Source organism: Pseudorca crassidens, chromosome 3 (genome assembly GCF_039906515.1).
Source record: "Pseudorca crassidens isolate mPseCra1 chromosome 3, mPseCra1.hap1, whole genome shotgun sequence".
In the NCBI taxonomy this organism is placed as follows: domain Eukaryota; kingdom Metazoa; phylum Chordata; class Mammalia; order Artiodactyla; family Delphinidae; genus Pseudorca; species Pseudorca crassidens.
The window spans coordinates 140181056-140235802 of NC_090298.1; the positions used below are offsets into that span (position 1 = coordinate 140181056).

The window sequence follows — 54747 nt, forward strand, 5'->3', positions numbered from 1 at the left end:
TCCTCTTCCTCCCTCCCTCCCCTGCTTCCTCCTTCCCTCCCTCCTTCTCTCTGGCTGTCTCTGTCTGTCTCTCACACTCACACCCCATACTCTGTGCAGTCAGGAAGACAGGTTCTGACAACAGGAAGTCAGGGGGTACATCCTGAGGTCCCCAAGGGCTTCCTGGCGTTGACCCTGGTGACAGAGGCAACACAGTTTGGGGGTGGGGGCGGCACACAGGGTAGACTGGCACACAAGGAACACGCCCTATGGCAGAATAATAATTATTATTATAACAATATCATACATCCAGGACAAACCCAGCTGCCCCAAGCCAACTGCAAAATCCAAAAGTTCAGTAGCATCTCTGTGGGTAGAGGGAGGGGCTGCCTGCCTGCCTGCACCCCCAGGCCTTACTCATACCAGCTCCCCGAGGAAGAGCCGGCCCCTCTTCCTACTCATTGCTGAGGCCTGGCACATGGTGGGGAGGCTGGCACTGCCAACGCCGCCCCTCCGTGTTGGGCACACCTGCACTGGGGGCTAGGCCCACTTCCCCCTGGTGGCCTGGCAGCAAGGGATGGATGAGCAAGCCTGTAAGGGACCAAGTGGTGGCAGCTGTGGAGTGTCACTCCTCTGATTCGCCTCTCCATCCCCTCCCAGCTCTTCCTGCGGGCCTGCCCGTGGCAGGAAGGGGCCAGGGACACTCATGGCACAGACAGGGCATGCAGAGCGGGCCCATGGCATGCTTGGCCCGCCAGGTGCCATGCAGCCGGCCTGGACGGTTGGGCAGCTGTCAGAGGGCCGAGTGCGCAGTGGAGTCTGAGGGGCTCCCCTTGGGCTGGGCCGCTGATTCAGTCTGTGGTGGGGCTTCCTGGGAGTTGGCTCCTTGGGCAGGCAGCTGCAGAAATTCTGGAAGCACCAGGTCCTCTTTGCGCAGAAGGCCCCTCTGGTCATGGGCTCCACTGCTCTGCACCCGGTTCAGCAGCTCCACCAGGCCTGGGGATGGCCACAGAGTCAAGGGGACCATGGGTGCAGACCCACCTATGCTAGCCTACCACAGTCCTGCTGCCCTTACTATGGCCACAGCCTCCCTGACCCCAGCACCAATGCCCCCATCCCGCCCCCTGTCCCAGCCTTTCTGGTCCCTCAACCCCAGTGGACCCTGTTCCAGCCCCAGTGACATACAGGCCCCTGCCTCAGCTCAAGGCTCTCTAAGGCCACCCACCCTCAACGGTCCCCAACCTTCTGGTCCCTAGCCACCATCATCCCCAATGTACCTTCAATGTCACAGGTCTGCCGCTTCCCAGTGATACTACTGGGTGCCTGGGCCAGCGAGTTCAGGGACAGTGGAGGGAGGTGGGCGGCCTTGTCCTGGATTGTAGGCGGGCCACCCTTTGAGAATGTGGGGTTAGAGCCACAACCGGAAGGGGAGGCTGGCGGGCAAAAGAGGGTGCCCAGTCCCTCGCTCACCTGGCTGAGGCAGGGCGATATGTCGCCAGCTTCAGTGATCTTCACACCTGTGGCAGAGAGGGCCACCGTTCCTGTCTGCCTCTCGCCTGGACCCCCTTCCTCTTGGGCCAGAGCTGTCCCTTACGAGCCCCTGGGCCAACGTCCCTTACCTGGGAGAGCGTCCAAAACCAATCTCTCGGCCGCCACCGAACTCACTAGCTTCCTCAGATCTAGTGGCTGCTTCTCGCCTGGCTGAGGGGACAGGTCAGCAGCCCGCGGGACAGGCAGTCCGCCCCGCTCCGCCCCTGCCCCTCGGCTACACGGCTCACCCGACGAAGCGACACCTGTTGCGGGCTCAGGCCGTGCTTCGCCAGGATGGGCTGCAGCGCTTCCTGCAGCCGCTTGGTGGGCTTGGCGGAGATCCGCACCACGCGCTCCAGCGGCGCCAACTCGAGCCTGCGCGGGACCCTGGCGCTGCGGAAGGTCGGAGAGCCCGCCGCGCCTCTCCCCCAACCCACCTGGGACTGGCCGGAGAGAGGGTGGAGCCTGAACTGGGGAGGTGGGACCTCTTGGGGGTGGGGCCTTAGCCTAAGGGGCGGGGTTAGCACCAGGGGCAGGACTTGGAGGGAGAACAGCAGCCAGAACTGGGACCCAAACGAGTGCTGGGACCCCCAGACCCTAGACTGGAGCGACAGACACTTACTCGAAAGTGATTCTGTTCTCCAGCCGCACTTCCTGGTCCGCCAGTACGGTGCAGTCCTGATCCAGGACCAGGGCCTTCTGCAGGAGCCAGGCAGGGTCTCAAAATTCCTTCTCCTTCCCTCGTCCCCCATCCCCGGGGTCTGAGGGAATAATCATCACTTCCTCCCAGGGCCTCCACTGAGGCTCCCTAAGGGCCAGAGGGAAGGGCCGGTGGTCGGGTAAGCCATAGAGATGCCGACAGAATACAAGACCGGGCTGGATCAGAGCCTAGTGGCAAGAACGCTGGACATGGGGCTTCTCTGGTGGCGCAGTGGTTGAGAGTCCGCCTGCCGATGCAGGGGACACGGGTTCGTGCCCTCGCCCGGGAAGATCCCACATGCCGCAGAGTGGCTAGGCCCGTGAGCCATGGCCGCTGAGCCTGCGCGTCCGGAGCCTGTGCTCCGTAACGGGAGAGGCCAGTGAGAGGCCCGCGTACCGCAAAAAAAAAAAGAATGCTGGACAGACTTGGAAAAGGAACAGAGTTATGAGAAACATGGAGGTGGGGTGGGCACGAAATGGTAATGGGGCTGCTTGGTTAAGGGGTAGGCTTAAGTCCTGGAACATGGGGGCCACCTCTTCCTGAGCCAGGTCAGGATCTGCCTCCTGGACAGCTGCCCCTTGTCCCTCAGGCATGGGAAAACCAACTGGACCAGCTGGACGCATTTCCTCCCTCACCACCTACCTTTGGTCAGCCACCCAGGCCTTGTCCCTTTTTTTTACACTTGTCCACTTCTCTCCATTCCCACCTACTAAGGACACTTCTTGTCTCCTCACTGCAAAAAGGGCTTTTCCCCGCAAGACAGCTGTGAGGCCAGAAGGATGCGAAGTATCTGGCACAGTGCCTGGCACACAGTAGGTACATAAAAGTAGCTGTAGTAATTACCACCCCTGGAGGCCCTGCTGCCTGCACCAGCCCGGGGCTGGGAGGCAGCCTCTTCCAGGCAATAGGCCTGTGCTGTGCTGCAGGGACAGGTGGAGTGTGGGTGGTGAAGTTATATTTAGCAGACATGAAAACCCATCAGGGCTGCAGAGGCTGCCTGGGTGGCCCAAGAAAGTGGGCAGAGCTTCTCTTACTGTGGCCCTCATACTCCCATGCTCCAGGCCCCTGAACCTGTACTGCACTTCTTCCCACCTGTGCCTGGAATGTCCTCCCCCCACAGCTCTGCCAGGCAAATTTGTCCTCATCCTCATCAACGGCCACCTCTCCCATGAAGCCTCCTGGGACCAACCAGAAATGCCTTCCTTGACCCAGAAACTCTCTGGAACTTCAACTCCTCCTCCTGATCACATCCTGCCTAGCTCACCTCCAGCCTTTGGACCTGGAGGACAGAACTCAGCCTGGCTCCCTCTGCCCCCACCTGGCAGGGGCTTAGGACTGTTACTGGGTGAATGAAATCCTGACGCGTCTCCCTGGGATACAGCATCCTTCCTTTAGATTTCCCCTTATTGGATGGTTTAGTTTAAGTGAATTTTGCCCTAGCCTCCTCTTTAAAGCTATGCTAGTTTGTACCTAAAGGAAAGTTTTTCATAGGTTGGGTGCAGTTGGGTGCCCCTGGTGGCAGAGGAAGTAAGGGATCCCCAAATGGCCATTTCAGGGATGGGCAGTCTGAACTCTGGGAGTGACAGGGAAAAACTCAGCTCCAGCAGTGGTTTTCCCCTACTCTTCCTCCCAGAGACTATCACAGTGAGGATGATGGCTGAAGCTAGAAACCAGGATGGGAATGGGGTGGGGACAGGATTTTCATGGGATGAGAGTGGATATCTGAGTTTGAGTGAGGAGTTGGTGCTGGGTTGATTTGGAGTCGGGCATGGGGCAGGGGGCTGGAGTTAGGAAGGGGGTGGGGATAGGGGATGGGGTTGGAATTAGAAGTGGAATTGGTGTTGGGGTCATGGCTGAGCAGAGACAGGAATGGGGGTGGGTTCAGGATCAGAAAGGGAGTTAGAGTTGGGGAACAGGCCAGGTTCGCACCTGCTCATTGCCCACCAGGTAGACCTTGATGTCAGGTAGAGAGAGGCCTCGTTTCTCACAGATGCCTTCCAGCATGTCACGGATGGTGAGGCCAGGTCGGGCTAGGGCCAAGGAGGCTGTGCCATCAGGCAGGTACACGCAGCAATACTTCCCTGGTCGGCTTTCACTCTCGCCTTCTGAGCTCCCAAGGCTCTTCCGGTGGCTCTGATTCAGAGCAGGTGTCAAGGGAGGTGATGTGTACACACGCAAGGACACACAGACAGGTACACAGACAACGTAAGCTCACTGGGGCACACACAGGCATACACATGCCCAAGGGCACACTTGTAGGCAGGCAGGATACATCCTCCTACAGGAATACATGTATGCTCACCCAAACGTATGGGCACCCAGAGACAGGTCCACCCACTGACTGCTACACACGTGTTGTACACACCTGGGCACCCACATGCGCACACACATCAGCTGAAGAGGATGTGCACCCATAACATGCATGGGGCCCAATGTGGTGAGGACAGGAAGAAAGTGAGGAGGCTGAGTGGTTGGCCATGTGGATCAAGTGGAGGATGAAGTGGGGCCGGTGACTTGGAATGAGGGTGGTCACACAAAGGGGCCTGAGTAGTGGCCCGAGCCCACACCACGTCTCCCCCAGCAGTGGGCTCACCTCAGATTTGCTGCTGACAAAGGCAAGAAAGCCGAGGTCCAGACTGGCAGAGGAGTTGAGGGACCCCTGGGACTCTCGGCGCAAGGCTGAGTTTGACGCGCCGCCCCCTAGTTCTAGGGGAGAGGGAGAATGAGCAGGACAGCCCCTCCCCCAACCCCTCTGCCGGGGCCTCTCCCCAGCCAGGCGGACCCTGTTGGAGCCCTTTACAGGGGTCTAACGTGGTTTGGGTTCCCGGAAGCTTCGCTGCTGAGGGGGGCTTCCCAAACTTCTGGGGTCTAGCGTGGGAACCGAACCACCAGGGGAACATGGGGGGCACACGGACCTGCATTTCGATTTTCACAGTCTTAGAGACTGCGGGACCAGTAGGAGGAAGGGGGTGTTCTCCAGGCTTGCCCAGACTCCCGACCCCGCTCATCTCTGCGGCCCGCTCCTGCCCTCACCTCTGCGGAAGGACGAGCGGAGTGGGCGGCCCCCAGGGCCCTCAGCAGGAGGCAGCTGCCCCAACTCCTCCACGCCCAGCGGCAGCGACTTTCCGGGCTTCAGCTTCGGCTTCTGCAAGATACAAGGAAGCCACTGGCACTGGGCCGGGCCCCACCCGCAGGCAGACCGTGGGCACACCCTCGCAGATCTGCACCCGGTCGCCTGCCCCCACAGGCCGTCGTCCGCACCTTTCTCGTGGCGTCAGGGCTGCCAAGGCGCGAAGAGCCAGGTTCCCGCAGGGGGCGACCCTCGGCCTCCGCAAGGAGGCACTCGCGGTACAGCGGCGATTTGACGAAGCGTGCATAGCTGTCAAACTTCATCAAGTTGAAGATCTGCGGAACCGGCGCCGGGGCGGTGAGCTGGAGTGGGCGCTCTGCGAGCCGCCAGAGTCCCAGACCCGGCCCGGGGGCTTGGCGGCGTCCGCAACCTAGGGAGCGAGCCCCTAGCCCTTCCTTGCTCCAGGTCCCGCCCCTAGTCCCTCCTTCACTGTCTCCTCTAGTCTTACCTCTGACCCACGCCCTGCCCAACGTTTAGCTGGGTCCCAGCATCCAGATTTGCACTCTTCCCCACCCCATCCCCACCATCTCTGCCGCTCAAGGTCCGCCGCTGGACCTGGCCCTGCCTCTGCTCCACCGAGCTCCCTTGCAAGGCGCTGCCCCTTATCTCAGGCCGCGCCTCCGGGACCGCTCACCTGAAGCTGCTGTGCCCGGAACATGTCTGGTCGGGGCTCTGCCAGCACCTCCTCGCTGAGCCAGGCCTGCCTGTCGATGTTCACAGGGCTCAGTGCCTGGCTGGACAGAAACTCCTGGTAGATGTTCCGGGCCTCCTGAGCTAACTGGGGTAGGACGGACAGGAGAAGGTCAGGGGCATGGCTCAGGCCCTGGTCTCATCTCGCCACCTCAGTTCCCCCTTCTCCCCACCTGCTGGGTGTCGCTGGCGGGGATCTGCTGGAAGCGCTCGCAGGCCTTCCAGAATGTCACGTTCTCAGCACTGAACTCCTTCTTCAGGAACTCCTGGGGGTGGGGAGAAGGGGGCACAGACACAGAGGCGAGACACAGAGACCCAGTCAGGGGATGTGGTCCAAGAGATTGGTATAGAGAGAGGGCCAAGAGGCCAAGCCAGACAGATAGGGTCAGACAGACAGATGGGATGAGATCCGGAGGCACAGAGAGAAAATAAGAGGCAGAGAGAAGGAAACATCCCAGCTGGGAGAAGAGTAAGAGAGTGCCAAAGAAAGGCCAGATGAGGCAGCTGACAGAGGAGTCCCACTCTGGCCAGCCTGAAACTCCATCCATGCCCTCTCCCATGCCCCCCACCCTTCCCCCCATGGTGGCCACTGCCATCTGCCCTCCCTATCCCACCCCAGGGCTTACAGTGAAGTAAGCCAGGCCCAGCGGGTCCTGCAGCAGCCGCTCGAAGGACAGGCCCCAGCTGGCCACAGGCTGCTCCTCGGTGGGGAAGGGGCTGCTGGGGCCACTGGGAAGGCTGTGGATGCTGAGGGAGCTGCCTCGGCCCTCTCCCTGGCCCTGGGGCCCCGCCGTGCTGCTCAGCTCTGCAGGGGGATGGACAAGTGCAGCTGAGCCTTGCAGCCTTCCCCAGCCCCTGGCCCAATCCCATCTCAGGTACTTTTCCTGGAAAGACAGCAAATGGCAGGGGTATCCCCACGCTGTTTCCACATACACCCCCCTCAGCCCCCACCCCCACCCCAGCCAGGCTTCCTCCACATACTCTGTCACTTACCTCCATCTGAGACAGCCACAACCTACAAGAAACCCGAGGTAGAAAGTCAGAGTAGAGCCCAGGGTGGATTCTCAAGGGATAGTTCTAGGCCCAGCCCCCAGGACTGGAGCTGTGTTCTCTGCCTGCAGGGCCACACTGGGCATTCTCAGCCAGGTCACTGCTTGCTCAGGGTTTTGCTCAGGCTGCCCCTGGCTCCCCTTCCATCATGTGCCAACCACTGTGTGCACTGGGACTTATACCAGGTACATCCCAGTCACCCCTGTTGACCCCCAGCACCCACTGGGTGAGCCTGGGTGTAGAGCATGGTGGGTAGGAACACAAACTTTTAATCTTGTCTCTGCCACTAACTAGTTGTATGACTTTGGGCAAGTAACTTGTTTGTCTCCATCTGTAAGTGAGGGATGATGATAATAATAGTTAACTTACTTCCTGGGCCTGCTGTGAGGATCAAATCAGTTTAATATATTTCCAGCGTCTAGAATAGTGGCCAGCATGTGGCAGGTGTTATAGCAATGTTTGCTGTTGTCTTTGAGGAAGGAGAGGTGTCTCTGTAACTGATGATCTCCTTATTGCAACTGCCTCCCCTTGGAAACACCCCACCATGGGCAGGGCATAGGATGCTATTTTATAGTAGAGAGCAGTGGTTCTCAAACTTTAGTGTGCATTAGAATGATGGCGGGGGGGAACCTCCAGAGATTCAGTTTCAGGAGAGCCTAAGACTCTCTGTTTCTGACAAGATTCCAAGCACTGATGCTGCTGGTTATGGACTACCCTGCGAGTAGCTGTAGAGGCCAATCCCTTCCTCTGCGCATCCCCCCTTCCCCCACATGCACAACTCTGGCTTCTCTGGGAATCCCAACCATTAGTGAAACAGAAAAACCCTCCTTTCAAAATGACTCTTGCAGTGGTTTCCCTCGGTCTTCCTACCTTCCTAGCAAATCCTCCAGCTTCCTCATACACACAAGGTGGTCTCTACCCCTCTCTGACTCTGTTCTGGGCCCTTTCTCCCTCCCACATCTCCCCAGCTTCAAACACACATAGCCAACTTCCTGCTGACATCTCCACCCAAATGCCCCACAAGCCCTTCCAACTCAGCCAGTCCCAATTGGAAACCACGTCTGCCACCACCAAAGCAGGGCACGGAACCAACTTCCCTGAATCTGGTTTTCCTCCCATCACCTGGGCTCCTAACACCAGGGCTTGACTGATCCCCAGTTCCTTCCTCCCTCTCACCTCCTACATTTTCACTAGGTCCTGTCACAGGAGCTTCTGCCACCTGTCCCTTCGTTCCATCCCTACTGGAAACAAGTCTGCAAACATCTCCTCCCCAGGAAGCTTCTCCCTGCCCTCCCAGCTGGAATCTCCCTCTCTGTTCCCCAACCTGGGAGCACCCGGGTCACACATCTGTGGGCCAGAGCTGGCCTGCAAATAAGTAGGACATTATTAATATCAGAATGTTTTTGGTTTTTTTAAACTTTAAAGGGGTTTCCCACATATGAAAGTCAGGAGTTTTACATGAAACCCCAGCTACCTTGAGCTTCTTCCCAGCATGGCAACCTTGGCTGGCCCTGAGTAGCAATCGCTTTCCCTAGAAGGGTTTCACACTCTCCTCAGAGGTCTCTGGGGCCAGTTTGATGCATTTATGTTATTTATGGAGGCAGACCCCACACTACCTGAGTTCACATTTGTGCTGTGTGACCTTGGGCAGAGTACTTTACCTCTCTGTGCCTTAGTTTCTCCCTCTATACAGATGGGGCAAATAATGGTCAGGATTTCAAAGGCTTGCTGTGATTAAATAAGTTAAATATACATAGAAAGAGAACTCATAACACTGTCTGGCATGTGGTAAATATTTAAGGAACATTACTATTATTGTTGTCGCATTAGTATTGGTGTCTGGCCCTGCTTCAGCTTTCAATTTTGCCAAGCCCTGTGGTAGAGGGAAGAACACAGGGATCGGGTCTGTCAGACACGGATTCAAATCCTAGCCCTGTCCTTTTCTAGTTTTATAACCTTGGGCCCCTCCCTGAGCCTGCCTCCAAGCTGGAGCACAGGGCTAAGACATTATGGAGGAGGAGGGAAAGCTTGTGCAGAGGGAGGCTGGACGTGGAACTACCCTGCACGTCCTCCCCTGGCTGCCCCAGCCTTCGCCTTCCTGCCTTTGCACTTGCCCATCTCACAGCTTCATAGGAATTCTCTCCCGGGGCTGCAGGACAAAGTCTCAACTCCTGGGGTATGTGAAGGGGACAAGTTGAAGCCCAAGGTCCCTTCCAGCTGTTCTTTCCCTTTCCTGGACGCTGCCCTCATGCCTGCACCTGCCTGTCCCACGTTCTTCCTCCCCAGGCTGCTCTGTGGCTGTTCCCAGCCTTGGTTACTGCCCTCCGTCCAGGTCTCCGGGAACCATCCTGACTTTCCCCTCCCACTCTGCGGTGGCCACCTGGCCCTCCCTCTTCCCCGCACCCAGCACACACCGGGCCTCTCGCTGGCCCACCCTCCAACCCAGGACTCAGCTTCTCCCTTGCTCAGGGCTCTCCACGGCACTTTTCGTGTGTCAGGGGGTGGGGCACGGGATGCTCTTGGGCAGCCCAGGACCCCAGGGAAGGCAGAGGGCTCTGGGCTTGGCTTCACTCCTATTTCGTTTTGTTCTTTACATCCTGTTGAATGGATTGTGTCTTTATGTGGGGCTGGCTCCCAGGCCCTCTTCCGGCCCCACTCCTCACTCTGGGAGGCAGAGCAGTTGCTGGGTTACCGCTGAAGCTCTGCCTGAGCCTGACTAATAAACCCCTTCAGCCTCCCCCATTGCCCTCCCCCTCACCTCCACCCTACACTTCATCAAACTTCTATTTTCCCCACACCCCTTCACACTCCTGCTTCCTGCTTTACTATTTCCTCTGCCTGGTATCTGCTCCTGCTTCCCCCACCTTACAGCTCTCCAGTCTCTGCCTGTTGACATCAGTCTTCCCTAAACTCCAGTTGCCCCGAATCCCCCTGCCCACCACACTGCTGCCCACCTATTTGTAGGCCTCTCCCCTACCAGCCTGTAGCTCCTGGAGGGCAGGCCTATACCGTAGGAGAGAATCAGCCTGAACTCCCTCCTCAAAGAGCACCCTCTTTGCCCAGGTGCTCCCAAGCAGCCACAAGGACCCAAGTTGCCCTCCCCTGCCCTCACAGGAGGCGCTGGCACCCCCTTTGCCAGGGATGCTTTGACTCCGAATGCCCCATGCAGTTCTTCCTGGGCCCCTCTAGATATTAATAACCTGGTCTGAGACAGGACGGAGATCCAGAAGTGGCAGGGAGCGGGGATGGGGTCCAATTCCAGATTGACCATTCTGAGGCAAGTAACTTCCCTTCTCTGGGGCTCAATTTCCCCCTGGGTAGCATAGGGCTCAGCATTCCCAACCTCCTGGAGCTGCCAGGAAGGGTGAGTCAGCGAGGCCCCATTTGTGAATGTGGCAGGTGTGCAGCAGGGAGAGTGGCATGCTGCTGCTGCCGCTGCCTGGGGCTCTGATCTGCCCAGGCTCCTGGGTCTGGGGAAGTTGTGCTGAGCAGGGCTGGCCTTGCCCCACCCTGGCTTGCCTGAGGAGAAGTGGTGAGTGAATGGGAGAAAAGGGGAAGAAAGGAGGAGGAAGGGTGTGGTGGCCAAGCGGCAACCCCAACCCATGGTCTGGACTCAGTTTGCCAAACATTTTTCCTTGGAAATGGGCCCTGGGGGAGCCACTGGTATCTGAGAATACAAAGATGAGGGTGACCCGACATTTCCTGAGCTCTCCGACAGAGAGAGAACATGGACGGCACACATCCATGTCACACATCCAACCTCACATCCTTATCCTATGTGGCAGGTATTATTACGCCCATTTTACAGATATGGAAACCTTGGCCCAAAGAAATCACACAGCTGGGAAGTGCCTGAGCTGAAATTAGGGCCAAAGTGTGCCTGACTCTGGAAACCTAAGGTCTCCCCTCCACTGAGCTGCCTTCCTGGGTGAACAGCAGACGTACCGGGGACCTGGGAGCCCCAGGGCCTCAGCCCTTGTGGCATAGATGGGCAAGGTCGATTGGGGTAAAGGGCTCAGGGGCTCCTGGATGAATTCTGCCCCCTGGAGGGGTGACTTCAAAGGGAGGGCTGATTTACTGAGCGTCTTCTGGGCTTGGCCCTCTATATCATCATCTTATTTCATCCTGGCTTGGGGTGACTGAGGCCCAGAGATCCTCTCTGGGTAGACCCACTGAGAACCCTGGCTGCCTGGCTCTTCAGCCTGAGTCAGCTTTGTGGAGCTGGCCTATGGCCCTGAGCTAGACTCCAGGAATGTAGGCCAAGGTACAGTGGGCTCTGCTTTCCAGGTCTTCCTGTGCAGGGAGACTAACTGGGCACCCTGAGAGTGACAGGATGCAATAACTGCTCCTCTCCAGGCTTTAGGCTCGCCAGCCCTTGGGCCTTGTCCCTGTACACACATCATGTTTCCCTGCGTGTAGGCCTTTCCCCATGCTGTTCCCTCCTCCAGCTGGCACATCCTTTCAGGACATCTTCCACACCAACAATGCATGAAGTGAGTGGAGAAGTTTGTTCTCCCTCCCGGTCTTCCTCAAGCTTTCTCTATTCCTGACTTACTGCTCTTATCCAAACCTTAATTTTATTCTGGTATTTGCGCTCGTGCCTTTTGTGCCTTGCCAGACCAGGAGCTGTTTGAGGGCAGGGCCTAGGGCGATGGGCCTTGGTCTTGATGCCTGGGACAGGGCCAGCACTGAGCAGGCCCTAAGGAGGGATTGTTGAATGAATGCATGAGTGAACAAATGAAGTGGGAGTTGGGACTCTGTGAAGGCATCTCTGGGAGGGAGGCTGGGAGCCATCTGTAAGTGACAGGTTTCATTGCAACCCCCTGACAAGCTGAGTGGCAGAAAGACGAGGCTGACAAATGAAGTTGCCTCAGCAGGGAATGACGGTGGTGGTGGGTGGGGTTGGTGGCAGGAGGAGATGGGGGAGGACGAAGCCAGGCAGTTCTGGGAGGTGGAGGAGACCTGGCGTCGAGTCAGATTGGCCTGGTTCAAAAGTGGGTCCCTCTCTTGCCAGCTGCCCTTAGCATGTCATGTACTCCTTTGAACCTCCCTTAGGAGGTGACTCATGGAAGGAGGCTGACAGCTGGCCTACATCTATGCACATCTGATGCTGGTCTGTCCCTCCCTGTCTCAGCTGAGTGTGGCCTCAGAAGGCTGCCCGATGGCCAGCAAGTGGCCAATCTGTGACCCTCGGGATTCCAAGAGGTGGCACAGAGTTCAGAATGGGCCCGGAAAGGGCAAAGATAAACCTGTGTGTGAACGTCGCTGAGAAAAGCAAGTCCATGGGCTTGCAGGGCTGGGGGTAGAGCTTGGGGGCCTTCCCTGCTCTGAATGACTCTTGAGTAGAGAAGCTATAGGTTGATGTGGGATGGGCAGAGGCTGGGTCTGTCTCTGGGCCCCCTCAGCTGCCCTGCAGTTCTGGGCACTGCCCAGAAGCAGCAACCCAGTTGCCCTCTGGGGTGGGCGTGGGAGTGGGTGTGTTCCTCCTTGGCCTGGATGCTTTGGGAGGGGTGAGCCAAGCATCATGCCTCCAGGGAGTGCGAGGCCCATGGATGCTCAAACTTCCAAAGTCATTTTGATGGTAGAGATAGTGAGGTGGGGGACATGGCCAGCTTGGAGGGATTTGCCTCTCTCCTGCCCAATAAAGAGATGCTGGAGGAAGAGGTATGGAGACAGGTCTTGGGAATTAGGAGGAGGAGTAAGGGTGGGGAGTGGCTCAGCTTCTTGGTGAGGCAGGGGATCCTTGAAAAGGGGCTGAGAATGAAGGGGGGCATTGGGCTGACATTTATGGAACCCCCATGGTGGGTCAGGGGGCTCATATTCATTATTCCACTTAATCGTCTCAGCAAGCCTTTGAAATCCCTTTCAAACTCCTCCTTTTATAGATGAAGAAACTGAGGGTCAGAGAGGACCCTCTAGTAAAGGACAGCAGAGCTGAGATTAGAACCCAGGTCTCTCTGGACCCATTGGCTTTGTCCCACAGTACTAGGCTGGGGCTGGGTAGGCGACTAGGACACTGGACTTTCTGGAGTTTTTAGGAGGGGCTGGGACTCTGCCAAGTGGCCTGGTGTCCTAGGGAGAGAAGAGAAGACCGACACAGCCAGTTCCATCTGCTGAAGCAGGTCTCTTCAAGGGCAGCTCTCACCTGGATGCCAAGCAGCCAGGGAGAGGATTTAGCAGCAGCCAGGGGCACCCTAGTGCTCAGCTCCCCCCACCCGTCCTAGTAGCCCAGGAATAGAACAGACAGAAGCTGTGCCAACCGGGCCTGACCCTGCTGACCCATCCCAGGCTGCCCAAGGACGGCTAGTTCTGGCAGGAAGCCTCTGGAGTAGGTCTAGGTGGAGGTCAGTGACCCATTAAAGGCTGCCCCTTACCTGACCTTGGGCATCAGGACACTGGGTGAGGGAGGGGGCTGAGGTTAAGTGAGGTATGGGGGCTTGGGTCCCCGTAGGGGTATACAGGGGGCAAAGGGCATGCCGGGACTCCCTGCTACCCTAGGATGCAGTCAGCCCCAGATGGTGCCAAAGTAGTAGGTAAGAGAGCAGTGGGGACTGGGCCAGAAGCCTATGCCTGCTCTCCTCTGGCCTCATCACCGGAGTGGCCCCAGGTCCCCATCAGAACCATCTGGAAGGTCCTGGGATGAGGGTGCCAGGTTCTACCACCTGCTGCTGCCTCTCCCCAACTTCTCCCGCCCGATGGCAGCATGCAGGCTCTAGCCCAGCCCTGCCGGGTGTGCCTGTTGGGCTCCACCCTGGGTGTGCCCACCCCCTCCCTGTGGGCCTGGCCTGGAGCCCGCACTCACCATGCGTCCGTTGGGGACGCCCAGGTGCTTGGGCTTCCCTGGCATGCCGCTGCTGTTCACGGGTCCCCACTGCGGGGGGCGCCCACCATGGGGACTGTAGGCAGCTCTGGCCAGAGCCTGCACGGCGAAGGGCAGGTAGCAGAGAGAGAGCCCAGCTCCGCTCCTGCGGGCCCTCACATCCTGAAACACCAGCTCACTACCTCTTTTCTCTTCCACAGGAAGTGTCTCTATAGAAACCGAACCACAGAAAGAAGCAAGGTTTAAGAGAGCGAATGTTTCTTCCTACACACACACACACACACACACACACACACACGCGCGTGCGTGTGCGCGCGCATGCGCACGCGCACACACACATTCACACGCACATACACATGCTGCCAATGCACCCTTGGCAGTGCCCCATGCAGGCACCAACACACAGCAGAGGCCTCTGTGTGCCCAACAAGGAGCCCAGCCTGGTCTGGCCCAGCCTGGGGAGTTCCAAGGGCACATCTGGGCACACAGAAGTACACATTCACACACCTAGGCAACTTCATACACCCTGCAGGGGCTACCATAGACACAGGGACATGTGTACTGTGATGTAAGTGTCCACTTACGTACTTTACTTAGCACATACCTATCCCACACCGGCTGTGTGCTTGGCATGTGCACACTCAGCACCCCTCCCCCAGCAGTTGTGCACGTGCAGTTACTACCTCTGTCCTGAGACATCTCCAGGCTGTCCTTTGCAGGCCTGTTCCTGGGTGTGGACAGATACATTGCATGCATGGTCATGCACACACAGACCCTTCAGGTGTACAGGTTAGAAACACACAGGTTCTCCCTCGTCAGGAACACCTGAGCGTTCGGTCATATGTATGCACAGCCCCTCGGACATGTGCATGTGACAGGCACATCTGCCTGTCACATATGAACACAGGCACATATGAACTCAGACACCCCAGTGACATGTGCAACCAAGTATGCACACGCTCGCCCACCTGGGCAGGGAACAAATAAGGTGCATCTGTGCCCAAAGACACGTGTGCGTTTATAGTCATTCACATAAAAGTCCTACCTTGGTGTAGTACTGTCGACTGAAGAGGGACACCCTGCTTCCTCAGCCTGGCCCAGTCCTCAGTTGGCCTCTTTCTTACATGTGCACGTACCCACTATGGGACTTGTATTTTACCTAAGTATGGGCTTACTTAGAGCCCTCAAGTCACCCACCACTCCAGTTTGGACCCCTCTTTCTACAAGGATAAGGTGACATCCCTCTTTCATATTCTACCCTCTACTCCACTGCCCCTTTCTAGGGCCATGACCCAAAACCTTCAGAGGTGGAAACTGAGTGATTCTTCACCACAAATTCATGTCCTAGTCCTCCTGGGCACACAGCTAAACTTTAATTTCCCAGGCTCTCTCACAGTCAGGTGTGGCCATGTGCTAACTAGTTCCCGCCAACTGAATGTGAGTGGAGTGATGTGTGCCAAGGCTTTTCAGCCCTTTGTGTCCTCCACATTCTCTCCTTCCCCTTTAGCTGACTGGATACAGAAGATGATGAAGCCCTAAGGGCTTGTGGAGCCACAAAAAGGAAGGAGCCTAGGTCTCCACATTAGTGTAAGAAGACAAGCCATCCATCAACCAGGAACACCAGCCTTGGACTGTTAAGGGAGAGAGAAATCAACTTCTTCTAGCTGTTTTACACATTAGAGTCTATTTGTTATAGCAGTTAGCATTATCCTAGTTAATATAGCTCTTCACCCAGTCCTAACTCACTTCTTTCCAGACACCTTGTTCCAGGTCAGACAGACAGAGAGATTCAATAAAGTCAGACTTGGTGTGTGTATTGGGAGTTGCATTTGGGCCTGGAGCATTGCCAATGGTGGTCTTAATAAGGTGCATGACGGTGTCAGTATACCTGTGATGGGGGTGGCTGTGTCATGGATCCGGGCCTAGCCTCATAGGGGGTTTTAAAGTTTACAAGCTCTCCCCCCTAACATGACCTCTAGACCAAACATTCATTCTTTCACCAATTACTTATTAATCAACTTCTATGTGCCAAGCACTTTTCTAGATGCTGGGGATTAAGTAGTGACTATAGCTGATAAAAATCTAAGCCCTCATGGAGGTCTAGTGAAATGCACATGTCCTTGTTTGCACAGATACAGATAAATCTCTGAAATATACATACATATATATATGGCTAATTTTAAAAAGATGTCTCAGCACTTAATCCTGAAGAAATTCATTCATTCAACAGGACAACTTCTTAAAGGAGCAGGAAACCAACTGTCCCACCCTGTGATCTATAACAGGGGTCATTAATTCAAGCGTCTAGAAGGGCCAGGCAGGTGCTGTAAATTAGTGGCCAGAGTGGAGACTAGCTTAGAAAAGTAAGGCATTTTTAGCAGGGCAGCCCCATGAGCCTAGTGTGGTTGGGTCTTCCAATTTTTCCTGAGAAGCTGGAAACTTGGATTTTTAATTTGAATTTGTCTCCTGATTTAAAATATCGGTAGTTAAGTCATTTACTGAAATAGCATCAGCAAGAGCTCTATTTGGCTGTGGGCCACCAGTTTTCCACCTTTGCTCCACGGCCAGCTTTCCCGGACCTTGCCTGGACGCTTCCTGCTGCGCCAGGCAGGCACTACAATCGTTTGGATACGAATGGGCCCCAGCTATCACTGGGACGGGATTCGGGTCTGCTCCTCCTGCTGAAACCCAACTGGGCCTGAGGAACTGGGAATGCTGGACGCCATCAAGTAAAGGAATTCTGTTTCCAAAGGCGTGGAGCCAGAAATGGCTAAAAAGTCTCGCCCTAGTGAGTTCTATGCGGCGCGGGAGTTGGAATTCTAGTCTCCGCCTTCAATTTAGAACTCACTTCTGCATGGACTGGGAAAGGTTACTCCAGGGACGCCACCAGTGGCCAGAGGCCAAGAGAGTTCTAGGCTTCGTCTTCCCAGCCCGCGCGAGCGGCCCATCAAAACTACAAGTTCCAGCATGCCCCACTTCACAGACGACCCTCGCGCTGCCCGCCGACACAAATCATCCCTCTGCTCCCCGTTGGCCCACAAGCCGACAGTGCTGTTCCATGATTGGTTGCTGCTCTTGTCGCTCATAAGAACCCACTGCTGAGGCTGGCTGACAGGTGCCTCGCAGCCGCCAAGGCACTCGACCAGGATGGGAGGCTGCTCAGCAAATACAGCCGCCTTCTCCACGGCAGCGAGGCTTTACTTTTGCTGGCAGTTCCCAGGTGACACTAGGGTTGGAGGGCTTCCGGCCGGAGGCTATTAGATGGAACACCCGGAAGGCGGAAGTCCTAAGACGGAAGTGGTCGAGAGGAACGGAGAATGGCGGCGGCGGCGGTGGCGGCGGCAGGCTGGGTTTGGCGCTGGGGCTGGGGTCGGCGATGCCCGGGGAGGCCTGGGCTTCCCGGCCCCGGCCCTGGCCCCACTACACTTCTACTTTTTCTCCTGTTTCTGGGGCCGGTGGCTGCCGATATAACTGACGGCAACAGTGAACACCTCAAACGGGAGCATTCGCTTATCAAGCCCTACCACGGTGAGGCCTGGGGCGGGAATGAGTTCAGGGTGAGGGCGAGGCTGGATGGGGTTGGGGAAGGGGTGCCCTTTATCCTGGTCAGAGCAGTTATGTGGGTTCTCTGCCTCTGGCAAAGCGAGTCCTGGCCTGGCCTTTTACGCACCTGTCTGTGCCCGTGTCTCTGCCCACAGGGGTCGGTTCCAGCTCCACGCTCCTCTGGGACTTCCAAGGCAGCACAATGCTCACGAGCCAGTACGTGCGTCTGACCCCTGACGAGCGCAGCAAAGAGGGCTCTATCTGGAACCACCTGGTGAGTGGTTCCCAAGAGGCTAGGCAGAGCATTAAGTAAGCCACTGCAGTCAGCAGCCTAGACCTGAGCTTAGTTTGAATGCCGCCCTTCCCTCCTCCGTCCCCTTCCCCATCTTGGTCACACCCGCCAGTAATAACAGGTAATGACAATTGAAGTAACCATGTGTAAGGAGCTGTGCTTGACATTTCGTACACTCTTCTTACTTCGTTCCTTCAAAAGCCATGTGAAGTAACTGATGTTATCTCTGTTTCACTGACTAAGAAGCTAAGACTCAGAGTTGAAAGTGCCTTCCCCAAAATCACATAGCCAGTAAGTAGTGGGGCTGTCATCTGCCTGAACTGAACCCTCTCATTAGTGGGATAAGTGGAACGAGTGGGGTCTTCATTGGGTATTTTTTGTGTGTTAGGCACTGACTTCAACGTGCCTTATCGCACTTAATTCTCAAACAGACTGATGTAGATGGCTATCCTGAGTTTTTGCAGAGCTAACAGACAGCGAATGGCATAAACAACGTTTAAACTCTGATCTGTCTCATTTCCAAGCCCAGCAATTCATTTGCTACACTTGACCCAGCCTGGACAGTGGAGGAACCCCTTAGAAATACTTGCAGACTCAGTCCCCTTCCTTAGTGCTTGATTGAGGGTCTAGTCATCAGTGGACTCATGGGCAGTTTAGTTTCTGTGACCTTTGCTGTAGAGGTTAGGGAGCCTCAGGTGTCACTGGTGTGTCATATATAAGCAGTGGCCAAGATCAGCTGCTGCACAGACTCCACACCAAGGAAGGTCAGGAAAGGGGTGAAAGGGGAATAATTGGGGGCAGAATGTACTCCTTCCTCAGCCTGCCTGATCCCAACCGTTCCCATGGCCTAAGCTATTGGCGAGTGTCCTAGTTTTCTTTGTTACTCTGCTCTTTGGTCCCTTCTGGATGACGTCCCCATTTAGTTCTGAGAGCCCACACTGTCCTTGTGTTGCCTCATCTGCCTGTTACCTCAGCTCCACCTCTCCTTCCAGCTAGGGGCATCTGGGGATACTTTGTTTAGCTTTCACTCTGATCCTCAGAGCCTGGGGTCTCCTGTGAAGGGACAAACATGCATTATGTCTGCACAGTCCGGCCTCTAGTGCCTGACATTTCCAGTCATTCGCTCTGTTAATTTTGTTCCAGCCTCTCTGGCTGCCTTCTTGCCTCAGGACCTTTGCACTTGTTACCTCTGTCTGGGACACTGTCTCCAGTCTCTTCATGCTTGCTTGGTTTCTTCTTATCTGTTAAGTCTCAGCTCGAGTGCCACCCACTCAGAGAGTACTTCATTAACTATTTCCCCCGGAGTCACATTCTGTCACATTTTTCTGTCATATAAATTTTTAAAAAAATTTTATTTTATATTAGAATATAGTTGATTTACAATGTTGTGTTAGTTTTAGGTGTACAGCAAAGTGATTCATTTATACATATACATATATACATTCTTTTTTCAGATTCTTTTCCCATAGAGGTTATTACAGAATATTAAGTAGAGTCCCCTGTGCTATACAGTAGGTCCTTGTTGTTTATTTTATATACAGTAGTGTGTATTTGTTAATCCCAAACTCCTAATTTATCCCTCCCCCACGTTTCCCCTTTGGTAACCATAAGCTTGTTTTCAAAGTCTGTGAGTCTGTTTCTGTTTTGTAAATAAGTTCATTTGTATCTTTTTTTTTTTTTTTTTTACATTTCACATAGAAGTGATATCATATGATGTTTGTCTTTCTCTGTCTGACTTACTTCACTTAGTGTGGTAATCTCTAGGTCTATCCATGTTGCTGCAAATGGCATTATTTCATTCTTTTTTATGGCTGAGTAATATTCCATTGTATATATGTACCACATTTTCTTTATCCATGTCAGTGGACATCTAGGTTGCTACCATGTCTTCACTATTTTAAATAGTGCTTCAGTGAACATTGGGGTGCATGTATCTTTTCAAATTAGAGTTTTGTCTGGGTATATGCCCAGTAGTGGGATTGCTGGATCATATGGTAGTTCTATTTTTAGTTTTTTAAGGAACCTGCATACTGTTCTCCATAGTGGTTGTACCAGTTTACATTCCCACCAACAGTGTAGGAGAGTTTCCTTTTCTCCACACCCTCTCCAGCATTTATTGTTTATAGACTTTTTTTTTTAATAGTTATTTATTTGGTTGCGCTGGGTCTTTTAGTTGTGGCATGAGAACTGTTAGTTGCGGCATGCATGTGGGATCTAGTTCTCCTGACCAGTGATTGAATCTGGGCCCCCTGCATTGGGATCATGGAGTCTTAACCACTGCGCCACCAGGGAAGTCCCTGTAGACTTTCTGATGATGGCCATTCTGACTGGTGTGAGGTGATACCTCATTGTAGTTTTTTTTGTTTTTTTTTTTATCCTTAGGTAGCTTTTTATTATATCATCATTCAAAGGAGCATATGATAAGAGAGCAGTGGTATAAAGTGCCAAAGAAGATCAGGAGAGAGTTGACTTGTTGACTTCAGGCTGGGGTGAACATGGCTTCACAAAAGAGGTAGCCCATGAGCAGAAGTAGGTTTCTTCTTTCTCGAGAAACCAGAACCCCTTTTGCTTTCTCCAACAAAACATCCATTCAGAATACTATTCTTTGCCAAAAGATAAAATTTTGAAGTCATCTGAGGCCATCAAGGAATTACATAACAAAAATCATGATAGGTTTCCAACTTTCTTCAACATGCAGGGTTATCTGCTCCTTCATGGAAGCTAGAATAGTGGTGGCTGTGGTCTCGGGTTCCATGCCTGGGCCAGTGGAGGCAGCTTCCTGATGGGTCTGTGGTTGCCTCTCCTCCACCAATGAGGCCTGCTCAGGAGCTGGCATTCCTCTTTCCAGGTTAGGCAGCGGCCGTTGTCACCCTGGGGATCAGGAACATCAGCTCCAGGGGTCGCCTCTGCGGCACCCCAAAAAATTTAAAGAGTGCCGCAGCTGAGCGGCTGCCTGCCTTTCCTTCTCCCACCTGCTCCCTACCCGGAAGTGGCTCTCCTCCCCAACCCCCCCCCGCCGGCAGTGGTGGTGGCCAACTTGCCCCTCTACCCTTGCCCGTGGTGCCACCCCAGAGCCCCCTCTACTGCCCAGAGGCTGCTGCCACCCACCTAGCCGCCTGCCTGCCTGCTCAGCCAACCCCTCATTCTAGTGTTGATGTGCACTTCTCTAATAATCAGTGATGTTGAGCAGCTTTTCATGTGCATCTTGGCCATCTGTATGTCTTCTTTGGAGAATCGTCTATTTAGATCTTCTGCCCATTTTTTGATTGTATTGTTTGTTTTTGATATTGAGCTGCGTGATCTATTTGTATACTTTGGAGATTAATCCCTTGTCCATTGCTTTGTTTGCAAATGTTTTCTCCCATTCTGTGGATTGTCTTTTTGTTTTGTTTATGGTTTCCTTTGCTGTGCAAAAGCTTTTAAGTTTAATTAGGTCCCATGTATTTTCAGATAACTTTTTCTTTTGGCCTCATTGTGCGGCATGCAGGATGTTAGTTCCCCAAACAGGGATCGAACCCGGGCCTCCTGCAGTGGAAGCGTGGTGTCCCAGCCACTAGACCGCCAGGGAAGTCCCCATGTTTTCTGGTAACTTTTAAAAATTATAATGTAGCCTTATATTTTTCAAGGAAGTGAGTTCAGCATAACATTACAAAATTTTTTTTTTTTAAATGAGGTACAAATAGTGCTGGAACTGCTAGAAATTGGTTCAGTCCCAAGTAACTTAATTATGGTTGGAGGTAGTTGGTGGTTGGCAGTGTCACAGGCTGAGAGAATTCTGTACTTGCCTTCATCAAGTTTTTCAGTCTGGAATATAATTGTGCTGTCTTTCTTCCCCCGCCTCCTGTTCAGTGGAATCTAAATATTGCAATTTGAGATCCACTCTTTTATTTATTTATTTATTTTTGGTATCTTTATTGGAGTATAATTGCTTTACAATGTTGTTAGTTGCTGCTGTATAAGAAAGTGAATCAGCTATATGTATACATATATCCCCATATCCCCTCCCTCTTGAGCCTGCCTCCCACCCTCCCTATCCCACCCCCTAGGTTGTCACAAAGCACCGAGCTGGTCTCCCTGTGCTGGGCAGCAGCTTTCCACTAGCCGTCCATTTTACATGGTAGTGTATATATGTCAATGCTACTCTCTCACTTCCTCCCAGCTTCCCCTTCCCGCCCTGTGTCCTCAAGTCCATTCTCTACATCTGTGTCTTTATTCCTGCCCTGCCACTAGGTTCATCAGTACTGTTTTTTTAGATTCCGTATATATGTGTTAGCATACGGTATTTGTTTTTCTCTTTCTGACTTATTTCACTCTGTACGACAGACTCTAGGTCCATCCACCTCATTACAAATAACTCGATTTCGTTCCTTTTTATGGCTGAATAATATTCCATTGTATATATGTGCCACATCTTTATCCATTCATCTGTCAATGGACACTTAGATTGCTTCCATGTCCTGACTATTGTAAATAGTGCTGCAATGAACATTGGGGTGCATATGTCTTTTTGAATTATGGTTTTCTCTGGGTATATGCCCAGTAGTGGGATTGCTGGGTCATATGGTAATTCTATTTTTAGTTTGTTAAAGAACCTCCATACTGTTCTCCATAGTGGCTGTATAATTTACATTCCCACCAACAGTGCAGGAGGGTTCCCTTTTGAGATCCACTTGAATAAGCCCAAATTGTACATCATTTTTAAAAATTGAACTTGTATTTTCATTTCATTTCCCACACAGAATTTTAACTTAATGCAGTATATTTAATGCTTGAAAATTTTACTGATTAGCCTATCATGTACCTCTGCAAATAAAATAAGTGTAATAATTTAAGCTTTTAACCTTGTTGGGACCTTGAAATTAAGTTTTAATATTTTCTTTGGGATTATTATAATTATCATTGGTATACAATTGATCAAAAGAAATGCCTTACCCAATTACACAATTTTTGAATAATTATTACACAAAGTAAACATTTACTGAAATGCATCTCATCCAGCTGTCATCTCCCCACCCCTGTTTGGATGGATGTCATTGTCAGAATGAGAAGCTTTAGCGTGACTTCTGCTTTTTGTTCTTACCTGTGTGAATGCTGAGAACTTGTGTTTGCTTAAATAGTAGATGGAGATGCAAGGAGTTTTGTTATAGCAGGGTCACTCAGTGTTTTGAACTTCTTTGGTTTATAAACCCTAAATCATGTAGTGATCTTTCATCAAAAATTTTAACAATGTATCAGCTGACTGTTAGGTTAGCTCTGCCTTGATGTGGATAGACCTAGAGACTGTCATACAGAGTGAAGTAAGTCAGAAAGAGAAAAACAAATATCGTATAATATTGCTTATATGTGGAATCTAGAAAAATGGTACAGATGAACTTATTTGCAAAGCAGAAATAGAGTCACAGATGTAGAGAACAAACTTATGGGAGATTGGGATTGACATATATGCACTACTATAGATAATATAAAATAGATAACTAATGAGAACCTACTGTATAGCACAGGGAACTCTACTCCGTGGTCTATGGTGACCTAAATGGGAAGGAAATCCAAAAAAGAGTGGATATATGTATACGTATAATTGATTCACTTTGCTATACAGCAGAAACTAATACAACATTGTAAAGCAACTATACTCCAATTAAAAAAAAAAGGATTAGGTCTGCCTTTCACTTTATTGCAAGCCAAGACACAGAAACTACCTAACTGTAAAATGGTCTGTGACCGCCAATGATTGATTCTGATTTAGTTGGCCTGGGGGAGGGCCAGGGCATTAAGATTTCTGAGCTCCCCATGTGGCTCAGCTGTGCGGCCAGGATGGAAAACCATGGCCATGTCATGTTCTGCCCTCAAAAGCAACTTTTACATCAGTTCTAGCCCGTACCTCATCTGCTTAAAATCCTTCTTTTTATTGTCTGTATCACAGTATTCTGTCTGATGTTCTGCAGTCTTACCTGCAGTACACAGAGACTTTTTAAGGCCGGGATAGTCTTGGAGGTCTAGGTCTAGGTCTAGGTCTTCTAGGTCCTCAACTTCCATGTGTACTCTTTCCTGAAACTGATCTCCCTGCAAACATGCCAGGGACAGGAGGGGAGGTTTTCCTTTCCCACCTTCCAGTGCATCGTTGCCCTTCTCAGAGGCACACCTCCCACCAGCTTGGAGTCTTATTCTCAGTGCATTGTTCCCAGGCATAGAAAACTCCTGGGCACCAAAGAGCCCATTTGAAATCTTAGTTTCTAGGCTGACTTTTGTGTATGTGAGATATGTTTTTAAGTTTTTTCAAATACATGAGGGCTTTTCTAGTTACCTTTATTTTTTAAGTTATTGATACCTAGTTTAATTTCATCGTGGTCAAGGAACAGGTTCTGTGATTTCAATCCTTGGAGGTCTGTTGAGACTTGCAAATGGTCCTTCGAATGATCAGGATTTTGGGGAAACATTCCATGTGTGTTTCTGAAGGATGTGGATTCTTTACTGCTTGAGTGAAATGTGCCATTTAGATCCTTAGGTCATGTTTGCTGATTGGGTTCAAATCTCTATATCTTTCTGACATTTTTGCTTGTTTTTATCAGTTATTAGGAGAGGTGTATTAAAATGCCTGTGTATGGATTTGTCTTTATCTTTGTAGTCTGTCAGTTTCTGCTTTATATATTTTGAGACCAAAATTTTCCTGAAAAATGGAGTCTTTTGTTCTTAAGAAGAGTCCCCTTCTAAACTTTGTTATTGGCATAGCTGCACAAGCTTGCTTTTGCTTAGTTTTTGCATGCAATATCTTTTTCTATCCTTTTCTTTTTCCCACTTCTTTATGTTTTAGAGTTGTCTCCTGTAAACAGCATAAAATTAGGCTTTTGGACAGTTATTCATTTATTTTTATTGTGGTAAAATACAATAACATAAAATTTACCATTTAACCTTTTATTGTTTTTTACTTTTAAATACTTTAATATTTTAAACCATTGTCTTCAGTACGATACTCAATGGCATTGGGACAGTTTTTTTAAATGTAATCGTCACCACAAAGGATGCAAGAATATACAATGGGGAAAAGACAGTCTCTTCAGCAAGTGGTGTTGGGAAAGTTAGACAGCTGCAATACAGCTGCAGTCAATGAAGTTAGAACACACCCTCACACCATGTACAAAAATAAACTCAAAATGGCTTAAAGACTTAAATATAAGACATGACACCATAAAATTCCTAGAAGAGAACATAGGCAAAACATTCTCTGACATAAATCCTACCAATATTTCCTTAGGTCAGTCTCCCAAGGCAATAGAAATAAAAGCAAAAATAAACAAATGGGACCTGATCAAACTTTCAAGCTTTTGCACAGCAAAGGAAACCATAAACAAAATGAAAAGAAACCTATGGACTGGGAGAAAGTATTTGCAAATGATGCGACCGACAAGGGCTTAATTTCCAAAATATACAAACAGCTCATACAATTCCATAACAAAAAAAAACCCCAACCCAATCAAAAAATGAGCAGAGGGCTTCCCTGGTGGCGCAGTGGTTGAGAGTCCACCTGCCAATGTAGGGGACGTGGGTTTGTGCCCCGGTCTGGGAAGATCCCACATGCCACGGAGTGGCTAGGCCCGTGAGCCGTGGCCGCTGAGCCTGCGCGTCCAGAGCCTGTGCTCCGCAACGGGAGAGGCCACAACAGTGAGAGGCCTGCGTACCGCGAAAAAAAAAAGAGCAGAAAACCTAAATAGACATTTCTCCAAAGAAGACATACAGATGGCCAATAGGCACATGAAAAGATGCTCATCATCTCTGATTATTAGAGAAATGCAAATCAAAACTGCAGTGAGGTACCACCTCACACCGGTCAGAATGGCCATCATTAAAAAGTCTACAAATAATAAATGCTGGAGAGGGTGTGGAGAAAAGGGAACCCTCTTACACTGTTGGTGGGAATGTAAATTGGTGCAGCCAGTATAGAGATTCCTCAAAAAACTAAAAATAGATTTTCCATATGATCTGGCAATCCCATTCCTGGGCATATATCCAGATAAAACTCTAATTTGAAAAGATACATGCACTCCAGTGTTCATTGCAGTACTATTTACAATAGCCAAGAGACGGAAACAACCTAAATGTCCATCGACAGATGAATGGATAAGGATGTGGATATAGAATGGAATATTACTCAGCTACAAAAAAGAAGGAAGTAATGCCATTTGCAGCAACATGGATGGACCTAGAGATGATCATACTAAGTGAAGCAAGTCAGACAGAGAAAAACAAATACATCAATTATATGTAGAATCTAAAATATGACACAAATGAACATATTTATGAAACAGAAAGAGACTCACCGATATAGAGAACAGACTTGTGGTTGCCAAGGGGGAAGAGGGTGGGGGAGGGAAGGATTGGGAGTTTGGGATTAGCAGATGCAAACTATTATATATAGGATGGATAAATGACAAAGTCCTACTGTACAGCACAGGGAACTATATTCAATATCCTATGATAACCCATAATGGAAAATAATATGAAAAAGAATATATATATCTGTATAACTGAGTCACTTTGCTGGACAGCAGAAATTAACATTGTAAATCAATCTTCAATATTTAAAAAAATGTAAATACTGTAAAAAATGTAAATACTTTGATTACTGTAAATATGTATCTGCATGACAAAGAAAATAAAATTTCTCAAAATATTTTTATTGTAACATAGAATGACATAAAAGTTACCGTCTTAACCACTTTTCTTTTTATAATTAAAAAAAATTTATTTATTTATTTTTGGCGGCATTGGGTCGTTGTTGCTGCGCAGGGCTTTCTCGGCGAGCAGGGGCTACTCTTCATTGTGGTGCGCAGGTTTCTCATTGCCGTGGCTTCTCTTGTTGCGGTGCACAGGCTCTAGGCATGTGGGCTTCAGTAGTTGTAGCGTGCAGGCTTCAGTAGTTACAGTTCGCGGGCTTCAGTATTTGTGGCACGCAGCCTCAGTAGTTGTGACTCACGGGCTCTAGAGCTCAGGCTCAGTAGTTGTGGTGCACGGGCTTAGTTGCTCCGCAGTATGTGGGATCTTCCCGGACCAGGGCTTGAACCTGTGTCCCCTGCATTGGCAGGCGGATTCTTAACCACTGCGCCACCAGGGAAGTCCCTTAACCGCTTTCAAGTGTACAGTTTAGTGGCATTAAGTACATTGACCTTGTTGTGCAACCATCACCACCATCTATCTCCAGAACTTTTTCATCATCCCAAACTGAAACTGTACTCATTAAACACTAACTCCCCGTTCCCTGCCTCCCCACAGCCCCTGGTAACCACTATTCTACTTTCTGTTTCTGAATTTGACTCTTCTAGGTATCTCACATAAATGGAATCATAATATATTTGTCTATATCTGGCTTATTTCACTTAGCATAATATCTGCAAGGTTCATCCATGTTGTAGCATGTGTTAGTACTTCATTCCTTTTTATGGCTAAATAACATTGTGTGTGTGTGTGTGTGTGTGCGCGTGTGCGCGCGCACACCACATTTTGTTTATCCATTCATCTGTTGGTGGACACTGGGTGGTTTCCACCTTTTGGCTATTGTGAACAGTGTTGCTACGTACATGGGTGGACGTAGATGGTTGTTTTCACTTTTTTTTTGGTAAATAACTAGGAAATGGAATTGCTGGGTCGTATGGTAACTCTTTGTTTAACTTTTTGAGGACCACCAAACTGTTTTCCATAGCAGCCACACCATTTTACATTCTCACCAGCAGTGCATCAGGGTTCCAATTTCTCCACATCTTTACAATACTTATTTTCCTTTTTTAAAAAAAATTTATTTATTTATTTATTTTTGGCTGTGTTGGGTCTTCGTTTTTGTGCGAGGGCTTTCTCTAGTTGCGGCAAGCAGAGGCCACTCTTCTTCGCGGTGCGCGGGCCTCTCACTGTCGCGGCCTCTCTTTTTGTGGAGCACAGGCTCCAGACGCACAGGCTCAGCAGTTGTGGCTCACGGGCCCATTTGCCCTGTGGCATGTGGGATCCTCCCAGACCAGGTCTCGAACCTGCGTCCCCTCCATTGGCAGGCAGACTCTCAACCACTGCGCCACCCCCTGATTTAGTGAATGGTCAGACTGAAGTCTCAGTCTGACCCTTTCCAGTTTTTTGATGATAGCCATCCGAATGGGTGTAGAGTGGTATCTTGTGGTTTTGATTTGCATTTCTCTAATGACTAATGATGTTGAGCGTCTTTTCATGTGCTTATTAGCCATTTGTATATATTCTTCTATGAAAAAATGTGTATCCAAGTCCTTTGCCCATTTTTGAATTGGGTTTTTTGTTGAGTTTCAGGAGTTTTCTATATATTCTGGACATTATATATGATTTGGAAATATATTCTCTCAGTCTGTGGATTGTCTTTTCATTCTCTTCACGTTCTTTGACGTGTAAAAGGTTTTAATTTTGATGAAGTCCAATTTGATTTTTTTGTTGTCTGTGCTTTGGTGTAATATCTAGAAAATTATTGCTAAATCTGGTGTTGTGAAGATTTTCCCCCATTGTTTTTTCTAAAGAGTTTTGTAGTTTTAGCTCTTAAGTTTAAGTCTTTGATCTGTTATTTATTTTTAAAATTAAACTTTTTATTTTGAGATAATTGTAGATTCACATGCAGTTGTAAGAAAAAATACAGAGATTAAGATAAGTCATGGGGATGTAATGTACAGCATAGGGAATGTGGTCAGTAATATTACAGTAACTTTCTATGGTGACAGATAGTTACTAGACTTATTGTGGTGATCAATTCGTAATGTATATAAATATCAATCCCTGTGTGGTGCACCTGAAACTAATATTGTATATGAACTGTACTTCATTAAAAAAAAGAAGAAGGAAAAATAATACAGGGAGATCATGTGTACCCTTACCAGCATTTAGTCTATCTACATTTAGTAAGATTACTGATACGTTTATTTGGGTTTAATCTGCCATCTTACTATTCACTTTCTGTTTGTACTGACTGTTCTCTGTTCATTCTTCTCTCGGGTCTTGGCTTCTTTTGGGTTGGCTAATTTTTATTACACTTTTCCTCTTCTATTAGGTTGAAAGTTCTGTGCTTATTTCCCAATATTTTAATGGTTTCTCTGGAGTTTAAAGCACACATGTTTTACCAAAGTCTAATGATAACGCGTACTTCTAACTCCTTCCAGGACAATGCAAGGCTTTTAGAGCACTTTAACTCTTTTTACCCCGTTGTTATTAATCTTTCTGTTTTAAATCACACAAAGCATTATTGTTTTATGCAGTCAAATATTTATTTAGATTTTTAGTCTCATATCTGCTTTAGTCATTGTTCTTCATTCCTTCGTGAATCTCTGACTTTACGTCTGGATCCGGATCACTTTTCTTCTCCCTGAAGAATGAAAGATAACTTTTTTCTTTTTTTTAATGAATTTATTTATTTATTTTTGGCTGCATTGGGTCTTTGTTGCTGTGTGCGGGCTTTCTTTAGTTACGGGCGAGCGGGGGCTACTCTTTGTTGCAGTGCGCAGGCTTCTCATTGTGGTGGCTTCTCTTGTTGCGGAGCACGGGCTAGGTGCGTGGGCTTCAGTAGTTGTGGCTCACGGGCTCAGTGGTTGTGGCTTGTGGGCTCTAGAGCACAGGCTCAGTAGTTGTGGCGCACAGGCTTAGTTGCTCCGTGACACGTGGGATCTTCCCGGACCAGGGCTTGAACCCGTGTCCCCTGCATTGGCAGGCGGATTCTTAACCACTGCGCCACCAGGGAAGCCCCTGTGTTTGCAAGATTTTTTTTGCTGAAATGTGAGGCTTGGGTGCATCTGTTTAGTCTAATTTCAGGGATTGTGAGGACTCATAGCTGAGCTACAATCCCTGGGAGGCCTTTCTCATTCATTCTTACTTTTCAGTTGCAGTTTTTGTCGTCTCAGTCCAAAGCAAGACTGGTTCACCAGGCCTTCCATCCCCTCAGCAGGTCTTGGACTTAGATTCCGTGCCCATATGTCCTTGAGACCTGGTTCTTATCACCTCACAGTTGCCCCCTCCAGAATCTTCAGGGTCTCCCAGAGCCAATGAACTGTCAAGAACTGGGAGGGCTGACTTCACACTGTGTCAGGCTGTAGTGCAGGTGCCTGCAAACCCTTTGTTCTCAGGGGCCAGGTCTCCTCACCTGGGCTCCTGGTGCCCAGGCCCAGAACAGTGAATCTGGTAAATCAGTGATGCACAAGCCAGATCACCCACAATGGGACATAGGGTTTTTATTTTTCATTTGAGTTTTTTCTAATTACAGAAGTAATATGTTCAATACAGAAGATTCAGACATAGAAAGTAGACATTCCCCTCCCAGAGTTAGCTTTCATTAATGTTGGTTCATATTTCTTTCAATTCCTTCTTTCTCTACACATATGCTAATTTCTTTTTCAAAAATGAGCACATAGTGCTGATACTGTTTTGCAACTTATCTTTCCTCTTTTAGTATCTTTAATATCTTGATCTTGAACTGTAAGTGCTTATGGAACTCCCTCATTCTGTTAAAAAGCTGCCTCAGCAGCCTTGGGATACTCTGTGGCCTCCCACTCCCGACCTGGGAGGCCCAGCAGCCCCTTTCTCCCTGCTGAGAATGCTGGGGGGTCTGTTGGTCAGTGACACTCATGACCCTGCTGCCTGGCCCTGTTCTGAGTGTCATCTCGGTGCAGGGTCTGTGCCCGGTCACCTCCATCTGGCAGACAAGCTGGGGAGCTCTGAACAGCCCTCTCTGCTCTCCCTCTAGCCTTGCTTCCTCAAGGACTGGGAGATGCACGTTCACTTCAAAGTCCATGGCGCAGGGAAGAAGAATCTCCATGGTGATGGCATTGCCTTGTGGTATACCCGGGACCGCCTGGTGCCAGGTAGGGTGGCGCTCGCACAGGTGGGACCTGTGCATCTGTGGCCAAGGATCCTCCACTCTGCACCCCTTGTTAGGGCGCTGCTGCTCCTCTTTGAGGAAACCTGGGACCTGGGGGCAACTGAAGGGAGCGTCCTTTTAGAAGATGACCCTGTGGCTCAACTCTGTGCCCCATTGTGGCCTGGTGTTCTACACCAGCTAATAATGGTTTTACCATTCCACCATTTTATTTTATTTTATTTTATTTTATTTATTTATTTAGGCTGTGCCAGGTCTTAGTTGCAGCACGGGGGATCTTTAGTTGCAGCATGTGGACTTCTTAGTTGTGGCATGCATGCAGGTTCTAGTTCCCCAACCAGGGATCGAACCTGGGCCCCCTGCATTGAGAGCACGGAGTCTTACCCACTGGACCACCAGGGAAGTCCCTCTACCATTTTAAAAAGGATAAAACAAGGAAGACTGTGTGACAGAGACCATCTGTGGCCCACAAAGCCTAAAATGTTTGCTGTCTGGCCTTGGACAGAAGGGTTAAGGGATGGTTCTTACTGTAATGGCCACCTGTTTTTCACAGGTTGGGTATCCCCTTGTCACCTGACACCTCAGAGCACATAGGCAGGTGCTGTTCCTTCACAGTTCAGGCTTCAAACTTGAGTCCTCTCTGCCACACCCCTGAGACCACCCTCCAGTCCCCCACCCCACCCCCACTTAAAGATCCCTTCTCTTTCCTGGGAGAATGACCACAGATTAACCCACCCGTGCTGGCATTACTTTGTCCTTCAGGTATCCATGGGACAACTCCAGTTTCTCCCGTTACAGGAGCATCTCCTTCTAATTCCAGGGCCTGTGTTTGGAAGCAAAGACAACTTCCATGGCTTAGCCATCTTCCTGGACACGTATCCCAATGATGAGACCACAGAGGTAGGCCCCTGCTCTCCTGCAGAGCAGAACGGGACTTCTCCCTGGTCCCTGCATGAGAGGAGCCTCCAGGGATCAGGGTGGTGGGTGCCCTGCGGCCTCCCACGGGCTGGGCTGGGCTGGCCTCAGAGTAACCCGTGTCTTGTTTCAGCGTGTGTTTCCGTACATCTCCGTGATGGTGAACAATGGCTCCCTGTCCTACGACCACAGCAAGGATGGCCGCTGGACCGAGCTGGCAGGCTGCACGGCTGACTTCCGCAACCGCGATCACGACACCTTCCTGGCCGTGCGCTACTCCCGGGGTCGCCTGACGGTGAGCGGGCGGGAGGGGCGGCTCTGGGGGGGCTCGGGAAGGTGGGCAGGCCGGCCCCAGGCTGCCCTTGACCTGCTGGTCGGCCGCAGGTGATGACTGACCTGGAGGACAAGAACGAGTGGAAGAACTGCATTGACATCACGGGCGTGCGCCTGCCCACTGGCTACTACTTTGGAGCCTCAGCCGGCACCGGCGACCTGTCTGGTGAGTGTGTGGGCTGAGCGAGGTGTGAAGTCTCAGTCTCACCTTCCCTGGTACTTTGGGAGCTTGTGACACAGCCAGTCCCTTTCCTTCTGACCTTCCTTCATTTGATTCCACACTTGCCTGGTTTTCTTCCTCCTTTTCCCATATCCATGAGCAGTCCCTCACCGCCATCTCTCTCTGTCCTCTAGGGGCTGGGGTGCTTTGAATCTGGATGCAGTGGACCCCCAGATTTCCATCTCCAGACCTGTGTCACCAGCATCCTGCTCAGCATCTCCGCCTGGTGCCAAGCAGGCCTCTCAGCCTTCACACACCCACAGCCAGAGATAGAAACGAACCTCTGTCCTTGTAGTTGCTCAGGTCAAAACACCTTGGTATCATTCTGGTCTCTGCATTTTCTCTCACACGTCACCTCTCATCCGTTGGCTGGTCCTGCTGGCTTTGTCTTCTCCCTGCCTCAGACCACTTTTCTCCCTTCCTCTACTGCTGGCACGTCCGGGCCACCATCCTCCCTCACTCGGACAACCACAGGAGCTTCCCGGGGGTCCCTCTTCCCACGCCAGCCCCAACAGTTTCTCCCAGCACAGCAGCAGAGCTGCTCCTCCCACCTCCCTCCCAGCGGCACACTGCCAAGCCTGTGTGCCGCCTTCCCACCCCCTTCCCTCTGGCTCATCCTCCCTGCTCCCTGGTGACACTGCCCCTAGCCGCTCTTCAGACCCACCCCTGCCCTCCTGCCTTGGGCCTTTGTGCTTGCATCTCTCCCTTGGCTTCTCCAGGTCTTGCCCAGATGTCACTTCCTCAGTGGGACTGTCCCTGATTCCCTCCTTTAAAGTCGCATACACACATCCCAGTCCCCTGCACACTTCCCATCACCTTTCCTAGCTTTATTTTTCTTCATAGCACTTAACCATCCTGGAATCTGCCATGTAATTTATTTCATTATCTGTGTCCCCCTCACTGAATTGTAAGCTCCACAGAGTCAGGGCTCTGTCTTGTTTGGCCCATGGTGCATGCTGTAAGCATTGGGATGCTGCCTGCCTACACAGGCCTCTTGGGGCCACCAGGCCTGGGTGGCACTTGATGGTGGCCTTTGGCCTTGGTCCTTAGTCCCTTCTCAAGGCCCTTGGGAGGCACCAAGCCTGGGGCTGGCTCCTGCCTACCAGAGCTAGGAAGCAGTGTGGAGAACTAGTCAGAGGCTTGTTTATTGTCAGGACAGATGTTTCCAGGGCCTGTGAGCCAGCACCGTTCAGGAGCCTGCCCTTCACCATGCAAATACCTGGGTCCACCCTGTCCCAGTGTCTATTTTGCGGGGCGGAGGGGGGGGTTTGTTTTAAAGTTTTTAATGTGGAAATTCCACTAAATACCCATAAGAGGGGAGGTGGTCTAATAAGCCCCTTGTTGCTGTTAACCAGCTTCAGTAATTACCAGCTCATGGTCCGTCTTGTTCCATCTGTGGATTCGCTACAGCCCTCCTCTGGGTTACTTGGAATTCCATCTGACAAGTGTTTCAGCAGGTGTCATGAGAAGGTTCTGGGAACAGAGCCAGATCTGTGGCAGGTGGATATTCTCTAAGGTTGTTTAGAGAGGCCCCGGGAAGGGCAATGGAGGGAGCCATGCACACAGTAGTGTCCGACCATTAGTTGGAGGGTTGTGCACGCCAGCCTCCCGTCAGGCATCGCATGCATAAAGGCACGTGGTGTGTTCTTAGATAGGTAGCCGTCTCTTTCTCATTTTATACACCTGGGACCATTGGGCATTTGGGAGTTGAAGGGATCTTGTCAAGTTCATGCACCCAGGGAACGGCAGAGCTCAGATGGGACCTACCTGATGCCTGACTCCAGAGTCCATGCTTGTCCCTGGGCTTCCAGGGGCTGTGCATACTGGTGTCAGGTATGGCTGGGCTCTGCCCAATCCGGCCACGGGGGTCCTTGCTCTTTAGGCTCTCCCTTTTCTGGACCTTTCCTCAAATTCTAGTCAGTTAGCTGAGCTGATAGCTGGAGTCAGGTCCTTGACCGGGACCCTTGTCTTGGTTCGGAGCCTCAACCTCCCCATCTCAAAAATGGGTTGGTCAGTTATTGTCAGTGTCATTTAGAGGTTCTCTCCTGCCCATACTAGTTGGACCCAGGCCTTTCTCAAGTCTCCTCAGGTACAGTCGCTTGACTGTGTGTCTGGCTGAGCTTTCAGCTGGCTGCCAAGTCGTTTGTCTGCATTCTGTATTTGGGTCTCTGTGACAGGAATGTCTGGGGGCTGCCTGCCCTTGGGAGGATCAGGCTTCTCAACCAGTCATAGAACAATGTGTGGGTCCTTATCTGGTTCTGTTTTCAAAGACATACTATCTGCAAGCAATACGCCTGTGCCTTGTCTGTACTTTCTCATTTATATGCCTTGATAACCATGCAAGATGGAGATTACCACCTGCATTTACAAATGAGGAAACTGAGCCTCAAAGAGGACAGCAGAGCCAGGATTAGACCCAATGATTTTGATTGTAAAACTCCTACTTTTTCCTGTCTGCTCTGCCTCCTTCCAGGTTTCTTGTTGCTGAGTTCTGGAGGTGTTCCAGCCCCTGGAATGCTGCCTGCTGGGGGCTACTGGGTTCTCCCCAGGGAACCTGGCCACTTTATGTGGTGGTGGGGGTGGTCGTTGGGCCACGTGCGCCGAAGCGTCTTCAGGCCCCTTAGAAGCTAACTCTCATCCTGCAGACAATCATGACATCATCTCCATGAAGCTGTTCCAGCTGATGGTGGAGCACACGCCTGACGAGGAGAACATTGACTGGACCAAGATCGAGCCCAGCGTCAACTTGCTCAAGTCGCCCAAAGGTATGCACTTGCAGCCCCTCCCGGTGGGGCCTGGGCCGGCTCGGGCAAGTGCCCGGGGTCCATCTGCCCTTCCCTGGTCCAGCCAGGCCCTTGGATCAGCAAATAGTGCTCATGAGCAGGTGTGTGGGCACCTGGTGTCTGCATCCTCCTGCACTCAGTGCTGGGATAATGGCCAGTGAAGCCAGAGGGGCTGTTTGTTGGTGTGGGTGGTGCGTGGGGCACTCTGATACCTCAGTGCGTGGCCTCAGTGAACGGCGTGGAAGTAGGTCCTGTGACTGCTGGGAGAGCTGATCCTCAGGTTTCCTCAGCTAGAAAGAGGTAAAAAGGCAAGATGTGAACTTGAGTTTTGGCAAAACCCCAAGCCTGAGTTCTTCCCAGAGTACTAGTCAGCCACCACTTCGTCCTCATGGAGCAAGGGTTCTCGTGCGGGAAGTGAGGCCCCTGTGTGTGTGTGTGGCGAAATCTATCCCAGGGGCTCCAAAGTTGTGCATGTGGGCCCAGCGGGTGATAGAGCACCAGTGGAACCCAACATTTTATGTGACATCTCACTTTTCTAAGATTCAAGTTGCTTTTAAATGTTTTGGGGGCCAAACAAATCCTGCCATAGACCAGTTTTGCGACCTTTGGTTGAAGGCTTTCTGCTGCCGAGGGTTTTCGGACACATCATCTGCTCTAGCCCACCCAGCAACCCCATGCAGCTGGCCAAGCAGGGGTTAACTCGTTTTCAATTGGGTGGACCCATTGGGGTAGAGGGTCAAAGCAGAAGGATGGGGGTTGGGGGTCGGGGCCCTGGGAGAAACCGAACGCATCCAGATGTGATTGAGGGCAGCCTGTGGCCAGGGCTGTGTTTCTTCAGGTGGGGACCTCAGACCACTGCATTGGGCTGGGAGTGGGCTTGTGAAAGCAGGTCCTGGGCCTGTCTCAGGCAGACTCAGGCTGTCAAGGAGACCCCAGGAGTCCAGTGTTCACCAGTTTCTTGTAGCAGAAAGCACCTCAGCCTGGATCCCTGGGAGCCTTGATCCCTGGGAACCTTGGTCCCAGTGAGGTTGGACAATCTCTGTGCATGCCCCTGCCCCTCACTGGTGCGGTGTGAGCAGGCCACAGCTGACGCCTCTAGGGTGGGTGTGGGGGCCTAAACGGGCTGTCGCCCTGCTCCCCCATCTCCTGGGAGCCTGTCCGGCCTCTCATTCCCCCCTCTCTCCTCCCTCAGACAACGTGGACGACCCGACGGGGAACTTCCGCAGCGGGCCCCTGACGGGGTGGCGGGTGTTCCTGCTGCTGCTCTGCGCCCTCCTGGGCATCATCGTGTGTGCTGTGGTGGGGGCCGTGGTGTTTCAGAAGAGGCAGGAGCGGAACAAGCGTTTCTACTGAGCAGCGGGCGCTCGATTTGGGGAAGGGCCCTGGCGCTAATGTGAACTTTTTTTTTTTAACTAGGATTATAAAAGAAAAATAAGATGACCTTATTTCTTAACCATTTCAAAGAAATAATTAAAGAAGTATTTTCGTACATTTTGCTTCTTGCCCAGTGGGGACAGGCTTCAGGGCTGGGGAAAAGGGTTTGACATCCCCACAGCTGGGTGCAGAGGCCCTTGCCCTATGCCAGCCTCTCAGGAGCAGGAGGTCTGTGCCTGGTGCTGGGTCGAGACACCCGCAGGTGGCTGTTGAACACTGGAGGCCCCCAGACCACACTGGGGTGGGCATCTGAGGACATGAGCAGTGATCTTGTTCTGTGCTGTGTGGTGTGTGTGACAGAAGAGGAGGCCAGCTGGGGAGCCTGGGCCTTCCTGTTCACCCTCTGAGCTTCTTTCCAAGGCAGACCCTTGTGGGAGGCTGGAGGAGCAGTTTGGTGGGGCCCATAGTGTGACGGTTTGCTAAATAAAGTGAAATAACCAACCTCAGCTGTGTGGCTGTCCTAAGAGACTTGCTTTTCTTTTCTTCAAATGACATCCAGCTGGCCACGCTTTACAGCTCCTAGCCTCGTCCCCTCAGGCCTGCGGCACAGCCCCAGGAGGCAGGTGCTGTGGTCCCCATTTCCCAGGTAGGGAATCACAGCTCTTGCAGGTCAAGCAAAACGTGCCCAGTGTCACACAGCTGGTGGCGTCATGGGCGCAGGGCCTGCGCCATCTCCATGTTCCCTGGGCCTCTGTGTGAAAGGATCCGGTGAGGTGAAGATGTGGTTCCCATGTGGTGGGTGCGACCTCCACCCAAGGGAACTCTAGGGGCTCCGGATGATCTGGAAGGGATTGTGGGTGCAGGAGGGCAGGTTGGGGTCAGCAGTGGTGTTCCCACTGGTGCCATGAAGGGTCAAAGGCGGTTCAGGGAGTGAAGAAAGCCCACAGCGGAAAGTGCCATGTGTGGCAGCTTCTGAGACTCTCCCCGCAGTGCAGCTGGCTGCTGCGTCCACTCCTCCCCTGACCCCCTGCCCACCATGGGACAGGGCCTCCATCCAGTCCAGCATCTTCCCACTCACAGTTAAGCAACATTTCAGCCATCACTAACTTCTTGATCACGTTCCTTCTCCACAAAAAGAGTCATGGGATGGCCAATAAATTGAGAGTTTCTTTTTTTTTTGGCTGTGCCCTGAGACATGTAGGCATGTAGGATCTTAGTTCCCTGACCAGGGATCGAACCTGTGCCCCCTACAGTGGACGTGTGAAGTCTTAACCACTGGACCACCAGGGAGTGGTCCAGAGAGTGTTTCTTCATGATCTCCTTTATTCTTCTTTCCTCCAAGGACTTGGTTTGGTCTTCTTTCAGATACAGAATAATCTTTCTTCTACAGCCCATAGGTTTGCCTGTGTCAGTTCTAACCAGATGGTCCTTCTACAGAAGGCTCTAGGCATACTGCTCAATGTGTTTGGTGATAAAGACCACTTTCAGCAACCAAATAGGCAGAATAAAACTCGACACCAAACTGGTCAGTCACAGGGAGGCTTCGCACCAGCCTAAAAAGCCTCCATGAATGCTTTGGTCCCAGACTTGGTGATAGCACCAAGGGTATTGATCAAATCATCCTTGGTCATTCCTATTTTGGTACCCACAATAGTGAAGGTTTGATCTTACTTGTCTGGAGTGAGATTAATGTGCAGCTGTTTCCCAGAGTCTAGTTTACTGGGATCTGTCAAGCTTTCATACCATGATTTTGTCCAGAGCATCTGATGAATTTGAAATAAGCTCCCTCAGAAAGAGCTCTATTCGAGTAGAAAGTATTGATGCTCAGTAACATCAACTGGGCAATTTCTGCCTGAAAGGCAAACGTCTCAACCTCCTCCTCCGTCTTGGATCTGGGTTTTCTTAAGCGTCTTGGCTGAAGAACCACACGGGCTCTGCATCGACACAATGCCAGGACACAGAAGCAACTGAGCCTCCATCTTAAAGCAAGTGCAAACCCTTGCTCCCCGTTGCGGCCAGGCTTTTTGTAATTGACGTTATCAGTTAGATTTTCGTTGTGAAATAGATCGTGTGGAAGTAGATGAGGTGAAGGGTAAGAACTTATTTTCTCCTCGATCTTTCAGGCTCACTCCCAGAGCTCTTCTCTGATCTACTCTTAACTGTCTCCTGTCCCTCTCGATGTTTCCTGCGCATACACAGGTTAGGTGTTGAGAGATTGTTCACAAGTTTGACCAGGAGGTCTGAGCTGCCTTTCCTTTCCCTCACATGGGTCTGGGAGCTTGCTAATGAAGCCATAAGAGTAAACATGATCCTCATTAAAATATTTTATTGAGCACTTTCCTCAAAACAGTTTACTTACTTGAAAAGTAGCTAACGTGGAGTGCTTACTATGTGCCAAGTGTGGTTCTAAGCGGTTGTTGTGGATTAACTCACTTCACTCCATGCCATTTACTCACGTGGAGGCAGAGAATCCTCTAGGGAGGGTGGCTCCACCTCACCGAGCATCTCCCTCCTGGAGGGGAGCGCTGTGTCCACACTGATACACATGGCCGAGACCTGGAGCTTGGAACCCTCCGTGGCCTCAGCAGCCATGTCATCAGGACCACACTCGCCATACTTGATCTCCCCTGAATTTCTGAAATAGGCAAGTTGGCATCTCACCCTTGACTGTGTGTTAAAGTCACCTGCAGAATGAAAGCGAGCCTGCCTCATTCTCCAGCTCTGGTTTAAGAAGTTGGTGGCCCGGGCAAAGGCAGTTTTACAGTTTTAAAAGCACCCCCACTCCCGCCCGAGGGTTCTCATGAGTATCCAGGCTTGAGAACCAGCAGGTGTTAAGGTACTGATTTGAAGGCAGAGGTTAAAGTGATGGTGCTGGTCTGTGCTTGGCTCAGGGGCTTGTTTGCATCCCTTTCAAAGTTCACACCCAGAGGTGCTTCCTCAGAAGATTAGTTGGTTAGATGTGTGTTCTTAATCTGTCTTTTCACACATATGGGATCATGATGCTGTAACCTACATTTTTCCCAAGTGTGTTTAAAAATTGAATTATTTGATCGTTTGAAAGTTACATATAAATTTATATCCCTGGAGCTGCTGTGCAGTATGGGAAAAAACATTGCCGACATGCTTGCATACCTCTTTGTCCCCTGCCTTAAACCTGTGTCCTTCCCCCCAGAGGTGACTGCCCCTGGTTCTGACTTTTTATGTGCTTCTGAAAAATTCTACCATGGAAGTATGTATACCTAAGTACATAGTATTATTTTGCATTTTTAAAAATTATAAATGGCACACAGATATATTCCTCAAAGTTTATTTATTTATTTATTTTTGGCCACACAGCACGGTTTGTGGGATCTTAGTTCCCCATCCAGAGACTGAACCCTCGCCCTCAACAGTGAAAGCACAGGCTCCTAACCACTGGACCGCCAGGGAATTCCCTTCCTCAGCATTTAAAATTCAGCATTGTTTGTGAGCCTTTGGACCTCATGTAGCTCAAGATGTGGCCTGAGCAGACTCTAGTTCTCCATTCTGCACTGTTGGACATTTAGGCAGTTTCCAGGTTTTTCCCTTAGAGCGCTGCTCTAAACATTTGTGAGCAGTCTTTATGCACAAGTGTGCAGGAGCTACTGTTGTAACCCATGTGCGTTTCAGTTTTACTACAGGTCAGGGTGCTCTCCAAAGGGGGTTGCATCCATTCTGCACCCATCTTGGCTGCCAGCTACCTGCCACTTCTTAGCACTTGATGTCATCAGAGTGCTTAATTTTTGATAGTCTGCTGGGTGCAAAAGTTTTTTTGTTTTTTAACATCTTTATTGGAGTATAATTGCTTTACAGGGTGCAGAAGTTTTAATTTGGGTTTCTCTTCTAGTCAGTGGAGGATCTTTGTATCCTCAAAGAGGCATCAAGAGCTTGGAATGCCCTATGGTTGGTGCTCAGGCCTGTGAGAAGGTGGGAACTAGCAGATACTTGGACTCCAAAGGAGACACAGCCTGGGCGGGGAGGAAGTGCAGTACAGACACTGATGGACAGGGCAAGGTCTGTGCCGCTGAAGAGGCTGGAGCCAGCTGGCTACTGCTGCCGGCCTTGGAGAAAAGGAAATCAGCCCCTTCTGCCTTCTGCTTCCAATCTGCATCTAGTACTTTCCAACAGCAGAACCCAGCAGGAGGCTGGCTGGCTAAGGAGGCTGTGAAACGTAATTTACATAGTTCCAGACCCAGAATCACAAAACAGTATAGAAAAGTGGGCTTGTGGCTTAGAGGCGATGATGATGAATAACCCGCAGGCAGCAGGCTGCTGGCCGCGAGGCTGCCTGGAGGGTGGCACACCAGGGTCCCTGGACCTGCCACTGCTGAAGCGGGCATTCACAAGGAGAGAAATCAACTTCCATGCATGTGTTGTTTCCTTTTATTCATGGTTGAACCTAATTCTAACTCGTGCAAGTGTAATCAGAGGGAGAATCTAATATGTAGAAGGAGGAAATACATTAAATGGCTAAGTTGGTAAATTTAGGAGAAATTTCACCAGTCATTGAGAATGTGGGAGGGAGTGGATCTCATGGAGAGGGAAGGTTAGGAGGGAAAGGGGCAAACCCTGCACTGCCTTGCCGGAAGCCTTGCAGGGGAGGTGATGATTCATAATAAACTGGGTGGCTTGGGGCAGACCCTCCCAGTCTCAGCTTTACCTGAACCGGGGTCCTCTAGGGATCCTGTGGTAATAATCTTGCCCTCACCGCCATCCTGGGAGGGGTGGAACAGAAAACCAACAGAAATTATTTGGGATTTTGGTTTTAAACTGCTACTTTAAAAATATGCACTGACTTGCCTTCCTTGTCTCTTTGCTCTCCAATTCTTGTGTCCCAGGTCCTCCTTTTGTGTTTTTGGGTTTTGTTTTGTGGCACATGCCCTTTAGAAACTCTCTTAGCGATGGTTCAGGGGAGGTTATCATTCTGAACTCCCCTCTGCCTGAAAATAGGTTTATTTTGATCTTATACTTGTGTTTAGTGTTGCCAACTAGAAGTCTGACGTCATCTTCTGATTCTTGTTCCTCTTGAGTAGGTTCTTCTTTCTGGAAGTTTTTAGGAGTAGTTATCTTTGGTGATTGGAAACATTGCCAGGATATGTCCAGATTTGAGTCTTTTTTTTTTTCTCCTACTTGGCACTGGGGAATCCTCTTTCGATTTGAAACTTGTGTCTTTTTTCAGCTCTGGGAAATTTTCTCCTGTTATCGTTTATTATTTACTCTTCTGATGACCTACTATGTTGGTTCTACAACACTGCCCCAAGTTCTTTGATGTTTCTCCCCTCAAGAGGTAGGGTCCATGTTCTCTTTCCCCCTCCTTGAGTCTGGCGGGTTTGTGATTGCTTCCATTAGTGGAGTATGGCAGAGGTGACACGCTGTGACTTCCAATGCCGGGCCATAAAGACCAGGCAGCTTCACCTGCTTATCTGGGACACTGGCTCTTGGAGGCACCTTGGAAGCAGGCCTACCTTCTGAAGCCCCAGACCGGGGAGCCCTGGGCAGGCCTCCAGGTGACAGTCCCAGCTGGTCCCCTTCCTTAGCCATCGGAGCCCAGATGTGTGAGGGAAGAAGACATCTGGGCTCCCACATCAGCTGTTGAGGTCATCCCAGCAGAAGCCCCAGACGTTGTGGAGCAGATGAGGAGCAATCTGTGCTCTTTTCATATCCCTGACCCACAGAATCCATGAGCATAAAAAAGGATTGCTGGGAATTCCCTGGTGGTCCAGTGGTTAGGGCTCCGCGCTTTCACTGCATGGGGCACAGGTCTGATCACTGGTCAGGAAACTAAAATCCCATGTGCCATGCGACACAGCCCAAAAAAAAAAAAAAAAAAACATTCCAAATGCCCATCAATAGGTGAATGAATAAACAAATTGTTAGAAAAAAAGGGGGGGAGATTGCTGTTTTACACCACCAAGCTTTGGGTGGGCTTTTATGCAGTAGTAGATAATTGGAGCATACACACACCCCCACCCCTCCTCACCATCTCCTGATTCTCTCCTTCTAAGCTCCATTCGAGGGGAAAAAGTGTTGAAGTGGCCTTGGCCTTAATCATCCTGTGGTCTTGTGCTCTCGGTCATCTGATCGTTGGAAAACAGACATTTCCTACAGCAGATGTGAGCCTTTTGCCAATGCCTTATGTTGACTCTGCCGTTCAGATTGGTGATGTTTGGACTAATGTTGTACTGACCCTTGGAGACATGGCACCACCACTCTGGCCTCCTCCCACTTCTGGCAGGAAAGGGCAGTCCCTGCACATACAGGGCCACAGGGATGCATTATCAGGATAAGTGGCTGCTGACCTATCCCACCTACTTTAACATACCACAAGCATGCTGTGCAACTAGTAACCAGAGACGTTCTTCAGAGCATTGGGTGCCGAAGCCCAGGTCTTTGAGGACCGTGAGCGTTCCCCTTTCCAGTCTTGGGAAGGTTGGGTACAAAAATCCAAGCGATCAGCATAAGGTAGACTATGGCTCTCAGAGTGGGGTCCCAGAGGCACCAGGCCTACTGACCCAAACTGTTGGGGGCGGTGCCTGGGAATCTGCATTTTTAATAAGCATGTGAGGGGAGGCCTGTGCACACCACAGGTTGAGTCATGCTGTCCGAGTTAGCATTCTCTGGTGGCTTACACAAACCCACTACAAAACATTCTGAAAACCTATGATAATAGTAAAACAATCCAATAAAAGTAATGCTTTATCTGGTCTAGAATGAAACTGGGGAAATTTCAATATTCATCATCTTGGACACAAAATCCATTTGGTAATGGTATTCCCTACTCTCCCCCAGAAGGCAGACAAGCACAATATTGAAACTCTAAAGCCCATCCATCTCCTTAGCCAATCTCCACTTAAGGGTGGGTGCAAGGAACAGGGTTGGGATAAGCCCCAGAAAGCGCCCCCTGGTGGCTCATTCCTGCTAACACTCCAGAGTCAAATATGGAATCACTTACTAAGAAAATTTGCAAACTGAGGACGGAATCCAGTTGGAATTTTAATCTCATATTTTCTATCTCAGAGACCCAATGTCAGAGTTCTCTCAGTTTCCGAGAGCACAGCCTCCCTTGAAGGGAACTTCATTCGAGGGAGAGCCCCCAATTTTTCCTGGGCTGGTTTTTGAAGCCCCAGAGTTGTGGGTTGGAGCTACACTTTAAGCCAGCTCTGCAGCCTTGAGCGATCTGATTCAGGATTTTGATAAGGAGACTCTCTAAAATCTACTTATAGAAATTTCAACCTGGAATGCAAAAATAAACGTTTTTAGGATGCAGTCTAATTCTTAACATCATTACTTGAATTGCTTATGTTTCTGTTCATCCCTGCACATGATTTGGAAACAAATTTAATATCACCCAGAGTGTGCACAGCAATACAAGTTCCCTTAAATAAGCCAGCTCGCCATTTAAGTAAGAGGGTATCATCCCCCTGATGCGAGAGAGTCATGCCCCAGAAATGTTTATGACTGAAAAAGGATGAGACCCTCTCAAAGTAGAAACTTATCATATCAGGAACTGAAGTTTTCACCAAGGAAAGAAAAGACTGTGCTAAAAACAATCGTGTGTTAATTGAAATAATTTATACGTAGTATCAATTCTGTTCTGTGTTTAAAAACAGAAATAATACATGCAGTTATTTAAAAATCAAATATACCGGGCTTCCCTGGTGGCACAGTGGTTGAGAGTCCGCCTGCCGATGCAGGGGACGTGGGTTCATTCCCCGGTCCGGGAAGATCCCACATGCCGTGGAGTGGCTGCGCCCGTGAGCCATGGCCGCTGAGCCTGCGCCTCCAGAGCCTGTGCTCCGCAACGGGAGAGGCCACAACAGTGAGAGGCCCGCGTACCGCAAAAAAAACCCCAAAAAAACCCAAAATCAAATATACCACGCACCGCAATGAAGAGTAGCCCCTGCTGGCCACAACTAGAGAAAGCCCGTGCGCAGCCAAAAATAAATAAATAAATAAATAATAAAATAAAAATCAAATATACCAAAGGCCATAGCAGCAGCAACAAAAATGACCACTCTCCCATGATCCCAGTTCCCTCCAGGGACAGTGATTTTCAACTCTTTTAGCTCTTTCTCCTGGCAGTTACTTTTGTATTTCTAAATGATATCCCTGTTTTGTCTTAATTTGTAAGTGTTCAGCATTATATATTCACTTCCTTGTGTGATGCTTGAGGTTTAGCTCTTTTACATCCGCCTTCTCTCCAACCTCCAAGTGTGATTATGTCCCTATTTTTAGCTAAATACATGATAATTATCAAGATGCAAATGTATTCTACTCTCAAGCCAGGTAGAGCGCCCCAGATACAGCACCCCGATTGTGCAGCTTTGAATTTTTTCTTGAGTTGACACTTGCCTCATTTTTAACTTGGAATATTTCCCATGTACAAATTCTCAGTTCTTCCTAAAGCTCCTTCACGTCATCTCCGCCTCCTTTCCCAGTCGTTCCCTCTCCGGCCCAGGGTGGCTGCCCGATGCCCAGGTCTTGGTTCTTTGCCCTCCTGAGTTGGAGCCACTTCTCCAGGGCCTCATTCTCTCTCTTCCCAGGCACAGCTTCCTAGTTTTGCTAGAATCCAAACTCTGACTCCTGGTGTGACCTTGGGTTCTCTTTCTACTCCCAACTCTAGAATAACCATAGACAGAACTCTAATCAAGCATCTACCTCAGGCTGTTACATGCACCCAACAGCTCCAGGCCCCTCCTTCCCAAACACACTGTAAAGAAAGTACTTTAACCTATACAACGTTATGTCAATTGTACCTCTGCAAAGCTGGGGGGAATTACATGAAATTTTAGATTGAAATAGTGACAAATGCGGTGGCTATAGACATATGGCTGTGCTTGAATCCTTCCTTCATCCTTTTCCAGATGTAGGAAAGGAGCAAGTCCAAATCCTGTGTGTCTCAGCGTAATCTTAAATAGGGGGTCATGTTACTGTCTGCCTCAGGACTGCTGGGAGTAATGCATGCATGAACCCATTACACGGAGTAATGTCTGTCTGCTACAGACGGAGCCCCCAGTAACTGTTGCCATTATTAAAAATTATTCTCATGCTAATTCTTTCTATTTTGTAACATAGACTCTCCGGTTGTGCAGATTAGTTTTGTGTCCCTCAGAAAAGTTGGTAGTTTTCTGTTTAAAAATTTCTATTTCTCATTACTTTCTTTTTCTTTTTTTGGCTGCGTTGGGTCTCCACCGCTGCGTGCGGACTTTCTCTAGTCGTGGCGAGCGAGGGCCACTCTTCGTTGCGGTGCCGAGGCTTCTCATTGCAGTGGCCTCTCTCATTGCAGAGCATAGGCTCTACGTGCGCGGGCCTCAGTAGCTGTGGCACGCGGGCTTCGGTAGCCGTAGCTCACGGACTCTAGAGCACAGGCTCAGCAGTTGTGGCGCACGGGCTTAGCTGCTCTGCGGCACGTGGGATCTTCCTGGACCAGGGCTTGAACCCGTGTCCCCTGCATTGGCAGGCGGATTCCCAACCACTGCGCCACCAGGGAAGCCCTCTCATGACTTTTATTCTAATTATTTTATTGTATGTTGAACTCAATCTAGTTTATTAAATCTTTTCTGTTATATTTTCTCATCTCTCTTCTAAAAATAGGCGATTTTTGTTTTGAATTAATTGAAATCCAGTATCTTTTTTACTTTCTAGTCATATCACCCTCAAACAATAAAAGATTTTCTATCTAAAAAGTAAAAGAAAGAAGGGCTTCATACATTGCAGTTGGGAGACTGCTAGCTGTCTCCTGGATACGTACTGTCTCCTTCTTCCCTCCTGTCAAAACCTAGATTTAATCTGGGGTGACCTTTTCTATCTCTCTTCCTGATGGTGGTTAGAAGTTAGTGGGAGTCATCAGGTGGTGCTTCTAGAATGTTCTTTGAAGGGGCTGGCTCAGCTGGAAGATCAACCTTCTGCCCCTGCCCCTGTTCCTTCTTGGGATGCCCACCTAATGTTTGGAAGTGCAGTGGCCATCTAAGACCATGAGGTGAACTTCAGAATGGCATCCCATGCTAGGGATGGCCTAGCAGAAAGGCAGAAGGAGCTGCTGGCTGCAGCCGTTCAGCTCCGCACACCTGATGCTGAACACTTCCTCTACCTGAGAGAAAAACAATATATAACAAAACAGAAACAGACTGGGACTTCCCTGGTGGTCCGGTGGTGAAGACTTTGCACTTCCACTGCAGGGGGATGCGGGTTCCAGTCCCTGGTCAGGGATCTAAGATCCCGCATGCCACGCGGCAGCTCAAAAAAACAAAAAGAAAAACAAAAAAAGAAACAGACTCACAGATACAGAGAACAAACTAGTGGTTACCGCAGGGGAGGGGGAGGGGAGGGGCAAAATCGGTGAAGGGGATTACGAGATACAAATTACTATGTATAAAATAAATAAGATACAAGGATGTAATGTACAGCACAGGAGATATAATCACTATGTTATAATAACTTTGTATGGTATGCAATCTATAAAAAATATCGAATCACTGTTGTACACCTGAAACTAATATAATTTTGTAAGTCAACCATACTTCAATTAAAAAAATTAAAAGCCCTATGTGATTAAACCACAGATTGGCCTCTGTCACCAGCAGCCTGACTCAGTTTCTAACGGATGCGTGAGAGACTTCAATTATTTAATGAAAAGACTGCTTTCCCTAAAGGATGATTCTGAAGAGTCCCAGTTAACTATGAAGTGATGTACATTTACCCAAAAATGTGTCTGGGAGCTAATTCTTAACTCAGAAAGGTTCAAGCCCTATTTGTTTTTTATTTATTTATTTTTATTGAAGTATAGTTGATTTACAATGTGGTGTTAATTTCTGCTGTACAACTAAGTGATTCAGTTATACATATATATGCATTCTTCTTTTAATGTTTATTTTCTTATTAGTCATCCATTTTATACACATCAGTGTATACATGTCAATCCCTATATGCATTCTTTTTTAAAATATTCTTTTCCATTATGGTTTATCATAGGATATTAAATATAGTTTTCTCGTGCTCTACAGTGGGATCAAGCTGTATTTGAAAGTAGAAAAGGAATCGCCGCATTTTCATGAAAAATGTTTACGATTCTGCAGTTATCTCTTGTATGCTCTGAGTCTCACCTAAGGGCTCGCGCATTTTACTCAGCTGTGATACCCCTCATCCTGTGTGCAGGGCGGTGTGGGGAGATGGCTCACCTGGCTCTCCCGCAAGCCCTTCCAGGTGTGCAGGGGCAGAACCCTGCTGGCATTTCTGCTTCTGTTTCCCATGCCTTTCCCATTTCCCTGAAGTTTTTCAGTGCTCTCCCCTCTACTCCCCCGAATGTTTGCGGCCCAACTTACTCTGGTCTGCCCCTGGATCTGTTCACTATTTGTAGAGCAAATTACACGCCCACCTCCCCAGACCACACAGATGGAAACCAGTGTCTTATTTTAGTTCTCTTTCCTTGAGTGCTATCTACTTCTGAACAGTCTTATCCTGTGGGTTTGGGGGTTTTGTTTTTTTCTGCTTTAGTTTTTCTGTTAGTCTGTACTCAACTTCCCGAAATTTCTCTCAACATTATGGGGGGTGTGTGTGTGTGTGTGTGTGTGTGTGTGTGTGTGTTTTCTAATTAATGGGGTTTTTGGAGAGGGGAGAATTAGACACACGTGCCTTCTGTTGGGATCTGGTCTGTATTATTCTTCTGGCAATCAGTTGAGCTTTTCTTTGTGATGTAAAATGTAGATAAGCTCTTGCATTGTGATTGTACAGTTGGTCTTCAGAGGTGGAGCTCGATCTGTTTGCGTTAGATCAACCTTATTCTATTGCTCAGATACTCTATATTTTTCCTTTTTGTGGTTTGTGTGATGAACAATGAGAAAAAACAAATGAGGTTGTTTGTTTTAGAGTACTGTTGGTATTTCTGATAACTTTTTTTTTTTTTTTTTGCGGTATGCGGGCCTCTCACTGCTGTGGCCTCTCCCGTTGCAGAGCACAGGCTCCGGACGCACAGGCTCAGCGGCCATGGCTCACGGGCCCAGCCGCTCCGCGGCATGTGGGATCTTCCCGGACCGGGGCATGAAGCCGCGCCCCCTGCATCGGCAGGCGGACCCTCAACCACTGCGCCACCAGGGAAGCCCTCTGATAACTTTTTATTCATGCATAACCATAGGTGGTATTTTTTTAATGTTTTTTTTTCTAAGAGGCGTATGAAGAAGCGCTTGACTTTCTTCTTGTCTGTCTCTAGTCTTTAGTTTACCAGGCTGTCCTTATACTAACTAGAATGAAGCAGTCTTTGAGTGATTATATTGTTCCAACTGAATGAAAACAATCAGTACTAAGGAAAAATATCCATTGGGAGATCATGTAGATTACAGGCTAATAATTAGGGAAGATCTTAATAAGATATTGATTCTTTGAAAATAGGACATATTGACTTGCCTTTATCTACAAAACCACCCAGATTTGTGGTCAAATGTTAAACAAACTGCCTGCGCTAAGTCACTTTACTTAAAAAAAAAGGTTTAATAAAATGTATATAAACATTAAATTGACCATTTTAACCATTTTTCAGCATACAGCTCAGTGGCATTAAGTTTTGCATTCACAGTTTTGTGCAACCATCACCACCATCTGTCTCTAGAATTTTTTCTTCATCCCAAACTGAAACTCTGTACCCATTAAATAGTAACTCCTCTTTCCCCGCTGCCCCAGCCCCTGTGAACCTCTATTCTACTTACTTTCTCTTAATTTGCCTATTCTAGATTCCACATTTAGTGGAATCATGTAATATTTATCCTTTCGGGTCTGGCTTATTTCATTTCACATGTTTTCAAGGTTAGGATTAGGGCTTCAATGTCACCAAGGTTAAAAAGTATCAGAATATGATGAACAAATAATATTCCATTATATGGATAGACCACATTTTGTTTATCTATTCATCTGCTGTTAGACACTTGGGTTGCTTCCACCTTTTGGCTATGGTGAATAAGGCTGCTGTGAATGTGGGTGGACAAGTGTCTGAGTCCCTACTTTCACATCTTTTGGGGATAAACCTAAGGGTAGAATTGCTGGGTCATATAGTAATTCTGTGTTTAACTTTTTGAGGAACCTTCAAACAGGTGACCTGACTTCGCATGGTGCTGTAACCACTGGCATAGGCCCAGTCAGTCGGCCCTCCTTCCTGCAGGGTATTGCTGGATAGACCGGACTTGTGACCATGCCGCGCCCAAGCCGTGTCCCACTCACTCAGGGCTGGCTGCCCTCCCTGGGAGCACACGTGGAAAAGATACCTGTAAAGTGTTTCAGGAAGCAGGCCTGCTGTTGGTTTGATGGTCCATGAATTCCCAGCCTATGGGCAGTAAGGAGGTCACTTCCTGGCAAGTCAGGCATGTTGGTGAACTTGGGATCTCAAGAAAGACGAGGAACTGATGAGGATCTTAGATAATACTTCCTGCTTGACGGAAGTTGTGAAAACTATGACCATGGGGGCTTTACCAAGCCCCAGCCTCAGTGCCAAGGTCAAGTTTTGTCAACTACCTAGAGAGACTCTAAGTATTAAAGAACAACTTTTGTTCCACCTCTGTAGGGAAAACATGCCAAATAGTACTGCACAGCAAGGTAATTATACACATTGAAAAACATGGTGAAGGTTCTTACCTCACTGGTGGAATTATTGGTTCCCTGACATGGTCTCAGGATGAACGGGTTGGCTTTTCCAAGGAGCAGTGTTGTTGGTGATGGAGCTGTAATTGTCCGAGGTACTTGCATGTGCTTTTGGATCATAGTATCTCATTGAGCAAATTCTGTTCAGTCCAAGCCTCTACCTTGACAGGCACACGGTCCTAGGACAGACGGAAACCAAGCAACTCTTCGTACCGGATGCCCTAGGGCACCTCCTCCATCCTCTTGGCTATTTTGAACCTCAGTGGCCTACAGAGGTGACCAAGTCCATGACACCCCCTTGTATTTATTGACTTCCCTGCCTCTCACTCTCATTTCCTTGGCCTCCATTTCTGTTTCGTTGGATTGTTTCTCAAAATAACCCACTTGCACACAAGCCCTGGCTGCAGCCACCACTTTCAAGGGTGGGGAGGACCTGGCCTAGAAGCCCATCTAGTCCAGCCTAAACCCTGATACCTAATACTTGTTCCCATCCCTGCCAAATGCAGAATATGACCAAAAGGGGAAACTGAGGAAGGCCCTGACCACAGTAAGTGTTGGACTCCATCTTTGCTTGGTTTCCTGCTCTGGGTTGGTTTTGTCAACATCAGCAGAGAACAGACAGCCCAGCTTTCAGAAAAAACAAAGTGTAATAGACTGGATCAACCAACACAGTCCTTTGGAAAACCACAAGTTCACAGATCAGTAACCAGCCCAAGCTGTGCACTGCTGCACCCAACCAGTTCTGAATGGACCACCCACGGGCTTCACTAATGGACCATTCAATTTTGTGTGTGGATTTTGGTTTTTGATCTTTTGGCTTTTGTAAGCCTTGCCTTTGTGCTTTGTTCAGGAGAAAGTCTTAAGAGAGGCTGTTCTCTCTGGCATGAAAAACATCAGTCCTATGGTCCCCATGCTCCAGCCTCAGGGAACCACTTTTTAAACTCCTCTAGTTGTTTCTTCCAACCCAGGATAATAGTGGTGGGAGGACACAGGCCCACAGAGAGGCAGAGACCTAAGGAGCACCTGGCCCAGATGAGAGCAAAATGACACAGGACTCGGGTTTGGGGCTTGGGGTGGGTGTAGATCTTAGGCGCAGCATCATATCCTGGGGACAGAACATTTGAGAAGAGAAATGTGTTAGGTTAAGAAAAATGCACACAGAATATATTTGGCTTTAGGGTTTATTAAGGTGTATGTACGTCATGAGATGAGCTTAGAAATAGTCTATGATATATCTGGAGAAACAGAATTAATAGATTTGTGAGGACATAGCTTGGTCCATGTACTAGTTTTCTTTTCTTTTTTTCATGTACTTGTTTTCTGTTGCTGCTGTAACAAATGTCTGCAAACGTGGTGGCTTAAACAACACAAGTTTAGTTCTTGCAGTTGTGTTGGTCAGAAGCCCAACCAACTGAAATCAAGGTGTCACCGGGGCCACAATCCTTTCTGGAGGCTCTAGGGGAGAACGGTGTGCTTGCTTATCCAGGTTGTGCCAGGATTCACTTCCTTGCGGACATAGGGCTGAGTCCCTGCTTCCTTGCTGACTGTCAGCTTAGGGCCATCTCCCGCTTCCAGAGGCCACCCGCATTCCTTGGGTCGTGACCTGCTTTCTCCATCTTCAAAGCCCGCAATAGTGGACAAGTCCTTCTTACACTTTGAACCTCTTCCATCATCACATCTCTCCGACTTCTGCTGCTGCTTTTGAGAGCCCATGTCATTACATTGGGCCAACATGGATAATCCAGGATAATCACCCTATTTTAAGGTCAGGTGATTAGCCATCCTAATTCCCCTTTTGCGATGTAACATTAACATATTCACGTGTGTGATGCCAGGGATTAGGATGTGGGTATCTCTGGGGACCATCATTCTTATTACCATGGTCCATAAGCTGAGACCTGGGTAAAGGTCTCGCCTGGACTGCTGAGTATTTATATTCAACAACTGCTGGGAGGGCAGAAGCCAGGATCACAGAGTAGCTGCCCTGAGCAGAGGCTCCCCTGGGTCTGAACTGCACAGATATCAGGGCCTTTCCTACTGTTTGGATTTTTTTCCACCATAGTCTAGTCTTGCCCCCTTTAGAACTTCTTCTCAATGGAATCATACAGTATAATTTTTTGTGTAAGGCCATTTTCACTCAGAATAATGTTTTTGAGATCCATCTCTGCTGTTGTGTGTCTTAGCAACAACATGTAAAGACCAGCCACAGATTGGGAGATGATTTTCACAGATACGTGTCAAAGAACTTGATCTAGAGCATATAAAGAGCTCTTAACACTCAATAATAATAGTGGTTTTTTTATATAAGTGGGGTGAATCTACATGCATTGTTCTATTGCTAGTTTTTATACTTAATAAATAGATTGTGGGTGTTGTAGGCTAAATAATGGCTTCCCCAAAGATGTCCACATCCTAATCCCCCAAAACCTGTGACTATGTTACTTTAGATGGCAAAGGAACTTTGCAGTTGTGATTAAGGATCTTGGGGATGGGAAAACTGTCCCAGGTTACCTGGTTGGGCCCAATGTAATCACAGTGACCTTAGAAAAGGGAGGCAGGAGGGTGAGAGTCAGAGGAAAACAGATTTGAAGACGTTACATTTTTGGCTTTGAAGATGGAGGAATGGGTTACAAGCCAAGGAACTCAGGTGGCTTTAGAAGATGGAAAAGGCAAGGAAATGAATGACCCTCTAGAGTGTGTAGAGGGAACCCAGCCCTGCTGTCTCCTTGATTTTAGCCTAGTGAGATTTCTGATCTACAGAACTATAAGATAATAAATTTGTGTTGTTTTAAGCCAATAAAATTCCACACAAAAGGCAGTAATAAGACAGTTGATCCAATAATACAAGTGCAAAAGATTTGAACATATGCTTAACAAAAGAAGACATACAGATGGCCAATAAGTACATGAAAAATACTCAACATCGTTGGCCCTGCCTGCTTCTCTGGGCCTTTCTCTCCAAGAAAAAATACTGAATCTTCTCAGTTTCCTTTCACTTTATTTATGATGTCCTTTGAAGAACAAAAGTGTTACATTTTTTAAAAATAAAATTTTAATTTCAGAACAGTTTTACAGAAAATTTGCAAAGATAGTACAAAGAATTCCCATATACGCTACACCCAGTTTCCTGTGTTATTAACATCTTACATTGGTATGGTACATTTGTTACAATTAATTAACCAATATTGATGCTTTATTCAGATTTCTTTAGTTTTTACCTAGTGTCCTGCTTCCGTGCCAGGATCCCATCCAGGGCACCACGTTACATTTAGTGATTGTGTCTCCTTAGGCTCCTCTGGGCTGTGACGATTTCTCAGACTTTCCTTGTTCTTGATGACCTTGACAATTTTGAGGAATACTGGTCAGGTATTTTTTAAAATGTCCCTTAGTTTGGGTTTATCTGATGTATTTCTCTTAATTAGACTGGAGTTAAGTGTTTTTCTGGAGCAAGACCACAGAGGTAAAGTGCCATTTTCGTTACATCGCATTAAGGGTACATACTCTCAACATGATTTATCAGTGTTGATGTTGAACTTGACCACTGGGCTGAGGTAGTGTTTGTCAGGTAAAGTTGCTCTCTCCCCCACCCCCTTTCCATACTGTCCTCTTTGGAAAAAAATCACTATGTGCAGCCAACATTTAAGGACTGTGGAGTTATGCCAACTCCCTGAGGGCAGAATAGCTACATAAATTATTTAGAATGCTTCTGCATGGGTGACTTGTCTCTTCTTCTCATTTATTTATTTATTCAATCATTTATTTATATCAGTATAGACACATCAATATTTATTTTTATACACCAATACAACTTTATTTATTTTGTTGCTCAGATTGTTCCAGCTCTGCTTTGAGTTGGTCCTGGGTTCCTTTGACATTATTCCCATCACTCTGTGTGTGTGTGTGTGTGTGTGTGTGTGTCACTTCTTTACTTTCTGGCACTACAAGATGTTTCAGTCTCATCTTGTATAAATTCTACCTGGTAGTACTAGAATCAGCCATTTCTCCAAGGAGCCCTGGTTCCTTTTACTGGAGAATGGTATTTGAAACCAAGATCTCAGTACTAGATGTACACTCAAAGTTTTAAATTTTTATGAAGTTCAATTTATTTGTTTTTTCTTTTGTGCTTTTGGTGTCATATCTAAAGAGGCTTCGCCTAACCTAACTTCATTCTAAGAATTTTATAGTGTTACTTTTTTCATCTAGGCCCATGATCCATTCTGAGTTCATTTTTATGCATGGTGTAAGGAAGAGCCTAGAGCCCGTGCTCCACAACAAGAGAAGCCACCGCAATGAGAGGCCCACATACCGCAACAAAGAGTAGCCCTCGCTCGCCACAACTAGAGAAAGCCCGTGCGCAGCAATGAACACCCAATGCAGCCAAAAAATAAAATAAAATAAATAAATTTTTAAAAATCAATTGATATTTCTTCAATTCTTTTTTTTCTTCATAAATTTATTTATGTATTTATTTTTGGCTTAGAGCACGGGCTCTAAGCATGTGGGCTCAGTAGTTGTGGGTCATGGGCTCTAGAGCGCAGGCTCAGTAGTTGTGGCTTGTGGGCTCTAGAGCACAGGCTCAGTAGTTGTGACGCACGGGCGTAGTTGCTCCGTGGCATGTGGGATCTTCCCGGGCCAGGGCTCGAACCCCTTTCCCCGGCATTGGCAGGTGGATTCTTAACCACTGTGCCACCAGGGAAGCCCCTTCTTCAATTCTTGAATGTATAATTGGAAAAGACACAGCTGGCAACTGGAAGAATGTTGATGTTGGCTCCCTGACCCATGGAGTGAAAGCTGCCATGGTGGGGAACTAAGTGTAAGCACCAGAAACTTCCCCTCTGTACCAAAATAAGAACACAGAAACAATACTTCATCCCAGGGGTAATTGCAG

The 54747-nt window shown here is 49.1% G+C and overlaps 2 protein-coding genes and 1 pseudogene across 4 annotated transcripts; 1 reads left to right on the plus strand and 2 right to left on the minus strand.

Moving 5' to 3' along the window:
• Positions 1-244: 244 nt before the first annotated feature.
• Positions 245-14129, minus strand: RGS14 (regulator of G protein signaling 14). Of its 2 annotated transcripts, XM_067732705.1 has the most exons (15): positions 13882-14129; positions 7023-7044; positions 6656-6834; positions 6203-6295; positions 5974-6117; positions 5471-5614; positions 5243-5354; positions 4803-4915; positions 4139-4342; positions 2132-2208; positions 1758-1884; positions 1599-1680; positions 1450-1496; positions 1257-1371; positions 245-975 (listed from the first exon to the last, which is right to left on the minus strand). In XM_067732705.1, the coding sequence occupies exons 1-15, from the start codon at positions 13924-13926 to the stop codon at positions 773-775; spliced, it is 1707 nt and encodes a 568-aa protein (XP_067588806.1). In that variant the 5' UTR covers positions 13927-14129; the 3' UTR covers positions 245-772. The 2 variants fall into 2 exon arrangements, with proteins under 2 accessions (XP_067588806.1, XP_067588805.1); XM_067732704.1 differs by lacking the exons at positions 6656-6834; positions 13882-14129 and adding an exon at positions 10280-10471.
• A 2873-nt stretch (positions 14130-17002) lies between these two features.
• On the plus strand, positions 17003-54276 carry LMAN2 (lectin, mannose binding 2). 2 transcript variants are annotated; one of them, XM_067732707.1, is made up of 8 exons: positions 17003-17427; positions 17598-17716; positions 30462-30579; positions 31414-31493; positions 31642-31803; positions 31893-32007; positions 34707-34826; positions 54063-54276. In XM_067732707.1, the coding sequence occupies exons 1-8, from the start codon at positions 17217-17219 to the stop codon at positions 54068-54070; spliced, it is 933 nt and encodes a 310-aa protein (XP_067588808.1). In that variant the 5' UTR covers positions 17003-17216; the 3' UTR covers positions 54071-54276. The 2 variants fall into 2 exon arrangements, with proteins under 2 accessions (XP_067588808.1, XP_067588807.1); XM_067732706.1 differs by lacking the exon at positions 54063-54276 and adding an exon at positions 36037-36724 and having other exon boundaries at positions 17004-17427.
• LOC137220586 (heat shock protein HSP 90-alpha A2-like) lies at positions 37042-38810 on the minus strand (annotated as a pseudogene).
• Positions 54277-54747: the final 471 nt, after the last annotated feature.

Excerpts from the sequence above, each read along its gene's own strand:
- RGS14 (XM_067732705.1), bottom strand. The coding sequence starts at position 13,926 with ATGCCAGGGAAGCCCAAGCACCTGGGCGTCCCCAACGGACGCATG. Across the intron at positions 4,343-4,802 it reads TTGTCAGCAGCAAATCTGAG|AGCCACCGGAAGAGCCTTGG; the intron begins GTGAGCCCACTG and ends GCTCTGAATCAG. Across the intron at positions 1,885-2,131 it reads GAGAACAGAATCACTTTCGA|GCTCGAGTTGGCGCCGCTGG; the intron begins GTAAGTGTCTGT and ends GGTCCCGCGCAG.
- LMAN2 (XM_067732706.1), top strand. The coding sequence starts at position 17,217 with ATGGCGGCGGCGGCGGTGGCGGCGGCAGGCTGGGTTTGGCGCTGGGGC. Across the intron at positions 31,494-31,641 it reads CCAATGATGAGACCACAGAG|CGTGTGTTTCCGTACATCTC; the intron begins GTAGGCCCCTGC and ends GTCTTGTTTCAG. Across the intron at positions 32,008-34,706 it reads CGGCACCGGCGACCTGTCTG|ACAATCATGACATCATCTCC; the intron begins GTGAGTGTGTGG and ends CTCATCCTGCAG.